The 71285-nt window shown below is 37.2% G+C and overlaps 7 protein-coding genes and 1 long non-coding RNA gene across 14 annotated transcripts; 3 read left to right on the top strand and 5 right to left on the bottom strand.

Annotated features, from left to right (window-relative positions):
• The first annotated feature begins 3112 nt into the window (after positions 1-3112).
• On the top strand, positions 3113-9935 carry GAL6 (beta-galactosidase 8-like). The gene is given in 20 exon segments (NM_001302278.1): positions 3113-3611; positions 3708-3803; positions 4122-4234; positions 4406-4472; positions 4575-4667; positions 4864-5007; positions 5101-5192; positions 5338-5443; positions 5580-5667; positions 5938-6056; positions 6577-6738; positions 7175-7377; positions 7490-7585; positions 7587-7600; positions 8208-8317; positions 8432-8545; positions 8716-8817; positions 9061-9272; positions 9350-9686; positions 9799-9935. Coding segments are annotated over 20 exon segments (2529 nt in total). The 5' UTR covers positions 3113-3458; the 3' UTR covers positions 9907-9935.
• Positions 9936-10374: 439 nt separating this feature from the next.
• Positions 10375-11860, bottom strand: LOC103927858. The gene is made up of 2 exons (XM_009336820.3): positions 11352-11860; positions 10375-11228 (listed from the first exon to the last, which is right to left on the bottom strand). Exons 1-2 carry the CDS (start codon positions 11665-11667, stop codon positions 10492-10494), a joined length of 1053 nt encoding a protein of 350 aa, XP_009335095.3. The 5' UTR covers positions 11668-11860; the 3' UTR covers positions 10375-10491.
• A 4169-nt stretch (positions 11861-16029) lies between these two features.
• Positions 16030-17820, top strand: LOC103927835 (mitotic-spindle organizing protein 1B). Of its 5 annotated transcripts, none has more exons than XM_009336790.3 (3): positions 16030-16150; positions 16240-16344; positions 17538-17820. In XM_009336790.3, the coding sequence occupies exon 3, from the start codon at positions 17547-17549 to the stop codon at positions 17763-17765; it is 219 nt and encodes a 72-aa protein (XP_009335065.1). In that variant the 5' UTR covers positions 16030-16150; positions 16240-16344; positions 17538-17546; the 3' UTR covers positions 17766-17820. The 5 variants fall into 5 exon arrangements, with proteins under 5 accessions (XP_009335065.1, XP_048444656.1, XP_048444654.1 ...); XM_048588699.1 differs by having other exon boundaries at positions 16240-16340; positions 17535-17820; XM_048588697.1 differs by having other exon boundaries at positions 16064-16094.
• Positions 17821-21149: 3329 nt separating this feature from the next.
• LOC103927836 (probable pyridoxal 5'-phosphate synthase subunit PDX2) lies at positions 21150-25055 on the bottom strand. Its single transcript, XM_009336791.2, has 7 exons — positions 24855-25055; positions 24635-24762; positions 24021-24108; positions 23829-23902; positions 22301-22492; positions 21450-21547; positions 21150-21381 (listed from the first exon to the last, which is right to left on the bottom strand). Exons 1-7 carry the CDS (start codon positions 24907-24909, stop codon positions 21258-21260), a joined length of 759 nt encoding a protein of 252 aa, XP_009335066.1. The 5' UTR covers positions 24910-25055; the 3' UTR covers positions 21150-21257.
• A 2229-nt stretch (positions 25056-27284) lies between these two features.
• LOC103927859 (putative pentatricopeptide repeat-containing protein At1g12700, mitochondrial) lies at positions 27285-28452 on the bottom strand. Its single transcript, XM_018642706.2, has one exon. It carries the CDS (start codon positions 28446-28448, stop codon positions 27285-27287), a length of 1164 nt encoding a protein of 387 aa, XP_018498222.2. The 5' UTR covers positions 28449-28452.
• A 3106-nt stretch (positions 28453-31558) lies between these two features.
• Positions 31559-34922, top strand: LOC125479468. Of its 3 annotated transcripts, none has more exons than XR_007260025.1 (6): positions 31559-32042; positions 32704-32767; positions 33374-33458; positions 34101-34133; positions 34298-34428; positions 34514-34920. It is a non-coding gene; the product is annotated as an uncharacterized LOC125479468 (long non-coding RNA). The 3 variants fall into 3 exon arrangements; XR_007260027.1 differs by having other exon boundaries at positions 33374-33421; XR_007260026.1 differs by having other exon boundaries at positions 33374-33421; positions 34101-34428; positions 34514-34922.
• Positions 34923-35318: 396 nt separating this feature from the next.
• LOC103927837 (putative pentatricopeptide repeat-containing protein At1g12700, mitochondrial) lies at positions 35319-37679 on the bottom strand. The gene has a single exon (XM_018642713.2). It carries the CDS (start codon positions 37409-37411, stop codon positions 35558-35560), a length of 1854 nt encoding a protein of 617 aa, XP_018498229.1. The 5' UTR covers positions 37412-37679; the 3' UTR covers positions 35319-35557.
• Positions 37680-64746: 27067 nt separating this feature from the next.
• Positions 64747-67220, bottom strand: LOC103927838 (putative pentatricopeptide repeat-containing protein At1g12700, mitochondrial). Its single transcript, XM_018642712.2, has 2 exons — positions 66734-67220; positions 64747-66652 (listed from the first exon to the last, which is right to left on the bottom strand). The coding sequence occupies exons 1-2, from the start codon at positions 66828-66830 to the stop codon at positions 64977-64979; spliced, it is 1773 nt and encodes a 590-aa protein (XP_018498228.2). The 5' UTR covers positions 66831-67220; the 3' UTR covers positions 64747-64976.
• Between the last annotated feature and the right edge of the window lie 4065 nt (positions 67221-71285).

The raw sequence follows: 71285 nt of genomic DNA on the forward strand, positions 1-71285 counted from the left end.
TGTGGTACGTGACTCATTTTGACGGAAGTTCTAATGGAGTTGACGAAAAGAACCATTGCTACACGTTTTGAAGAGTTAAGGGACCAATGGTCATGTAATTTTTAGTTGAAAGACTATTACTCCAATTAAATTAAAGTTAAAAGACCATTGCTATAGTTTCCTCAAACCTTTGTATACCAATGGAGCCTTTAACTTATACGATGCCCACTACTTGATCACAATAGTGCCTTGTGCCTACTATTTTGGTGTGTAGCTAGTAAAAAAATACTAGGTCAACTGTCCATATTTGGAGAATAAACAACGGTACAAAAAGTTGTTCAGTTACGAGACTCTTTCAACGCTGAAATAATCTAGAGGGAGTGGGTCTATTTGGAGAATAATTTAGATGGACCGAGTAAACATCCTAATCCGATAATACAAATACTATATGAAGCGAGATTAATATGAAGTATTGTGTTATCAGACTGAAATATCACCTGTTAGTGGTTTAATTTAATTTGAAATGCTGGTAGGACTTATATACTAGTGGTGCATATGGTTTGCCAATACTATCAACGATGCAGATATGATGCAGTACTAAGTAGGTTTTGGACCATTTTATGGCACTCGCTGCGCGCATGCACCGCCCCAAAGTACATATCATTTTCTCAGTAGACCAACCTAAAGAACATAAAGGTCAATGCATCTTTTCTTTTATTTTTTCTTGTATTTTTTTTTTCCTCTTTAGAAAAAATGATACTATCTATATTAAAGGAGAGGGTGTGAGTTTAGCCTCACAATGAGTTAGCGATACTATGGTTTGAATTCGTTTTTTTATGAGAATCGAACCTAAGACCTTGCACTTACAAGTAAAGAGAAATATCAGTAAAGTGTAATACTAAGTGACAGGTCAATTCATCTTTATATGTGCTTCATCATTCTTTCTAGAATCCGGGTACCTTGAATGATTTTGTGACACCCCCATTGTGCTCGCTTGTGTTGATTTTTACATGGCACCACTATAATTTGGTGGGTTATTTTGGGCTATATAAGGGATTGCAGTGAGCTTCATTAGCGACTGGTTTTTTTAAGTTAAGTGAGGCAACACTTACGGATGATGTGGAGTAATTTTTGGACGAGGTATAACATGCGTTGGATCTAATTTTGGATGAGACGTATATACTGCATGACCGTCACGTTATGTTACAATCTGCTTTTGTGATAACATGCATTGTACTTATTAATGATACAAACTTTACTGTATAAACTCCATTTACGTACGCGTGTTACTTTAGTATTATACAGTAATTGTTTTGTATTTTTGTGAATTGAGAATGTATGACAAATTAGAACAATAGCCTCATCAAACTTGGGCAGCTGTCACAATATCTGAATGACGAACCTTCCCACTAGCTATTGGGATTTCCACTTGAACCATAATAATGCTACAAAACTACCCTATTCAAACGTTTCAACTGTGGCTTTTAGTTTTCATTGGCAAGCATTGATGTGGCAAATTACAAGTGGGCACAGATCGATTTGATTCGGGTTGTTACAAAAAAAATATAACTAAATCAACTAGTATTCAACGATTCGGTTTGGCTCAGTTTGATTCAATACCACTATTGAATCATTGTTCAAACCAAATCAGTGTTACTCGATTTGTTTCTGTTTGATTCGATCATTTTAAATCTATTCAACACATAAATAAAAACGTTCAACATTTCAAGAGTTTTAATTTTCTAAACGTTCAATATGATTCAGATCGGTCGGTTCGATCAATTTGATTCCCACCCCTATGGCAAACCATCACACTTTTGCAAGTCATGCCAAGCTGTGGACTAGCTACCAGCTGTCCATGCTAAAGTTAAAGTTGGATTAAAAACCCCAGACAAAAATACCTATCACACAATCGAACAAATGGATAACATAAATGATATTTTTGATAAAAAAAAAGAAAAGGAAAGAGAAAAACATAAATGATATGGATGATGCAGCTACTGTTTGGAACACGGACTTGAAAGTGATGACCATTATTATATCAAGAACACATACGTGGTATATGTGAATTGAAATTAGTCTGTTTCTGTTAGTATGCATTTCTGCGCTCAATTTTGAATTCTAGTTTATTAAATGAAAATAGATTAAGAATAATGCTAGGGTTTGTAGCAAAACTCTAATCCCATCTCGTATTGCTGAAACACGAAAGAATATTCTAGAATTTAAGGAGATAATTTTGCACACATTGTTTTTAACATGGCACGTTCGTATTTATATTTAGCCATCGAATTGAATAAATTGAATAATGAAACGAAACAAATAGTTTGAAGTAAAGAGAGCGTGTGAGAAATTGAAAAAGTTGTGCAAGTTCAATGACCGTTTGATCTAAAAGTAATCACTAATTCTTAGTATAATAATTTGAATTTTGGAGATTTTGCAGAAACTATAATATGTTATCACCTTATGCGATAATAGTGCCATATGAAGAGAAATATTAGTAATTTAATATGCTATTAATGTATGACGAGATAACTCTTATATTATTAAAAACGAAAAAATGATGATTGATCTTTAAATTTACGACGTTAAACAAGATTTCTAAATTAATTCAATAATCGGGAATAATAATTTCAATGATTGAATCCAAATCCCGTACCCTCGTCCATTCATCTCTCTCGTTCACGAGATTTTCTGTTGACTTTAAATATTTCTTTTTCCTTTGGCAGTCCAACGTTCACACGCATGACACAACAAACGCATAACTGAAACGCCAGCTCCTATGAATCCAAAGTAGGATTCTCCCCCTTTTTTTTTTTTTTTCCTTCGTCTATTCGAACGATCACGGTGGAAATCTTAATTCCGCCAATGCACCACCTGCTACTAAAATACAAAACGGTCCCGGCTGGCATTACGCTTACTTTTCACCTTTTAGGTGATTTTTACCGAAAAAGTAAAAACCTTTCCGTCGCTGTCATAAATAATTACCACTCCGCTTTACCGTACACAGAGACGCGACACGCCAGTCTTTCAATGAGCCCGGCAACGCCCGATGAGTTCCCCGCATCGACAGCAACAGCATTTTAACGCGCTTATTATCCATCCAAATCCTAATCACTTACTTCTTTTAAGCTCACTGAGTATTACCAGTTAGAGAGCAGCAGCAGCAGAAAGCAGAAGCCAGAAGGCAGAAGCAGACGAGGACGACGACGGCAGCGATGACGTTCTCCACAATGTCACCGCTTTGATTCGAAGCGTCGTTTTAAGGAAGCGGCCAAAGCGAGCCAAAATACAAACGGATAAACAAGGAATAAAAATTAAGCAACAATGCAAAGCAAACGCTGCAAGAAATCCAGCAATCGTTTTTAGAAACTGTTGTTTAATTGATTAACCATTGCTTTAAGAAATCGCACTCCGAAAACGAAATTTTATAAAAGAAGGATTCTACACAGAAACGACCTCAAAATTCAGGGTTGAAGAAGATGAGGATTTTAGTGGTGGTTTTGGTGCTCGGAGTTCTGGCGACGGCGTCGTATTGCGCGAAGGTGACGTACGACCACAGAGCGCTGGTGATTGACGGGAAGCGCAGGGTTTTGGTGTCCGGCTCCATTCACTATCCTCGCAGCACCCCCGAGGTACTTCTCTTCCTCTCATTTTTCCATTTTACCATTTTTTTTTTTTCTGTCTGAATTTTGCTCTGTGTGTGTGTGTGTGTGTGTGTTTGGTTGTAGATGTGGCCGGACCTTATTCAGAAATCGAAAGACGGAGGCTTGGACGTGATCGAGACCTACGTCTTCTGGAACTTGCACGAAGCAGTTCGAGGCCAGGTCTCTCTCTCTTCTAGCATTTGCTGAATTTTTTCATTTCCAATGCGACGCCGTTTGGTTTCTGTGAAAATGTGCGAAGACGAAGACTAAAAGTTCATTGCAATGATTACTGCTTTTCTTGGTCAGGAGACACAAACGCTAAAGAAATCATGAAAAGTGAAAACCCATGATTTTTTTTATTTCGTTATCGTGTTTTATTATAAGAGTAAGGGGAATGATTTGAATCCAGGACGCAGTGTGTTTTTTGTGCTTTTGGTTATCTTCGCATTTTGTCTTTGTTGTGATGGTGGTGACTGGTGGACTATTCAATTTTTGCAGTACGATTTTGGGGGAAGAAAAGATTTGGTTAAATTTGTGAAGACAGTAGCAGAAGCTGGCCTTTATGTGCACCTTCGAATTGGTCCCTATGTGTGCGCAGAATGGAACTACGGGTATTATGAATTTAATTGAATTTTAATTGGTCTTTTCCATTTTTCTCTTTTGGAGAAATAGGAAAAGGAAGTTGCTTTTATGATGATCAGCCCTTTTTTTTTTTTTTTTTTTTTACTACTTTCTGAAGAGTTTTATTGTGTGATTGTGTTTGTGTTTCAATTTTCCAACAGTGGCTTTCCTCTTTGGTTGCATTTCATACCCGGAATTCAATTGCGAACGGACAATGAGCCGTTCAAGGTTTCTTCTTCTCCACTTTATCCCAGCTGCCTCTGTGTGTTTGTGTTTCGTTTCTCGGTGTTTTCTCAACTTCAGTGTTTTATTTGAATTTATGTGGTTCAGGCAGAAATGCAGCGATTCACGGCAAAAATTGTTGATATGATGAAGAAGGAGAAGCTTTATGCATCTCAGGGCGGACCGATCATTTTATCTCAGGTTTAAATTTTCTTACTTCTTTTTATAATTTACCCTCACAGAACTGAGCGCAATAGCATTTTAGAATTCATATAGCTGACCCCACTTAGTTAGAAAAGGCTTTGTTGTTGTTGTTTTTTATAATTTACCCAATGTGTGTGGTTTTGAGAATATTCCAATATGACTTATGGATTAAGTGCTGTTTCAATTATGCCAGATTGAAAACGAGTATGGAAACATTGATCGAGCATACGGGGCAGCTGCCCAAACCTATATTAAGTGGGCAGCAGACATGGCTGTGTCTTTGGATACGGGGGTGCCTTGGGTCATGTGCCAGCAAGACGATGCTCCTCCATCTGTGGTGAGGCTTTTGTAGTCAGGTTTCATTTGTATGAACACAGCACCCTTACCGTGCTTTCCTTACTCAACTCGTATGTTGTATAACTACCCGCAGATCAGCACTTGCAATGGATTTTATTGTGACCAATGGACCCCAAGACTTCCTGAAAAGAGACCCAAAATGTGGACTGAGAATTGGAGTGGATGGTAATTTGTTGATCTAATCTGTTTTTTTTTTGTTGGTACTTTGAGCTAGTTTTCTGAAAATTTGAATAAATTTCTGCCATCACCTGTAGTATCTGTATTTGATTGCTCTTTTATTGGTAACCTTCAAAATATTTGCGGTCACTAGGTTTCTTTCCTTTGGTGGTGCTGTGCCTCAGAGACCAGTGGAAGACCTTGCATTTGCCGTAGCACGCTTCTTTCAGCGAGGTGGAACTTTCCAAAATTATTATATGGTACTGCAGTTGTCTCTGGAGTTTTTAACATTTTAGCATAACTTTAGGGGACTGTCATGATTTAGGACAAATTCAGTATATTTCAGAAACTAGGAAGAAAATATGAAGTGATTTGTTCTCTGTTGCTCTTGAACAGTACCATGGCGGGACTAACTTTGGGCGGAGTACTGGTGGACCCTTTATTGCTACCAGCTATGACTATGATGCTCCAATTGATGAGTATGGTATGTTGTCTAGTATCCCTGTATTATTGCTTTACTACTGCTCATGATGTAGGCATATTTGCTTATTGTATGTATATACCATATAGAACTGTGTGCTCATCGGTGCTATATAAATGAATTGCAGCTTCTGTCAACACGAAGCTTAGGGTATAGGCAATGGTTATAATGTTACGATATACTTTTATAATGAGAAGAGACAGTAATTAAAAACATCAATGCATATAACATGGATGGCTTATCATTAATCGATTCAACCTTTTCATGTTGCAGGACTTCTTAGACAGCCTAAGTGGGGTCACCTAAAAGATGTGCATAAGGCCATAAAGCTTTGCGAAGAAGCGATGGTGGCCACTGACCCAAAATATTCTTCTTTTGGTCCAAACGGTGAGGTATGGTGTTTTTACTCAGTGTTAGAGAGTATCTTTTGTCCTATTCGTGGCTATGATGAGAAATGTTACATAAACTTCTAGGCCGTCCTAGGTCCTCCAGTCTAAGTGCATGCCCCCCGTATAGCCATATCCATCGTGGAATTGATCACCCATACCTGTTCATTACTGGTGAAGCAATAGAACATACATGTTATTCACGTTTGAATATCTGAGAAGAAATTTATGGAATATCTGAACTTCCTAGTATTCATTTTAGAATATCTAAAAGGAAGTATTTGTGGATGAAGTTTCTTAAAATTGATGCTGCAAAACTATTGCAAAGGAAAAAAACCGGATGGTTTTAGCTCCAAAACTAGTTCTTAGGATCTCCAAAACGTAATCGTAGATGACCTGTGGCTTCTAGTCATCACCTGTATGCTTTGTATATCTGAAATGAAGTGGTATTCTACCAGTCTAGGTGAATGTCCTGCAACATGATTTTTCTAACATTATTTTCTTTTTTGTTTATTCTCATCTTCAGGCAACTGTTTACAAAACAGGATCAGCATGTGCTGCGTTTCTTGCTAATTCTGACACCAAATCTGATGCCACTGTGACTTTCAATGGAAATTCTTATCACTTGCCTGCATGGTCTGTGAGCATCTTACCAGACTGTAAAAATGTAGTGCTTAACACTGCAAAGGTTTGCCTCCCCATCTTCTATCGCGTTGTGCTTGCATGTATTTGGAGAAGATTACCCATATTTATTTCTTCAGGTCTAGAATATAGAGTATCAGAATATTTGTATAATATATTATGGTTACCTTTTCTTGGTCTGGTCAAGAGATGAGTTATCTTCACAACGTTCTATATTTACCACTTGAAAATATCGGTCCCTACTTTGTATATCTCTGTGTATTCCAAATTCCATTGAGGGTTTTATTCCAAAAATACTATATATGCAATCCTGTTGTTTAGTGTGTCTCGTATGTCATATTTGGTATACATTTCAGAGGGATATTGCAAGTATTTTCTATTGAAGCCTTCATATATAATAAGTACTATGCTCAAAACAATGTTATGTTTTCTTTTTTCATTGGAATCGTCTTATAAGCAAACTATATAATCTATCATGACAGATTAACTCTGCCGCCATGATTCCAAGCTTCATGCATCACTCAGTGATAGATGATACCGATTCCTCTGAAGCATTGGGCTCAGGCTGGAGTTGGATAAATGAACCAGTGGGTATCTCAAAGAAGGATGCATTTACCAGAGTTGGATTGTTGGAGCAAATAAACACCACAGCTGACAAAAGTGACTATTTGTGGTACTCTCTAAGGTAGGAAATCCACGAATTCTTTGTTACTAACTTTGAATATATTTATTTCCTTTCATCCGATTGTCTTGATTTCTTTCAAGACTTTAATCCGTTTTCTAAACAAATTCTGCAGCATTGATGTCGCAAGTTCTGACACATTCCTTCAAGATGGATCTCAAACCATTCTTCATGTGGAATCACTTGGCCATGCCCTTCATGCATTTATTAACTGGAAAGCCTGCAGGTGATGTATAAGTTATAAACTAGTGTGGCTATAATTTGATTGCTGGCCCTTCTTCCTTGGTCTTGATCTAGCGGCAATATTTGTTACCTGGTAAATAGACGTTACATGTCTTGGGAAACTACGAAGGAAACCAGTAATTTTATTATCCCTAAACCTTTGTAGTTTGGAGATGCAGGCCTTCAAGGCTGAGAATCTGATAGGGCTTTGAACGCGACTATGCTAACATTGCTGTCCAATCTGAGTTTTAAATTCCCTATGCCATTCTGTTTTATAGATTATAAGAACACTAAACATAGTTTCTGCTTACTGTGTTGCAATAGAAGATGTCAGAATACCTGTCATAAGGCACCATGTAAAATGAGGTTTTAATCTCAAAATATAGTGGTTCTATGTTTATTTCTTTCTCGGAAAAGCCTCCTGTAATACCAAAGATTAGATACTAAGACAAGCCTGATGATAAGGTTCACGCTTCACAGTTGTGAATTTCAGATCTGAATGAGAGTTATTGGCAAGTATTTAGTGCATTGCTTGAACTATTGCAACTGTTCTGGCTCAACTTTACAACTGTTCTGCTCTTGTATTTATGTTTTAGTTGGATTCTTTTCAGGGAGAGGAATCATCACTGCTAACACTGGCAAAATTTCTGTGGATATCCCTGTCACATTTGCATCTGGGAAGAACACAATAGATCTTCTGAGTTTGACTATTGGCCTTCAGGTTTCACCTTATTTCTTATTATATTCTGGAAGTGCAGTTTTTGTAAATGAATGCCATGCTTTAAGGTCAATTTCTGACCACGGATTGTTTTTTGTACATCAATTTTTCAATCAGAACTATGGAGCCTTCTTTGACAAATCAGGTGCCGGAATAACTGGTCCTGTTCAGCTGAAGGGCTTGAAAAATGGCACTACCACTGATCTCTCATCTCAGCGGTGGACCTATCAGGTCAGTCTTCCTATTTTGTTTTGTTGCAATTCCCTGATAACTTGAAATTTCAAAAACCAAAAGCAAAAAGAAAAACACCCAAGTTCTTCAATCTGAATAAGCAATGGCGTACCTTCATAGGACGAAGTCTAACAATTTTCCGTTTGTCGTCTTCATCATTGCGGCTGCAGATTGGACTTCAAGGGGAAGACTCGGGTTTTTCCAGCGGAAGTTCTTCTCAGTGGATTTCACAACCTACCTTACCCAAGAAACAACCCTTGACATGGTACAAGGTAAACGTTTAGCATAATAATTATGTATAAGGGTAAAGGTGGTGAAAAACGATGTGATTTTGAGGAGAAATTGCAGGGACAAAAAGTATTTAACCTTTCTAATACTGCTACATGTGGTGCATGTGTTGTATTTTCTTGCGTGTTCATGCTTGGATGTGGTGCATTCTGAGTGATGTGGGTTTCCTCAAGTCTTGGCTGCTCATGATTTAGATACTAACCGAAGAAGTGTTCTTTCTCATTCAGGCAACATTTAAGGCTCCTGATGGCAGTAACCCTGTTGCACTAGACTTTACAGGGATGGGAAAGGGTGAAGCATGGGTGAACGGACAAAGCATTGGGCGGTACTGGCCGACCAACAATGCTCCAACTAGCGGTTGCCCTGACTCTTGCAATTTCAGAGGACCTTATGACTCCAACAAATGCAGAAAGAACTGTGGAAAGCCATCTCAGGAATTGTAAGCGTTAGAGATTCTAAGAGAAAAACTTGAATTGAAACTTTGATTCTGAATATTTGATATCACTAAACGTACAGGTACCACGTGCCTCGTTCATGGTTGAAACCAAGTGGCAATACTCTTGTCCTGTTTGAGGAAATTGGGGGTGATCCAACGCAGATATCTTTTGCTACAAGACAGATTGAAAGTTTGTGCTCACATGTATCAGAGTCTCACCCGTCGCCTGTAGATACGTGGAGTTCAGATTCAAAAGCGGGAAGGAAGTTAGGGCCTGTGCTATCACTAGAGTGCCCATTTCCTAACCAGGTCATTTCTTCAATCAAATTTGCAAGTTACGGAAAACCTCACGGGACCTGTGGGAGCTTTAGCCATGGCCAGTGCAAGAGCACTAGCGCTCTATCCATTGTACAGAAGGTATGATCTTGCTTGCTACATTGATAAAATTCTTCGCACCTCCAACTGTTGTGTCCTCTTTGTTTACTATCGATTCACATTGTTTTACTGATAAGTGCTACCTTTTGAACAGGCTTGCGTTGGATCCAAGAGTTGTAGCATTGAAGTCTCGGTTAAAACGTTCGGTGACCCATGTAAAGGAGTAGCAAAGAGTTTAGCAGTTGAAGCATCCTGTAGATAGACATCGCTCCTGGCTTTGAAAATTTCTTGTGGGATATAGTTAACTTGTTATCCCCAAGTTTCTCTATAGTTGAATAATGTCATTCTCAAGGAGGCTACTGAATATTAATAAAATTCTCAAATATATTAGACTCTCTCTCTCTCTCTCTCTCTCTCTCTCTCTCTCTCTCTCTCTCTCTCTCTCGGTTTGATGAAGATCCTAACTTCCGATAAACTGGACGGGACATGTTACACCTATCGGTGTCAGGTGTTCCATTCAGGTGGTTCCTCGGGGCCTGAAATTGACAGGGAAGTTGCCATCCCTACAATCAAGCAAGGTTACTTGCAAGACAAGATTCACACATCAATTTTCTCTCTGCCTAGATCTATAGAAAATAATGAACAAGTTTTAATCAAAAGCTTTAGTTTAGATAATAAGCACACTAAATTTAAGTTTACAAGTTTAGGGTTACAAGTAGCATAGCAAATATGTCATAGGCAAGCTTAATTTGCAGCCCTTATTTGTTTATTCCTTAATTTCATGTTTGAAATGCTAACAAATTACACAAAATACTCAAATAAAGTGTTTATTACTACTGATCACTGATCAGTACTGAGCAATTCCTCCAGCAGCTGCAAGCTCAGGCTGTTTTTGGAACCTGCAAACCTTGCAGAGAGGCGAAAAGAGGGATGAAGTCTCGTACTTGTCCTCCCCGCCTGCCATTGGCATTGGGACTCCGACCTTGACCGGACTAACGTAACCTGGCCTGTAAGTCTTGCCCAAAACTCCCTCCACAAGATCGGATAAATTGGTAAATCTGAACTGTGTCTCCAAGTGAGCAAATGTGTCATCAGCTGGTATTTGGTAGTTATGAACCTTGTTTTCCTTTTCTCCGATAGGCCTAACCCTTATGTCCATTTCCACAAGGCCGGCCACTGTAACCCTAACGTAGTTGGTGTCATCGGTTCTTTCCACTACTACCTCTCTATCTTCACCGTTAGTCCTCCATTCAGCATCTCCATCAGTGGGGACGGTAACAACTTTGTCGTCCCACTTTACCATGAGAGCATCAACTTTGTCATCCCACTTTGAGATCCTCTTTGCTGCGATGACAAGGGTGTGAGAGTCGAACATCACTGCGAAAGCCTGAACCCATGTGAAATCCCGGGTCCTTCCTGTTGGTCGAGTCCCGATGAAGTGTGCGTTGATTTGGAGGTTGGTGTCTGAAACAATGGCAAAGTTTCCCCCCTTGGCTCCATGGAAGTAGAACATCACACCGTCACCGCCAACAAACCTAGGATCGTAGCACAGAGAGCCGTATCCGTCACACTTGGATTTCCTATCTGCACAGAAGAAAAGAAGATCTAGTTTTAGTAAAAGTTTCAAACTATATGATCTAGTTAAATTCTTTTTGTCAGTTACATAGTTAATTGAAAGAAAAAAAGAAGAAGGGTGAAATGGCTTACACTTGCAAGTAGCTTCACACTTGCTACCGCAGTTAATGAAACAACCCTTGTTCTTCTTGTTCTTCTTCGGCTTTCTCTGAGGGCATTCCGACGGGCACGTAAGGGTCTTGTAATAGCAAGCCCCCTTTGCTTTGCAGAACCCTCGCTCCTGCCCGGATCCCAGTGGTGTCAACACGTCGTAATTAGCCTCATCGGCTTTTTTGCCATTTGCGTTCCCTTTTCCATTGCCTTGCCCCATAACCAAGGCGGCTTCCATCGAAACAAGGACGACGAAAACAGCCACCAAAATATGCGACATTGTAATCGTAGGCGCCATTTCTGGCTGCCAAATATGTATGCTTCTCTTCTCCTTCTGTTGATTGTAGTTTGTGTTGTGAGCTGAAGAATTGATGGGAAAGAAGGGTCCGACAAGAGATTATATAAGGGAGGGACGAGGGAGGGAACCCTAGCATTAGCCTTGGGATTCGACTTAATGCTTGTGCTCATATTGCTTCTTCATGTAATCAAACAGCTTAGAACCAGCAGTTTTGGCTAAGCATTGGGATTGCTTCTAATTTTTTATTTGTGTATTTTGCAATGCACATTAGCACTTCTTTCGGCTTCCTCAAAGCGTCGTTATCGAGGGACAAAATGGCCGACTCCCGAAAAAAATAATGAAATTTGCATGTAAAAGCTGCAAGAAAAGTCTTCTCTATTATTTATATTTGTCATCATAATAAAAGTTTTCTATCCCAAACACTATCACATTGTTGAGAAACTTTTTATTGTGCAGGAACACGGCTTAGTATACAAAGTTTCATAATAAAAGTGGTTGATATTTGAAATAAAAAATTTCAATTACTTGTATTATGATACTTGATATACTAGATATATTTGCTTACAACATTTTGGTTCATGTATCATATTTGGATTAGCTTGCATGCACAAAAAGTTATATGAAAAATGTGATAAGTCTATTTGAATGAGTAAAATAAACTTGAAACGTAAACAAAATTAAGAACTTTAACGGTAGGAACCTACAAATCCTCGATTTGTTAATTTTGTTTTTAGTGTATTGCTTAGCATTTCTCTTCTTTTGTAGTTCACATTAGCATTTCTTTCGGCATGAGTTTTGAAAACATATTGTAATTTGCATGTGAAAGTTGTCATATAAAGCGTTCTTTTTTGTCATATTAGGATGAACCTGTACGTGGTTTAATATTCCAATGGATAATATATTGGCTTTTTACATGCGTTCGGGGTTCGAAACTCTCATTTCCTTAAATTATTGTAATTAATAATTTCAAAATTTTCCCTCTTTCTCTTAATAATAATACTAATTAAAAAAAAAAATATTAGGATCGACTTCCATAAATGAGTTCGTATAACAAGTTGGGGGATGAGTTACATTTTTATGAGAGATCGATCGATCAATGTGATTAGCAAATATGTTAGAAATACATTTATAAAATCATATTAAAGATTGAGAAACTTTTTGAGACGTTTTAGACTGTCATCAGAATACACATAATATTAAAGCACTTCAGCTCCAGTACTGTAAGAACACTTCACCGCCACCGCCAGCCACTCCACGAGGGAGGAGCTTAATTCTTGCCTCCTATTTCATGAATTAAATAAAGTACATTATATATACTCAAACAACTATTCTACCCTGGAGGTTCATAAATGATGCTCTTTTTTAAGCCCTAGAAAATGCTTATTTTGCAAGGCATGATAATTTAGTGGACTTTAATGTAACATGATTCTCACTTGTGTATGTAATAAATTTTAGGCTTGCCAATTTATTTCACGATCTATTAAAATTGACACAAAACGACGCAAGAATAAATACAAATTGGGTTGTTACTGGGTTACCTGTTAAGATTACGGGTCTGACACGATAAGACATGATCCATTAAGATAACGAACATGACATGAAAATGACAAATACAACCCATTTTCCCAAGTTTACTCATTAGGCCTCACAATTTATTGCACGATCCGTTAATGCTCCATGAAACAACACGAAAATAGCAGGTTTTGGGTCAACCTGTTAATAGATCGAGTTGTTATCAGGTCACCGTTAAGATAACGAATCAAACACAATATGCTTTGTCAAATAACAGAAATGACACGAATACGACAAACACTACCTGGTTGGGTTGCCATTGATTAATAATTGAATTAGTGATTCGTAAAGGTACATGTATGGAAAATGTTCTCTTGCTAGGACTATTCGATTGTTGACAGATTGGAGAAGAAAATTTATTCGAATTCTATGTTATGGGAAATGTAGTTAACATACATTACAAGAAAACTTGACAATAGCTACTAACATTAGTTTACACAATGAGGTTAGTAAAGCCTTATCAGTTGTTAACAGGGTGGATATTTCTTTACCCACCTATTATACACTCATATTTACTCACCTCATTTTGAACAACTAAAATTAATAACTATTATCAACTGTTTTTTTATATTGATAAATCCTTTTACTGTCCGGCCATAAATCTACCGTTGAACAAGTTGATTCTTGCTTCAGTTAATTTTGTAGTCTGGATATGCAGTTAGACAATATGAGCATTTGAACATCGTCAACAACTGCGAAATTGTAATTTGCATGCGAAGGTTGTAGTAAAAGTTTTAATTTTTTTTTTGCCATTGTATTAAACTTATTTAATTCAAAACACCGTTACATTCTTCACATTAACAAGTGATGATTATAACTAGCGTACAAATCACATTGCGAACTAAATTATGAACACATTTGGATCCACTTGCATGCATAAAACGAGTTCACCATAAAAATTACAGTGAGATACCTTGACTATATATTTAAATGAAAAAAATAAACTTAAAATTTTGAAAGAAAAAAAAAATCCGAACTTTTTAAACGGTAAGAATTTTTATTAAAACCTCGATTGCATCAATTCAAATTTTAGTGGTGCAAGCATTTTGCATTTTGTATAGAGCATTAGCTTTCTTTCTTTTTCCAGTTCACATTAGCATTTCTTTCTGTATATATGTGCGTGTGTGTGTGTGTGTGTAAAGAAAGAAATATATTAGTACTCAAAACAACTATTCTCCATGGAGGCTCATAGAAGATGCTCTTTAAGCCCTAGAAAATTAGAAATGCTTGTTTTGCAAGGCATAACTAATTTGGTAGACTTTAACGTAAAGTTATTTTGTACAACTATACTCTCCAATGTATTGGTCAATACCTAATGTAAGACTCCATAGCTAAATTAGCGTCAACTGCAACCTGGTTGACATTGATACACAATAGAAGATACATTTTTTTTTTCTCACGGGAGAGAATATTTGAATATCAACCATCGAGAATTATCTGTTCAAATTAACCAAAACAATATATTTTGATCAGTTTCAATGACTTTAGAGGATTTGATTGGATTCCGAGATGTAGTAGAATATGTCAAATTATCAAATAGACGGGCTAAATGCACTTCTAGCAACATCAATATTGTCTCTAACTTGTTAATTACTACTAGTACAGTTCGACATGTATGAAATTTTTATCACAAAAGACCTTGGTGTTAGATGGTGTGAAATTAAGATATTTGAACTCTTCTTTCTTTATTTCTACAACCAATGTGAGATATTTCAATAGAATAAAGGCTACATCTTATTTTGCTACAAATTAAATATGGAAAGCTTATAACTTTAAAAGAAAAATAGAGCAATAGTCCTAAACTATATATTTCCACATATAGAGCAATAATTTTAAACATGTTAAACTAAAAATCCGTAAGTATTAATCTCTTAACTTGTCATGTGGAGCAATGATCATCTTATTCATATTAGAGCAAGAGTTTCACTCCCCTTACGCGTACTGCAGACAAATCCAAATGCTAGTAGTTATGGTTAACCCACGTGTAGAAGCACACTATCAAACTGTAGCTGTTTCAGTATCGTATGCCTCCACGATTGAATTAATAAAAAAAGTGAGGAATTACGCAGGTGGACTTCCTCTTCAACCCACCAAGTTTCATATTTAGATAACCCAATTTATCTAATTTGTTTCCTAAATTATTACCTGAGTGAAAATTAAGTTGATAAATTATTTTTTTAAAAAAATCAATCCTTGAATTATAAAAATCTGCCTAATATTAGGTTCGAAGATACTATATTCAATTTTCTATCAATTTAAGTCACATTACTTGCATATGATACACATTGGAGGGTAAATTGATAATTTTTCATAAAAATTTGTGTATGGAGTTAACTTTGGAAGGTAAATTAGACGTTAGATTCGCAACATATATGAAATGTCAATGGCTTATAGGCGAGAAAATGATGGTATTATACTCTAAAGTATGTCAAGTGACTTAAATTGACAAAAAATTGAATAAAATAACTTAGAAGATAATAGTAAAGATGAAATTAGCAATTTTTAATGAATTTAGGTACTTATTTTACCAAAAAATAATTCAAAAACTTAATTTTTATTGAAGTGATAGTTCATAGACTAAATATGCACTTCACCCTTAATTTTATTTAGAATAGCAATATTTCTTGCAGTAAATTTAATAAAAAATTCTTGACCAAAAAAATTTAATTAAAAATTAAAAATTAAAAATTGAACCTTTTCAAAGTAAATGATGGACAGAGAAACTTGGAGTGAATAGTACATGGGCCAACGGGACAAAAGAATGTATAACCCAGCCCAGCCCAGCCCAGCCCATCCCAGCTGACAAGTTGACGCCCGAGTTCCCTTTCTTCTTTGGCACGAATCGCACCATGTAGGTAGTAGCTCTTCTTCCTTCTCCCTCTCGCTTCTGTAACTACTGTTGTTTCAGTCGGTAACTTCCTCATCTTCTTCTTCTTCTTCTTCTTCTTCTTTTTTCTTCCTATAATTTTATGGTTTTTCTCTTTTATTTATTTTAAACAGGCTTTTTGCTGGCTCTACCTTTGCTGCTACCTCTCCCACAAATTTGGAAGCTCTCATCTCAGCTCTCACAACACAACGTCAAGCATAACCAAAAGTTGCAACAAGGTATCGATTGGAGGTTAATTTGAAAAGAAATATTTCGTTTAGGGTTGTTAATTTAGGTGTTTTAACTTGGGAGTTTGATTTAGGATTTAAATTAGGGTTTTTAATTTCGAAATTTACTGGGTTTCTTGTGTTTGCAGAGTTGTTTTATGTATTCATACTTCTAATTGGTTGAAATATGCTAGAGTTAGGGATGCCCACATTAACAGAGGTTTCAATTTGGGGTTGTTTTTTGCAAAGTACTAACCTGTTTCTTGGGTTTGGTTTTGGGGGTTTAGGTAGTTTCATGGACCTAGCAACCCGATCCCCAGTAGGTTCGGTGTTCTTAGTAAATAATCATTGTGTTGTGAAAAATCGAATTGAAATGAAATGCAATGCTATTCTGACAAAAGCTTGGAAACAATAAGAAGATAAACAGAATAAGAAAAGGACTTCAAAGTGAATTACATGCCACAATTTTATTGCTGTGTTGTTGCTTCGCAATAGTAGTCCGGATGACACCCAACCTCAAGCAATGAGTTAGCTGTTCGTCCATTGTACCCCAAACACCAAAAGTTCCTCAAGCTAAGTCGTCTGTTGTCTCTGTGTACAGATTGTTTATGCACCTGATAGGCAGACATCTCATAGAAACGAAATGAATTTTGAGAACATTGTGGAATATGGAAATGCAATGACCGTCTCAAACAAGAGAACAGATTCCAATTGAAACCAGTAATTCAAAAATTAAAATAGAATCAGAAAAATCCGTGCAATCAATTTTTCTAACTTGTTTAGAAAATTCAGTTTCCCTATGGTTTGAATGCCTTAAACTAATCAAGGGCATAGATTAATCCTAAATTGATGACAGAAAAGGCTTGGATCAATCCAATAAGTTGATTATGCTTCCGTATTTAAATCTCGCTATTTCCTGGTTTTGTTGTCTTTTCGGTTGTTGTATGCATTTTGAGTAAGGCTCATTGCGGCGGCATCACTAAGTCATCTCTCCTGCGTATTAATGAAATCTTGTACCTTTGAGTTTGTTTATAATGATTTATGCTCAAGTATGTTTGTACATGTGTATTCTTGTTGAAGAGGTGAAAAGGAATACTAAGAGTGTTTTGATAGGTTGTAATGTTATTGAATTATTATGATGAACTTGTTTATTTCTTTTTAATCATTGAGGGTTCACTAATACTGTTTTCTTTTCATTTATTCAGCTTATTAATATGGATGCGGATGCTGCAAAAATTGCCCGGGAATCTCTTGAACTAGCATTTCAAATGTCCAACATTCTTGACACGGGGCTTGATCGTCACACCCTCTCCATCCTCATTGCATTATGCGATTTGGGTCTCAACCCTGAGGCATTGGCTGCTGTTGTTAAGGAACTTCGAAGAGAAGTCGTTCCAGTTCCGCCATCAGATGCTGCTCGTCCTGTACTTTGAACTGGTTTTTGTATTCGGATTGTGCGGTGTGATTACATTGCCTTAGTTGCCTTCATCTTCTTTTCTTCTCCAAAGGCCTAAAATTTCCCGCACTCTCTCACAGATTACTGAGTGCGCGATTTAGTTAGTCTTGTTTGTTATGTTTCTTTTGTGTTCTTCATGACCTTAGCTCATCGAGTATGAAATATGGCGGAGTTGCATCAAAATGGCGGTCTCGGACTTCTGTCAATCTCAAAACTAGGCAAGCTAACAAACAAGTGAAATAAGCAACAATCAACGTGTTTCACGAACAAGTGAAAAAAAAAAAAAAAAAAACCTCTAAATCATAGTATGAAGTGGCAGAGGTTCATATTCTCCATCGTTATATGGCTAATTACAAGAAATACGTGATCGAGTGATGAAACCAGCAAGCAGTGCTAGAAAGAGAAACCAACTAATGATCCCAGCTGCATCTGGCCACCCGAAAAATCCTTGAGAAGAATCCTCTCTCAAATTTGTCACGTCATACTCTGGATACCTTAGGGTTTGGAAAGCCGGATCGAAGAAGTCCTCTACAACATGGTACTCGAGTGTCAACGGAGGCTGTGGATATTTGGGGTTAAAGAAAGCTTTGTCTTGAGGGCAAAAGAGGGTAAGAGTGGTATTAGGGTTTATGTTTAGGGTTGGAAGAATCACAGCATCAAGAATGGTGTTTAGGGTTAGTGCCATGGCGTGATACCCTTTGTCAGAAGGTACACCGGAGACCAAACTGGCGTTGATTCCCGGTGTTTTCGATTGGTTTGCTTGTTCATATGGTTGGACAGCTTGAGTGGTTACAAAGAAAGTTGAAGAGAGAAGAATGAGAAGAAAACACAGTGCATACTTGGAATCCATGTGTGAAGAGAAAAAAGAAGGCAAGGCTAGCAGAGTAGTGTTGCAAAGAATTTGGCAACCAAACCTATATATACACATATACATATATATAGTCATAGTCCATGCTTCCAAGTACTGCCCTTTTTTTAACTGATGTCCAAATCCTGAATGGATTCCTTTTTCTATGAGGGAAAACATGTGACATTAATATTTTGCCAAAATTATATTATTTGAAGACCTAACCGACATTACATATGCTACTTTTTGCCAAAATAGTGGGCATTTGGTCTACCGACCAACTCAACCGATATGGGTTGGATTGGATTGGATTCTAAATACGAAAAACTTATTTCTGAGTAAAAACACGATTACAATTATATACAAGTGAGTTGAAATACAATTAATCGAACTGAACCGAACCATTGCATGACAATAAATTGTTGCGAAGAGAGAGATCTATGGGGTTGAATTAGATTGGGCAACAATTGTGACGTGGTTGGTGATATTTTTCTGTCACTTAGGTAGAGTTAGGTATGGAGAACATAATGGAATAGAATGGAACATGATAGAACAGAGGTTTAGTGCCACGTTTGGTATGCACATGCTTGAAGGGGACAGTTGTTCTGTTCTGCGTTTGTACACACTAGGCGTAATGGACAAGAAGATTAAATGACTAGTGTATCTATGTTCTGTCTATTGTTTGGTACAATGTTTATGGGATGGATGGGATGGGATGGTTTTTTTATTGTTGATTTTTTAACACATATATGCCTAATTATGAAATGTTTGTTACACTAACACTTACTGAATATTAGTACCTAGGGGTGGGCAATTAAAAAAAAAAAAAAAAACTGACAAAACCGACCAAACCGCACCGACGGTTTAGTTTGGTTTGGTTTTTTTTTTTTTTTTTATCGTTTTCTATTCGGTGAGTTAACCGAACCGCACTGACTAAGGTCAGTTTGATGAGCAATTCTTATAATTCTTGGACATCGGTTAACCAAACTGATCCGTGTGTTTGCTTTTATTTGTTTTAATCATAATAGGCATACCATGTACCTACCACAACAAAACAAAACGTGGTAGTTTTACGAACTCTTGTGCAAAGCTTATGCTTCTGTGTTTACATAATTATTACATGGGTAGATTGCTGGAGTGTAGGAAGTGCTGGGAAAGTTCCCAGAGGCATGGAAGTATGGAACTTTTGGAACTTTTGGGACTTCAATTCTTAATTATCTATATGTAATGCTTTCTCCAGTAAAACTTTTGAACTTTAAGAATGTCTGAACGTAATATTTAAGTATCTATATGTACTGCCTTCTCCAGTAGATCTGTTGAACTTTGGAACTTTTGATCTTTTGAAACTTTTGGATTGTAATATTTTGAAAAATTGGAGCTTTGATGAATTTCTTTTTTGTAACTTTAAGAATGTTTGAATGTTAAACTTTGAATTTAACTAGTGTTCACACAAACTGAAAATTGACCCAAACCAACCTACCATTGTTGGTTAAACGACATTATCGGTTTTAGACCCAACTTGATCAGTTTCGGTTTGCAATTTTGGCTTAACCGACTAGGTCGGTTTGGTTTTGGTTTTAGCCCAAAACCAACCCAACCCAACCCGCACCCACCCCTATTAGTACCTATTCAAAAATGCAACAGGTAATGAAAGAGTTTTGATATATTGATTGCAAAACAAATGGTGCTTGAAATGGATAGATTCTTGTGACCTAAAAGAAACAGATATTCTAGAACTTATAAATATGCAAATAAGGGAAGATGCAATTGGACTTCCTGACTTAATAAAATTACTGTATTGCTAAAACAATAATGAAAGTTTCACACACTAAAACAGTTCATCCTACTTATAGCATAGGATACAATTCATCGTCCATACACATCTTAATGAAATATGGCTTGTGTGAGTCATTTAAGGTACGCCAAATACGCAACAAATCAGTATCGTTCACTAATGTCATTGCATGCCAAATCTCATAACGCGTAGGCGAAAAACCGTTCACAAAATGAAGTTATAACACAGAATTTACAAGCAAACAAAATGAAGGGCAAATTGATAATTTGACTCATCTATACATGCGAGGCCCATCAGTTGCACCAGTAATTGTGTTGTCTGTGACGTGTGTCAAATGTGTAATCGCAGGGTCGGTTCTAGCGACAACATTTGTCCGACCAGCTATATAGGGAAGACGGACAACCTTACGATATAATACAAACAGTAATTGCAGTTAAAAGGCCAGGCTGAGATCCTAATGATACAGTACTAGGTAAATGGAAGATGGTAATTTGGAATTTGAAAGGAAGCTTTGTATATACAACCATCCGAAATGCAGAACTTGTTATCCACCTTAGAACTATGGGAGTTTTAACGAAACATTCCCGGAACTGTTCACTTTAACAAAAAACCACATTTTTACCTTTCCTGAGTACTATTCATTACACCTTTATTTGTCATTTTTCATTAAAACTAAAGTTTTTTTGGACTTTTCGTTAGTTTTCCTTAGAACTAAACCATTCATCTGAAAGAATACTTTCCACCATCAAAGACCCTTAACAGACATTATAAAGTAAGGAATCTAAATACTGCAGGGAATAAACCATAACAATTCTCTATCTGGGCCACTATTGAAATATAGGGAGGTCAATCTTTGTTTGTTGGTCTAAACTTAGATCAGCTCCAACAGCAACGATGCTACTTGAGGCTCCTTCTCCGGTTTCAGTTGACATCTTCAAGAAGTAACTATGCCTGCGATTTTAAATATTTAGAGCCTCGTGTGAATTTCGGAGAATGGATGACAGAGTAAGCATATTTACCATCGAGTGTCTGCTGTCAATTCAGGATGGAAGGCAGTCGCCAGCAAATTCTTTTGTCGAACTGCTACAATCACTTTATTCTCAGACACAGGATTCTCCTGGAATGTCAAAAAGTAATAAGAAAATAGCAACAAGAAGGTAAAAACGAACTTAATATATTCCAGCAGCATGCCGTCATTGGCAATTTCATTTTAGACGAATGATGATCTGGTTTTGTGGAGCAATATAACTGCATATTTGCACACCAGAACAGAAGCTTTGATAGTGTCTTTTGATATATACTGCAGAATCAGTGTTACGGACGATATATTTCTGTGCAAAATCTAACTAACTACACAATAAGTGTTATAAACACATGGCAGAACCAGGTTTGTGAGTGGTGATTCTAAGAGACCAAAACTAAGCGAGAAGATGAACAGATCAAATTATTCTAGTCTGATTGTAGTCAACAGCTTTCAATCATAGACATATACTTAAGACAAGACCACAAGTAAATTACAGCTTCTCGTATAAGAAAATGTCCTTTTGACTGTAACTTGCTTGCTCGGCTATCATGAACTTGCAAACTAACTACCCTATTTTAGAAGAAATGAACCTGATTTTTTCAACTTCTTCGAAAGCAAATCCTATATACCCTATCCACAAATAATAGAACCGCCAACCACTGACGGAGCTGGTTGAACTTACCCACCTGTTACATATTGGATGTTTTATGGTTTACAAGGAAATATGGTTACTGAAGATGCAAATGAAGCTGCCAACCTAAACGAAACAAATGAGGCTTGACTAAAGACTGATTATATAACAGTATAATCAGTAAAAAATTCTATAGACAGGAGAGAACCACAAACCTCTTGAGCTTCAACTGTGGAATTTGAATCCAACACCTTATTGGACGGGACAGGATAATCAGCCAGCACTTCAACTTCTGGTCCTACATCAAGGATAGCAGGAGCACGGATGAAAACTCCACGAAATACTTCAGGACCACCTTCCGTAGAAGCAAGCTCTGGTACTGCTAGTTCAGCCTCAAAGCTCTGAATCTGTAAGTTTGTGTTTTAGGAAAAGCAAAACAATTACCACACAGAATATCAAAATTACGTAAACTTATGTGTTCCAACAGACAGTTCCCTAAATAGGTCAGTTCCTCATAGCTCTTGTTCCTTTTTTATTTATCTATTTAACGTTAAAACCAGGTATGTACCCAAGTGGTGGTTTGGGTGCGCTACACCCATCTAAAATAACTTCTTCTTTTTCCACCAAGAATACGTATGTATTATCCCAGCCCCTCTTGCCCTTCTCCTTTCCTTTATCTAGTTTCAAAATAATATCTAGTCATTAGACAAGTGCTTGACCTCCTCCAGATGACACCAAAAATATAAGTAATGGAGCCAATATCGTAGTCCATTAGCTCAATGCTCTTTTTTCCAAATACAAACCCTATGAAGTACACATAAAAGCACATGAATAAAGTTTCATGCAAGTGTTTTATTCTCTTTTTATGTCTGTGCTAGTAAAATAACCACCACTGGACTCCTTAGATAAGACAGTGATGTGGTTTTTTGTGAAGAAATAGTGGATGTCTTTTCTTTTTTTTCTTATATACATCCTATATTTCATCATAATCTAAAACATCATCCAGGTCCAATATCGTGCACAACTTTCAAGATTACATGAATGTGTGACCTTCAAAAATTTAGAACTATGGAATCCACAGTTTCCCATTAATAAGCACAGGAACATAGTTTACAGATGAGACTACAGGTAACAGAAATGATATTCAAACACAGTTCAACCAATCAAATACTCTGCGCCGCGTACAACTCTATTTTTATGAACTTTCCAAAGTAAAGAAGTCTAGGACCTTTTTTTTTTTTTTTTTTAACACAAACTCTAGGACACTCTTACCATGGTAAACAAAAATATTGTTTAATTATAGACCTCTTGACAACATATCACATTAGTGGGAAACATTTTAGTGAATAAAAATTTCTACATAAAACGAGTTTATTGTCATATAATATTTTGATTTAATAGTATTGCCATGTATAATTTGTTTTCTTTATCACTCATCAATTAAAATTTTATTGAATCGAAACCCTCCTGTACCTTGGCGATCAATCCGTTTCGAAGACCTCAAAAGAAAGAAAAAGGTACTTCATAGCTTTGAGGCAATTGCTAACTAGCTAGAGCCAGCTCATTGCCTTCTGTCTTTTTTTTTTTTTTTTTTTTTTGAACACAAACTCTAGGACACTCTTACCATGGTAAATACTGACAAATTTACTAATGCAACATGTGTCTCATCATTTTGCTGCATACGGCATATCTGTCTTGATAAAGCATGCTTAACTTGAGAGAATACAGAAGTCAGTGCATTACCTGACTGCCAAAGAAGTTTCTGTGAACAGTGCAATCTAGGCCGCCAACAAGTTCCTGTCCTCCTATTTTCTGTCCTGAAAAACATGCAACTTGTCTCAATTATAAAGTTAAACTTTTGGTTACTTTCATTTGTATTGAAGAAGCAAAATAAAATTCGAAGATTCATAGCAGAAAAGAAAGAAGGAAACGAACCTGTAGCTTTGTTTGCTAAGAAAATAAGACCTGCACAGGTCCCCCAAACAGGCTTCCCCATTTTAACAAACTCGCGCAAAGCAGGAAACTGTGAACAAAATAAATGCAGAAATGATAACCAAATATGAAAACGTAGAAAATGTCCGAATTCCTAACCATTTGGTAAGCCAAAAACGTATTAGAGTGTATAAACAATTAGACACTGTACAAATATTTAGCAAAATTCCTTTTGTGCAAAAAAGAAACAAAAGGTGGTGGTTACATTTAGCAAAGTCATTTGCTTTTTCAATCAAATAAGGTTATAGTCTAGTTTCTCCTCCTTTATTTATCCCCTCTGTTGGAGTTTTAGTACAAAAGGCAAACCGAAATTGTTCATGCTTGGTTAATAGCTCTCCTAACCCACAATTACTATTATAACAAAACCCATTACCTTTTGTTTCTCTTAAAAATTACAAATTTAATCACTTAAATATCAAAACTATACAACGTTTTACCTGGAAATTGAAGTTCTATAGCAGTCATTTACACATTAACCCAAGAATTAACATACATAAAAGTACTAAATGACACAAACCCAGAAGTGTAGAGAGAGAGAGAGAGAGAGAGAGAGAGACCAGGTTGTGGTACTCAGCGAGCTTAGCCATAGTGGTGCTCTCGCCTCCAGGGATTATAAGGGAGGCCACAGATTCAAGCTGCTCCGGCTTCCTTATCTCTACGCCCTTCACCCCAAGCCTTCTCAGAGCTACAACACACACAAACACACAAACAGTCAGCAAAATCATATATCGAATACATATGCTGCGAGAGAGGGGGCGGGCGGCAAAAATGGAGTGCCTGCTATGTGTTCGTTGAAAGATCCCTGAAGAGCAAGCACGCCGACGAGGGCCATTTTTGCTCGACGGCTCGGGGAATTGGGCTGACGATACGACAAACGGAGCTTTTATTATGTAGAGAGTCGAGGGAAAAAGAGAAGGCGTAAAGCGATTGAGCGCACTGCGCCTCTCGTTTCCTGAGTGGCTCCACTTCTTGCCCTTTTTAATGAATATTTAAGTTGTTTGCGTAGTAAAATGTTACACGTTTAAGGTCATGGGTTCACTACTCGCTAGGAAATATCGAGTGCTATTCCTGGTTTTTAAAGAATTCGAGTTTGAAACTCTCTTTTTAAATTATTGTAATAGTTTTAAAGTAGATTTTAGATTCTCTTAAAATATAATTTTGCTACCTCATGTGTTTTGCACAATGCTTTGTAATGTTGGAATTATGCCAAAAATATGAGGTGGCGGAGAATTCATGGAGAGTCCTACTTTTGAGAAAATCTCCTTAGCATTTTCATATATATATATATGGCAGACTAATTCCTTCATGGTCTTAATAGAACGAAATTGTGCTCTAATACCAAATGTTATTCCTTATCAGTTACATGACCCCTACATTGTTTCCCACCTCCCAACATTCCACCAATCTCCGACTGGACAACCGTGTGTTTCTACTAGGGGTGGGAATGGGCCGGACCGGGCCCAAATTTGAAGGGACCGAACCGGACCCGCTTAAAAGGGAAACGGGCCGGGCATTGCAAATTTGATCCCTAGAACCGGACCTAACCCAGCCTGTTTGAAACGAGCTGGTTCTAGACGGGTCCACAAATCTTCTTTTTTTTCTTTCCGGTTATGGTCACCTCCTGGAAGCGCTTATCCTCCATATCTTCTACTCGATCTCCAACTGTCCGACGTCAAGACCCTCATCCGTTGGCCGTTTCCAAGCAATTCAACTCGCTTGTCGAGCCTTGTCCCCCACACAGACTCAAATCGCTGCAGGATAAGCCCGACCCGACCAAGATCCTTATCTCGTTCCACAGCGTCTGAAACCTCTCATCGAGCTCCTCTAGGAGCTGCACAGATCGGAGATAGAGGTGTCCAAAGAGAGTGAGAGTTATGGCAGCTCAAGCGCAGGATTGGAGGAAAGAGAGAAGGGAGTGGACGGCGGCTTGTGGCGCAGCTGGTGATGCTTTGTGGACGGTTGCTTGTGGCGCATATGGTTTACGGTGAGTGAGTTGGAGGTGAGATGGAGAGAGACAGAGAGAGAGACAGAGAGAGAGACAGAGAGGGAGGGAGGAGATCGAGAGAACGGAGAGAGATTGAGATAGCGGAAAGAAAGAGGGTGAGGGTCGAATTAGGTATGAGAATAAGGGAGAGAGGGTAATAGTCTAATAGACAATAGAGGGTAATCATTGTAGGGAATAAACGGTCCGGGCCGGGGGCCCGTTTTTCCCAATATTTAGAACCGGCCCACCCCGTTATTCATTAGGAACGGGCCCGCCCCGCCCCGTTTTTTATTTGTAATTTTTGGACCCGCCCCTAACCGCAAAGATCCACCCCGATCCGCGGGTCCAAGACCCGTTTGCCCACCCCTAATTTCTACCCATGTATCCAATATCCTAATGGATATGATGTTGAGTTTTTGAAACTTCCCCTCCTCTTGCTTAAGTGTGATGTGTGTGTGATACTGTGTGTTATGTCAAACACCATAAAGCAAGAGCATCTTATTAATCACTTTTCTTTTTTTACGTTGCAGATGGCTATTGCAACTCCTACGTCGAATGATGATATATGTGTATCCAATTCCCAAGTCATTACGATTATACGTCTGAAAAGAAGCTTCAGAATACTCTTCCTTGCCAGAATGCTTAAAAATATGTAAGCTGGCTTCTGTATACTGAGAGATGGCCTTCTCTTCTTTCAACATTTATAGTGCAGATAGAATTACGCAAGACGGCGTTTGATCGGCTAAAGACTGTTCCTTCCGCGATGGAATTCGGATGCATCATTTGCTCAGATGTATATTGTATCTGGTGTTAGAGAAAGTGCAGAATTTTTAAAATTGATTGAGTCCTCCGCTGGTAACTATCATTTCCTCCATTGCTTCTTCCATCACTCTTATGCTTTCAAAAGTATTAATAGATAATGTCATAAACAGAATTATCACCAAAAAGCAAAGGAGAAATTAAACAAGCCATAAATATGTCTATGAATTTCATATCAGTCCAGATACTCTACTTCTCCAACATATTTCATCATCATAAAAGAGTAACATAAAATTTGCTATACCACTTGATTGATTCAATTAACACATATCATACGTCACTAGTCGATGCATGACCAAATGGCTACCTGAACTGGACCCTGCAGTGGAACAACTCCCTCTAATGCAGCATTCAAGGGAAGGATGCACCGAAAGTTGTCAAAGCCTCAAAGATGCAAATAAATTTCAACAAGGTCTTTCTATAAATGCTAACAAAGCGGGATCTACTTTATCTTTAGACAATAAATTAATGACCAACTCTGTAGTTGATGCATCTGCAGAAAAACCCCTCTCCACCATTTCTTCAATAAGCCTCACTGCCCTTGACGTCTCGTTGTTATTGATTAACCCACAGATAATTGTGTTGTACGTGCAACCATCTGGAGAACAACCTTTCTCTTCCATTTTTCTAAGCAAGTTTTCTGCTTCAAATGTTAGCCCCCCATTACAAAATCCATTGATCATTATGGTATATGTCCTGACATCAGGTTGAATTCCTCTTATTGATAAACTACAAAGGAGATCCCACGCAAATTCAACTTTTTTAGCTATGCACAAACCTTCAATAAGAATACTGGAAGTTACAATATTAAAATCCAACTTCCTTCCCTCCATCTCTTCCAACAATTCAACTGCCTTGGGAAATTGTTGTTTTTTACAAAGGCCATCCAGTAAAATAGAATAAGTATGAATATCTGGACGTTGGCCGAAAGCTTGCATTTGAGAGAACAAGTTATGTGCATCTTGTATTCTTCCCATCTTGCAAAACCCATCAATAAGAGTGTTATAAGTAACCAAATTTGGAACAATTCCCCTATGACACATTTCCAGAAAAAGCATCCGGGCATCATCTATCCTCTTAAGCTTACAATAGCCATTTATCAATATGTTATAACTACGAGCATCGACCATGCACCCTTTCCTAAGCATTACGTCAAAAACCTTTTTCGCCTCGTCCATTTCTCCTCGCAAACAGCAACCATCTATAAGCGTGTTGTACATAATAGTATCAGGTTTGATATCTCTTTGCGTCTTCATTTCGACTATGCTCCTTGCTTCCTGGACCATCCCCTCCTTACAAAATGTGTCAACCAAGACATTAAAGGTGTACACATCTGAAAATATATGTTTACTCACCATTTCATTCAACAATCTTGTGACTTCTTTCCAATCCTGTAATTTGCAAACTCCATGAATCAAAGAGTTATAGGTCATGACATCTGGGGCAATACCCTTACTCTTCATTTCTGAGAAGAGGTTCAGTCCATCGGCAACTAGAGTATCTTTGCAAAGACTGTCGATAATCGTGTTATAAATAACTATGTCAGGCTTGCAAGCCCCTTCCTCCATCTTCTTAAGCAACTGGACCGCTGCAGTGTTGTCACCTTTAATTCCCGCAAAGGCCCTTTATTAGATCAATTCATACAATTACAATCTTAAGCAATTTGAAAACTAACCCGACGTAAATATTAAGAATAAAAATTGCGCCTTTTTCCTACGATTAGTATCTTTCTTAAAGGCGACATAAATCGTAAAATCTTCTAAGTTACGATCAATTCATTCAATATTTCCTTTTTAGAGGACAAATTCCCACATTTAAATTATGTATCAGATATACTAGTACTCTTTTATCTGGAAATCTTAGTTCAAACCCTTCGCTATTGGGTGAAAGATCCCTCTTCCTTACATTTATTACGACTCTTTCTTCATCAAATTAACTATTTTTTTATATATATTTATTTATAAATTTAAAAAGTTTGTTCTTTCAAGGAAAACCCCTAATTAAAAAAAAAAATCATTACCTCCCTAATAAAAAAGTGATCCTTGTTTGATCTTTATTTTTTTGAATATCCTCTTTCATTGGATTAGTAATGGGACACATATATCAAAAGCTCAATGCGAAATTTGAATGAGAGGAGAACAATAAAAAATAGAAAACAAGTGGGTCTATATGTTAAAAGCCTTCTTAAAGAAAATCACGGGTCTGTAGTTTGTACATTGAAATCAAACTGATATTTGTGAAACCAACATTACCAGATTGAGGATATTTATTTCGCCTTTGAAAATAGGACAACACACTGCCCGTGACATAAAGTTATAAATTGAGAGAGTCAACCACAACTCGATTCGTTAAAATCATTTCAAGACAATTTCCTATAGGTTTGAAACTTCAAATTCTTCCAACTAGACAAGAAATTTTTGCTAAATAAAGAAAAAAAAAATCCAGATCCCAAAGAAAACAAGCAGAAATATTTGAGTGGGAATACGCATATTGAGAAAATTTTGGTTTTGTTATCGAGTTTGATTTTGACAAAAATAAAAGGAACAAAAAGACCAATATTTCATGAATTTTTAACTCCACGATTAAATCTAAACTAGAGTGTAAATTTAGGGACCAATTTTATAGTTTACTCATAAAAAGTACAAATACAAAACTGCACCGAATTGAGTAGACCGGTCCAATTTACTGGATTAATTTGATTTTCTGCTGGGAATGCACCCTTTATATAACATTCTAATGCCTTTTGGCTAGTATTAGATAGACTAAATTTGTAAAACACGGGAGTTGATAATTGGATTATTACTTAAGTGTTGATTAACGTGCTTCTTTCTCATTAGTAACATATCATTTAGTTTGCACATTTAATCTACAAATTTAGTCTACCTAGCATTATTTATTCCTTTTAATAGAAGATTTGACTTTGTTCTGTTATTTTTTTTTTTAAACGTACATGAAGACGTCATTTAATATTACGATCTAGTAGTACTCATCTTTATTTGTAAGTGAAAGGTCTTAGGTTCGATTCATACTTAAAGGTGATTTGAACCTCATTATGCTAGCAGTTAGCCCATTCTGAGACTTAGCCTACTTCTTCATCCCCTTAATGTAGTTAATATCGTTTGTTCATAAAAAAATAAAAAAATAAAAAATAAAAAAAAAACATGAAGACGAGGGCAGTGGAGAACGTACTCGCTCGAGGACCTTGCAGTTTTAAGAAGTCTGTATTATGGTCCTTTTGACGTATATCTTCAGTTGTGACATTAGGCATCAATAATAGAATGACATAAAGTTAAATCGTTGACAAATGACATTAGCATTACTGAACAAATTGTAATGCTACATTAACCATCCATAAACAAATTGGTAAGTAATCGTATTAGGTTCGATATCACGTTGAATCATCATTTCGACCATGCTCTTTGCGTCTTGGACCATCCCCTCTTTCCAAAATGTATCAACCAGGACACTGAAGGTGTGCATATTTGGAAAGATATGTTTACTCACTATTTCATTCAACAACCTTGTAACACTGAAGGTGTGCATATTTGAAGCATTTCGTCGAACACATTGAGAGCATCCTCAACATTAGTGATTTTCACAGGCTGGTGTTGTTGGGTGTTTCTAGATTCGGTCGATTTAGAAGACGGAGAGTGAAACAAAGCCAAGTAATTGTTGAAGAAAACAAGAGCAGTAGAAGATTGAAGAAGACAAGGCGGCATACCTCTGAGTCTGAGTCTGCTGGTGGTGTTGCCATAACCAACCTTCAAAGAAGAGGAAGCAGCAACCGTTGCCCGCATCATCTTCAGCATCTCTAAGTCAGCGGTGGTGATCACTTTGCATGTCCAGTATAGTCGATGTCCCCACTGAATAGTATGAGGTGTTTCACATTAAATACATCTGAAGCACAAATATGGCTTGGTAACTTCAGGCCATAATCATTGGGGTAAATCTTTTCAAGAATTTTATATGGCCAATCTTCCGCTGCACATAATTTGTTATAATCTTTAGCTAAAAAACAATCCTTCATCAAAACTACCCAAACAAAATCTCCCACATCGAACTCGGCCATTCGCCTTTTGGAATCTACATGAGCTTTGTATTTATGACTTGTTTCGTGAAGGTGCTTGTGAGTCACGCTAGGGACCTGCTTGATGTTGTCAACATAATTTTCAGCGTTGCCACTAATTCTATTCATGATTGGGGCAACAGCAAGATCAACTAGTGCTCGCAGAATTAAGCCATAAACAATATAGAAAGGACACAGTCTGATGCTGACAGAATGATTGTAGGCAAACTCTGCAATACTTAACTTCTTGTCTAATGACTTCAAAATGGTCACCCACCAAGGCCAAGTTTGGGTGTTGCTTTTTTATTTTTTCATCAAAATCTGATTCATTTTAAAGTTAAGTAGTAAAAAATGTTTGGTAAAGACAAAATATCCTGTTTATTTTAAAAATAGCCTTTAGACAACAGCTTTTAAAAGCAGCATGTAGGTTGCTTTTAAAAGTTGATTTACTAAAAAGTGGAGTTAAGCTTTTAATGAATATTTTTAATTCATGCAATACGCCCATTAATTTTAAAGAATGATATTATTTAACTTTAGAGAACAAAGTGATCACTACCAGCCCACCTACCACTACAAACGCTAACCTCTTACACCACCATTGTTCCCGCCACCACCACACGGCCCACACCACAGTCGCGTCACCACCACCACCAATACAAACACCACCACAGCCATACCCGCTATGAAATCCCATCCCCAAATAAATTGTAATTTTACATTTATTTTAACAATTTATGAAATTACAATTCTACCCTATATCTCTAACCAAACTGAATCTACTTTTTAAATTTTCTCTGAAATTTCCTCCTCTCTCTGTTTGCTTATCTCTCATTCTTTCTCTTCTTCCCGAGCACTTTCCTTCTCACTCTCGAATCTCTCTCGCAGCTTACTCTTTCCCCTTCTCGATCAATACCCACACACCCGGACACCCCCACACCCAAGGAAATCCATCGGCGACAACACCACGACACTCACCATTGTGGTAGCACTCTCTTTCCCTCTCTCCTTGCCTCTATGGAACACAGAGAACCCTCGGCGAGCCGTAGTGTTTGAACCCAAGTTCGGCCACCTTTGGCCATTTCGAAGTGAATCGAAGGTACCAAATGCTCCCTCTTGTCTTTATGTTTATTTTAGATGCCAGATTGTAGGTTAATGTGGCCAATCAGCGTTGAGCAGAGCTCGGGAGGCTCCGGCCTTCGTTCTTGACAGAAATGGGTCAGTTGACCCACACTTGGAAACCCAAAACCCGTAACCCATCAAACCCAGGCCTTTCGGGCTGTACCAGCTCTAAGCCTTAAACCCAACCCAATGACCCCCCTAAAGCCCAAACCTATTTAGTAAACCTTTTAAACCTTCGGACTCGGGCCTTAGGACTGTTTAGAACTAAGGGCTTTGGCCCACTGAGCCAACCCAATCGAATCCTTTGGGCCGAGCTTTCAGGCTCTAAGCCAATTAAACCCAAGCCCAAAAACCCAAGTGACCCCAGGCTTTTGGGCCATGGAATCGGCCTATTAGCCCTTGGCCCAGCCTAGCTAACTCAACCCGGATGATCTGGCCCGTGACCTAACTTGTTGATTCGGACTCGTTGACTGTTGACCGTTGACTTCTAATCAACGCTAATCGTTGACTTTTTGTTGACTTTCAGTCGGGACGCCTCCTAAGCTAGTTTCGACATCCTGAATCCATTTATGATGTTCGTTTTTCGAAATTCAATCGTTTGAGTTTAGTTTTATTAATTGGACCCTTTATATGCTTAGGTGCATTTATTAGCGGCGATTCCATCATTCCTATTTCGCACGACTCTTCGACGATAGAGTATCTGTAAGTGGACCCTTTCTAAAATGCATGTTTTAATAGTAGAAATGCATACATGAAAAGCATGATTTAATGGTTACATTTTATGAGTAAATTAGATTTGTACTTTATTATTATCATGTTTTACTAAGAATATTTTGGAATACCATACTTTATCGAACTTATGTTCTTTGTAGTATATATGATCGATGACTATATACTACTTATGAACATGTTTTTACACTTCCTTGTAGTATATATGATGGATGATTATATGCTATGAAGATGTTTTTGAGATATATGTACTTATGTTGGAAAGATTATATTCAATGTTTTTGTGCGTATCTAGTGGTCACTGTTCTGCCTATGGGCGAGATAGTTATATTGGCTTCGGCCAGGCGTAGGTTGGTGGCTTCGGCCGTGAGATAATGATACATGATACCACTATTTAGCACATTTTACGATATATTTTTCATGAAAGGTTTTATGGCATGTTAGGGTTTTCGGAAAACCTATTACATATTATGCTATGAGTTTTCATAAAAGTTTGGGGTCAGTACATTGAATAACTGTTTCAGTATTATATATATATATTAACTTGGTCCACTCATGTTTGTTTTGTGCCCCCTCAAGACATAGGAACGAGGTGTACAATCCGAGTTACGAGACATTCCCCTACCGGTGATTTCATATCATCTTTTTTGCTTTGACATCTATTGTAATATCACCTCTCTATTTTACCTTTCACTTGTACTCTGGATTAGTTGTATGCTCTGAACATGTCATGCATTATCATTATATTCATTATTGGCAGTTGAATATTATTATTGTATTTTGTAAGACTTATATTTGAATATTACTTTGCGTAGTTACGAGCGAAATTTATATGTATGTTTCACATGTTCTTGGCATATGCATCCGTTAAATGGCTTGTATCACCCTAGGGTGTCGGCCAACACGTGACCATTCTGATGTCCTTTGGACATGGAGATTGGGGCGTGCCACCCGCCACCATTACCACCACTTCCACCACAATGACAACTGGCACAACCATTGTTGCCGCCACAACCACCACCACCATTATTGCCACCACAACCACAACCGCCACCATTGTCGTTGTTGCCACTTACCACTATTGCCCTCACCACTGTTGTCGTCGTCATTGCCCACGTTTTCATGTCCATTTTTGTCATGATATACAATTATATCACTGTTGCATTAAAATTTATCTAGTATTTTTACACTGCTTTTACATTACTTTGTTCCTTTCGTAAGTGTGATACGTGTTTGTGTGTTATGTCAAACACCTTAAGGAAAGAGCATCTTATTCATCACATTTTTTTTTTTTAATATTTTGCAGATGGCTATTGCAACTCCTACTCAAACCGTTTCTGTAAACGTTTCCTCTCTCTCTCTCTCTCTTTTGTGTAGCATTTTTATTAATTTATACCACATATTATCAATACACAAACTATGATTCAGTGCAAAACAGAGCAGATTAATATAGCTGATAATGTGATTAATTAGTTGTGCTTTTTGTTTGTTTTATATATGTAGAATTATGAATGAGATTATAAGAGGAAGTTTGCGGAAGTGAGTAGGAGTGCCTACGGGCCTCGACTTGTAGGGAAAAGGATCCTCGGGGATCCCGCGGATTCTGTGATCAGTCATTCATCGTACATCGTGCGGTCAGTTTTCGTTAGATTCAATTTATATTTAATTTTAAATTTTAAATTTCAAATGATTTCTGATTGTATGATGTATGATGAACAGCCACGATTACGGGATTCCCAGGAAAATGATCCGGCAAGGATCCTTTTCTGACTTGTAGTGTTCACGAAACTGTCGACGTCAATTTCAAAGATGTTCTATATCCCGAAGCAGACAGTTCAGCCAACCCTTTAAGGAAGAGCAAGAACCGAGTTACCGAAGGAAGAACACACCAACAAGAAAGATTTCTCCTGTCTCCCCATCAGCTATTTCTTTTACGTTATGTATACGCTTTAGATCACTTTTCATTGCATTTGCAAGATTATCTTATATAGTGAAATACAAATGCAAACAAGCTCTCGTGAATGTAGCCGATTTGGTGAAAACTTAAATTCCCGTGTTCATTTGTGTAATTGTAACATCCCAAATGATCTAGCAACCAACACAGTCTGTCTCCATCACCTCTCCAGTGTCTATTCGCCACCGTGATACTGTGGAGTTTGACTTCCAGCAACAAATAGCATCATTAAACCAACATTTCAGTAAGATTATCTTATATAGTGAAATACAAACGCAAACAAGCCCTCGTGGATGTAGCCGATTTGGTGAACCGGTTAAACCCCCGTGTTCATTTGTGCAATTATAATAAAATATTATTTGGTTTTTTGTTTTTTATGTTTTTTTTTTTTTATCAGATGTCTATATTGTATCTGGTATTGGAGGAAGTGCTGAATTTTAAAATGGAATGATTCCTACTCCTGTAGCTATCACTTCCTCCATTGCTTCTTCCATCAGACTCATATGCTTAACAGAATTATTACCAAAAAAAATAAGAGGAGTTAAACCAAGCCATAAATACGTTTACTAATTTCATAGCAGTCCAGATACTCTGCTTCTCCTACATATTTCATCATCTTAAAAGATTAACATAAAAGTTGCTCTGCCACTTGATAGATTAAATTACTAAAACGTATCATACATCACTAGGCAATACATGAATGAATGGCTACCCGAACTAGACTCAATAGCGGAACAACTCCCTCCAATGCAGCATTCAAGGGAAGGAAGCCCCGAAACTTGTCTAAACTGCAAAGATGCAAATTAGTTTCATTGCGGACTTTCTATAAATGCCAACAAAGCAGGATTTACTTCATCTTTAGACAATAAATTAACGATCAACTCCGTGATTGATGCATCTGCAGAAAAACCCCTCTCCACCATTTCTTGAATAAGCCTCACCGCCCTTGATATGTCGTTGTTATTGAAAAACCCTCGGATAATTGTGTTGTACGTGCAACCATTTGGAGAACGACCTCTCTCTTCCATTTCCCTTAGCAAGTTTTCTGCCTTACATGTTAGCCCCCCATTACAAAATCCACTAATCATTATATTATATGACCTGACATCAGGTTGAACTCCTTTTGATGACAAACTCCGAAAGAGATCCCATGCATATTCAACTTTTTCAGCTCTGCACAAACCTTGAATAAGAATATTGTAAGTTACAATATTAAAATCCAACTTCTTTTCCTCCATCTCGTCCAACAATTCAACTGCCTTGGGAAATTGTTGGTTTTTACAAAGGCCATCCAGTAAAATATTATACGTTTGAATATCTGGAAGTTGGCCTAAAGCTTGCATTTGAGAGAACAAGTTATGTGCATCTTGTAGATTTCCCATCTTGCAAAACCCATCTATAAGAATGTTATAAATAACCATATTTGGAACAATTCCCCTTTGAGACATTTCCAGAAAAAGTATCCGGGCATCATCTATCCTTTTAAGCTTACAATAGCCGTTTATCAATATGCTATAACTACGAGCATTAACCATGCATCCTGTGCTAAATATCTCTTCAAAAACCTTTTTCGCCTCGTCCATTTCTCCTCGCAAACAATACCCATCCATAAACGAATTGTAAGTAATCGTATCAGGTTCGATACCTCTTTGAATCATCATTTCGACCACGCTCCTTGCTTCTTGGACCATTCCCTCTTTACAAAATGTATCAACCAAGACATTAAAGGTGTACACATTTGGAAAGATATATTTACTCACCATTTCATTCAACAATCTTTTAGCTTCTTTCCAATCCTGTAATTTGCAAACTCCATGAATCACAGAGGTATAGGTCAGGACATTTGGGGCAATACCCTTACTCGTCATTTCCGAGAAGAGGTTCAGTGCGTCGGCAACTAGAGTATCTTTGCAAAGACTGTCGATAATCGTGTTATAAATAACTATGTTAGGCTTGCAAGCCCCTTCTCCCATCTTCTTAAGCAATTGGATTGCTGCAGTGTTGTTACCTTTCGCGCAAAGGCCCTTTACTAGGGTACCGAAAGTAACCACATCCGGCTTGCAATTACCACTGTCCAACATTCTGTTGAAAAGTGCTGCTGCCTCGGCCTCTCTATTCTGGAGAAGAAAACCATTGATTAGAGTGTTGCAGGTCGTGACATTGGGTTCAAAACCCAATTTGAAGAAGCTTCCCAAGACTGACAAACCAAACCCCAACCGGTGCAAATGGCAAAAGCAGTTAATGATAATACTCAGAGTATAAATACCAGGACGAATTCCCGAAACACCCATTTTATTATTCAAGGAGATGACTGCCGAATAATGTTTCAACTTGGCAAGTTGAGTCAAGATTTGGTTGAAAGGGACAACGGAAGGCAGAGGACGCCTTTGAAGCATTTCGTCGAACACATTGAGAGCATCCTCAATATTAGTGATTTTAACAAGCCGGTGTTGTTGGGTGTTTCTAGATTCGGTCGATTTAGAAGACCGAGAATGAAACAAAGCCAAATAATTGTTGAAGAAAACAACGACAACAGAAGAAGAACGAAGAAGACAAGGCAGCATACCTCTGAGTCTGAGTCTGGTGGGGCTGCTTCTGCTGCCATAACCAACATTCAAAGAAGAAGAAGAAGCAGCAATCGTTGCACGCATCATCATCAGCATCTCTAAGTCAGCGATTCAGTACGTTAATCCTCCACAACAGATTCTACTCGGGAATAAACCACCCTTGTTGTTGAGTGATGGAAAATGCTCTCCCTTGAAATAATCAAATCAAAATCCCATGTTGCTTCAGATGGAGTTTACTCTTGCCAAATGTAAAACCCAAACAATTGTAATCTATCAACTTTTTCTACGACCACCACCTTGTAAAACAAATACATAAAGACTCGAGGGACATTTAGAAATATAGCCATTTCAGAGAACACGTATTTTAATATGACCTACTTTTTCTGCTTCTTTTAAAACTAACCAAAATTTATGTTCCAAAGACTAAATTACCCTAATACTAAAACCTTCTCAGTTCCTCCCTTCTTCCCATTTCTGAATTCTGATTGAGATGCTTCTCTGTTATTTCTGATATCTAATTATCTATCATTTCCAAAAATACTTGAAATATTTTTTCAAAGAAGCACATAACTGATGCACTACACAAATTGCCTTTATATTGGTCCCGTTGTATGTAAACTATTCATTATCTTTACTCTCTAGTTGTATTTCTTATGTTAGCTCTGCCAGCCTCTGCAAATTCCGATCGCTTCAAGACTCCAAGTTGAATAATTTGGTTGGTTAAGTGAAACACGTTCAAAACACAAATAAAGTGACACTGGAGACGTACAATTGTTAGATTCACATGTAGGCAAAACCAAGATCTAATATCATAATATGGAGAGTTTCGCACATCCAAAACTTAGGAGAGTTGGACTACTCCTCCGTTACCTATTGGATCTCGGTTTTCAAATTTCATCTTGCCTCGCTTTCAATATTGGCATGCCATTAGTTGTTCATACATTTCACTTAGTTGTTACACTCTCATGTTTCATTTTGATTCAGGTTAATTACACTAACACCTCCTGAGATTTTTTGTGTTTTCATAAAAACCCCTCACGTTTGATAAATATCACTAATACCCCTGAGGTTTTCATTTACTTTTACATAACCCCTCTAAAGATGTATATACCCTTGTAGTTAATTACTTAAAATAAAAAATCTTTATAAATAAATAGAAAAAGAAATCAAATTAAAAAGAATCACATTAAACATTAAAAATGGCCAAATTGTAGAATTCTTCTTGGCTTTGAATTCTGGGATACGTGTGTGTTGGGTTTTTGGTTTTGGTATTTGACTACTGGTGGCTTCCTTCAATAATTTCAAGTTCCATAATTATTCTCTTTATATTTTTTTGGTCTGATTCATACTCTCTTTGCGAGGATGGAAGTAGAACGAAAAAGAACATATACTACGATAACAAGAAATTCTCCTAATATTGTTTATAATTTACTGGAAACAAAGATTTCATTGATCATTTTAATTTCCCAGAAATAAAAAAATCCACCAAAATACAAAACAAAAAACAATCGGAATTGCAAAGACGGGTGTTTTCCACTTTGATATGACGACAATGGCCAAAGTGGCGATGTTGAAGAAGCAGTTGCAGAGGCTGGCGAGGAAAATCTTCAACAATAAAGAACAACGGGTTGAAGGGTGTATTAATATATAAATGGTCTATGCATTGGGTTTGAGGGTTTTCTTCACTTAACGAGGGTGATTCTGATCAAATCGTGGCTAAGAAACAATGGATAATCTAGCTGACCGCCGTGTAAATGTGTCAAGCTGTGGCCGGTCTGTGTGGCATCGTTGTTGGGATTTTGGAATGTTCTTCATCCATTTGTGGTGATGACTTTAGAATGGGGACTAGGTCCTTTGAAAAGAATGCTGATCTTGAAGCATCTCATAAGTAGATGGCTTCATAGGGTTTCTTTTGTTTTATTTAAAGGAAAACTAATGAAAAAGGCTTGAAAACTTTGAGCCTTAATGATAAGGACAAAATAAAGGTAAAGTGAATAGTACTAGGATTGACTTTTTAGTGTAAAAATGTGGTTTTTCGTTAAAATGAACAGTACTGTGGGCTTTTCGTTAAAACTCCCTTTATTTAATGGTGTTTCATGCAATTTTAGTTAATTTAACATTTTTCTAGACTTATTTTATTTATAAATATTTTTTTAAGTAATTAATTACTAGTATATATCTGTCTTTAAAGGGATTATGTGAAAGTGAATTAAAATCTCAGGGGATGTTTGTGATATTTCTTAAAGTGAGGGGTTTTTGTGAAAACACGAAAAACCTCAGGGGGTGTTAGTGTAATTAACCAATTTTAATTCATTAGACTAAGTAAATAAAAGAAGAATTAAGGGGCATGATTAAGATTCGATCCCCAACATAGTCGTCCTTCCTTTTATTGTATATCATCTAAGATTTTAGTGGATAGAGTGTTGGTTTCTATCAATGCATCCCGAGTTTAAAACTCTCCCCTCCCTAAAATTGTTGTAATAATTTCGAACCCTTTTCTTTTCCTTTAGTAACAATAATTATTATTATTTTTTTTTAAAAGGCACATTTGCAAGAAAAATCCATGCAAAAAATGGTAGGATAATTGAGTAAATTTGTCGAATTTTTTATGGGGGACAAAAAAAAAAAAAACAATACATTCGTGTTTTGTGGGTGTTTCGTTCCACTTGACAATCACTTTGCAAATTGGAGATATTTGAGGGAATTGTTATTGGCACTCCAAATTTCTCATTCTACACTCCAAACTTTCTATATTTAGAAAGAAAAATACATTTGTGAGGAGTGTAGAATGAAAATTTTGGAGTGCCGATAACATTTTCCATATTTGATTATGAAATGATGATATTCTTCATTAGGACGAGGATACTCTCCGGATCTTCTTTGTGAGGATCTTAAGGATCTTATCCGTTTCTCATCTATTGTGTTGTTAGTTTTCATTAGGTAATGTTTGTGTTTAATTTTAAATAAAAAAAATTCAAAATAATTTGTGATAGCACGATGTACGATAAACGGATAGGATGTGAGGATTCCTAAGATCCTTACAAAGAAAATCTTGTTGGGATCCAAATCCTTATTATTAGTGGATTGAGTGGTGAAACCTTGGAGAAGAAATATCAAATCGGGCCCATCAACCTTTAGTTTTTGCCTTTTTCCTCGAGATCATGTGGGTCCATTAAGCTTTAATATACACATATAACGGGGCCCATTACTATAGTGATGGAAAAGTATTGAATTCATCATCTTCATCATAAATGATCTGGTTGTTCCGAAATAACCTAACCCAATAAGGAAATCCCAATCATTTGGCCTTTCGATACAATCAAATAGAAAGCCTCAAGGGCACCATATTCTAGGAGCCCATCGCATGACTACGTGGGGTGAAACTCCGTCGGTAGCTAATCTAACAAATTTATCGTTTGATAAACACAAAAAAAAGGGGGCACGTAATTGAGAGAGCTACCGGTGGTGAGATGAGGCTTTCTCTAGTACACATTTAAGTTATACATTTGAACGAGAGTCGTTAGATCATTTAACTTAACGGAATGTAGACTCTTGGTCAAATGTGTAATTTAAATGTAAACTTTTGATGTATACTAAAACAATTCAGTGTTGAGAGGGCCTCTTTAATGTATGCTAGAGACGATTATAACCCAGTTGGAGAGTGACGTGATCGACAATGGTGGGTAGTTTCTGCAATTCTTGGCTTTTTTAATCTTTAATTTTGTAATAAAAATTGGGAACTTTTTCAACTGAACTGTTACATTGTGAATTTCAATTGAGTAGTTGAGTTGTAAGAAAATGGAAATGTTAACTTTTGAGTGGTCGTTGAAGTCGGGCTCTAATTATAACATTATTTTCATAATGTACTGCGAATATTGCTACCAAATCCATTGAGGGAGATCCTGAGTTGATTGGTGAGAGTCGCACGTCGAACGGAACTCAAGAAGGTTCTCCATGTCAGAAGGTCCTTCCAGTTTTGTAGAGGATCACTGATTTGGCGAAAGCTTAGAAAGTGATTGGAAGCATTTGTATATTCTTTCTGTTTTGAATCTCTCGGCAAATTCACTAATCGTTCTTATTCTTTAGGATTTGAAGAGAGAGCATACTGTCTTCTTTAATGAAGTCAAGCACACAATGAATCCCTTTCTGGACCCTGCAGTTCTAAACACCATTCTGCTGCTAAGTGAGTCCTTTTATATTTGATCACTCACGATTATATTCTTTCCTTCTTCATTTGATTGTATTGGTTGTTTCTGGATGTCTAGGTATTGAACATGAATTTTTTGAAACAAGAACAAAAAAGACTTTACAATGAAGTGATTGATTAGTGAGTCGGTCCAAATGTAGAAGCTTCATCAGAATTGTCCTGATATGCTTTCTAAAAACCCACTTTATAACTGCTGCTTGCTATGACTGTGCTTAGTAGTGTTCTAAAAATCGACCTAGGCGGCTGTTTAGGTGCTGGGCGGTGGAGCTCCGATCCGATTTAGACCAAAACATTTAGTTAGGCGGGGAGGACTTAGGCGGCCACCTAGGCGCTCGCTAGGCGCCTGAGGGGGCTAGGCGGCAGTCTAGGCAGTTTGAATCTTGTTGCAAATCTCAAACTTGCTGCAATTTTTGCAATGGATCTACAACTTCCGATCTCGTACGTAGTAGCAGAGCCCAGACAAATTACTGCAGCTCGTCTATGTGAAGATGAGGGAAGAGAGAGTGTGAAGAGAGAGAGAGAGACTTAAACATTTCAATATATGGTGGCGCAAGTAGAGGACTGGGATATCAAATCCAAGGTCAAAAGCTGATGGTTTTAATTATGAAAACCACCCAAGGTGGACGAGTGATGTGAAAGAGGTGAGGTGGACGGCTGATGGTTTTAATTATGAAAACCACCCACTATGTGGGTTTTTTATATTTTTAAAAGTCTGGGATATATATATATATATATATATATGTTATATAAATTATAAATTATTTAGATAATAGTTTGTTTTTTTCCCTAGGCAAACATATTATATATGTACATAAAACATTCACATATGTATGTTCTTCAAGAAATACCATATTAGTCAATAATTATTTACATTTGATATAGTAAATTTATTTCATTCATATAATATATAAGAAATTTATCTAAATCCGCCTAGACCTCGCCTAGCCACCTAGGCGCTAGGCACCAGCCCGCTGCCCGACTAGCGTCTAGCGTTTTTTAGAACCTTGATGCTTAGAAACATGCATAGGAGTTAACTACTAGATAAACAAGATTAGGAATGGCTTTAGAGACTTAGCAATTCAATGATAGGGTAGACCCCATATCTGCTTGTTTGTTTTGACTGTCCTCTATAGGGGTGGTTTGGTATGGGATCCAAACCAAAAATGGAATCCCAAATCCCAAATTGAAATTTTTTGGAACATGAATTTGAAATCCCAAACCAAAATTTCGGTATTCCTAATTTTCGGGATTCTTGAAATATTTTAGGTATTTTGGGATGGTTTGGTATTCCCAAATTTCATACAAATTGAAATAGCAATCATTTATGCCAAGTTAAATTAACATGCAACCCAAATAAAATAAGTAACAAAAATGGCTATGGTTGCTACCCATAGACCACACCAATTATATTGCTATATATATAATGCTTATTTTTGGTTCGGTATGGGATTACTAAAAAATTGAGTACACAATACCTAATCTCGTACCAAAATTTCGGGATCTGTTCGGTATTTCATCTAGAAAATTTTGGGAATTTTGGTATGGAACTTTTTCGGTTTGGGATCGGGATTTTTTTGATTTGGTTAGGGATTTTTGGGAATTTTTTCTAGCCCTGCATGAAATTCGATTGCTTTGAACTGCTTAAATTTTCTGCAATATGAAAGCCTTAGAATTGCTATGGTTAATGTGAATGCATGAATTGCTGCTGGATGCAAGATCCAGTTTTCTTTATTTTCCTTGCACGACTTTAGATATAGGGCCGCCTGCCGCCTTGTATGTCTTGATTGCAACCTGCAAAAGCCAAAGTTTTTTAAGTCAATAGCATGTTTTTATCAACTTAGTTTTTCGCAATAGAAGTTTCTGCGAAAAAAAATTTCTTTGAAAAAATAAGAATTTTATCCAACAAAATAAATGCTTTTTTCGAATTAAAAATACTCTTTGGGCAAACAAGAATTGTCACAGCTAACAATTTTTACAAAAAATAAAATAAATATAAAGTAAAAAAATACAAAATTTTAAACTAGTATTATCGAAAGCTTTTTGGATTTTTTCAAGTTAGGGTTAGAAAATTGGGCTACCTCTCAATAAGCACCTTAGTAATGTCTATAGCTAGACGTAGCAGAAGTCCAATGGTCTAAGTGTGGTTTCAGCTTGTGATCATTCACATTGAATGTGTTACCACTTTACTCATTAATAATGTTGACAGCCCCACGAGGATAAACATTACTAACCCGATATTGCCCGTTCCAATGGGACTACAACTTCCCTGGAAACAACTTCAACCTTGAATTAAACAACAAAACTTTATGCCATGGTTTAAACTCTTTTCTAAATTTGATTATCATGAAACGCCTTAGTTTTCTCCGTGTAGAGCTTCTCACTTTCATATAGCTCATTACAAAAGTTTGTCCAGCTCGTTGAGTTGCAATTTAAGCTTATCACCCGCATAAAAATAGGCAAACTTTAGCTATTCGATAGCCTAGTACGCCTTATGCTCTAGCTCTATAGGTAGATGTCACTCTTTACCATAAACGAGCCGTAATGGAGGCATCCCAATTAAAGCTTTATATGTTGTTCTGTACGCCCGTAGAACATCGTTTAATTTCATGCTCTAGTCCTTGCGAGTGGAGCTGACTGTTTTCTCTAGGACGCGTTTTATCTCTTTGTTGGAGACTTCAACTTGCCCAGACATCTAAGTATGATATGCAGTGGCTACATGATGGGTGATCCCATATTTTGCAATGAGTGCAACAAAAGGTTTATTCAAGAAGTGCTTACCTACATCACTGATAATAGCTTTTGGAATATTGGAATGCGGAAAAATTGTATCTTAAGAGGAAATTCAGGACCATTGCCCCACCCAATGGTGTAGGCCCCAGGAAAAACCTAGGAGTGCAAGACCCAAAGGTTGAAGGTCGCCCTAAGCACTCAAGCCGACTGAGACAAAAAAAGAGTTACCCAGATGTTTAAGGATGATACGCAGTGGCTACACAATGGATGATCCTATATTTAGCAAGGCCTAAGACGACACTCCGAAGAAGAAGACAAGAAGAGCGAGCTTGACTTGCCAGCTTGGAAGAGAAAATGAATGACATACTTGCTGATGCCAAAGAGATGAATTAGGTGGGGAACCTTATCTACGTCCAAAATACCCTGCTCCAGGAAAAGTATGATGACCTCCTGATACAAATCAATTAGACGAACAAGAAGATTGACAGGATATGCAAGTAAATGGCTCATCCTCTTCTTGGGATGTCAGGAGTGGAGACAAAGATGCCCGTGAAGTCATCAAAAATAAGCTATGAGTAGATGATGACGTTCAGGAGAAGGGGCGATAGCCATTGAGCAAGCACTAGGAGGCTTGATGAGAACTCTGGTTGGTCCTCATCACCTGAGAAGCACCCTGAGAGAAGTTATGGTTTAGAAAATTAAAAAAACATGCGGTATCAGCTTAGAGACATTAAGCAATCGTCCAAACTAAAGAACCCTGATTATTTCGAGGATGAGATGTTACTGCCATTCTTCAAAGAGCTACTCAACAAGTGGGGACACCGAAGCGCTCAAGATGGAAAGCTATGAGAGGTATACTGATCCATATAACCATCTTTATGAGTTCATAAATGCTATCAAGGGTTGAGAGGACAATGATGCCACCAAATGCAAGCTATCTTCGATTACCCTCAGTAAAGTTGCTTGGGATTAGTTCAAGCAAATATCCCCAGTGTTCATACATCTTTCTTGGGAATGAGGTAGGTTTTCCTGGACACCTGTGTAATCATCTTTAAAAGGCAGTACACATCGACTGGTCTTGCTTGCGTGAAACAGAGTCTGAATGAAACCCTAGGAGATTATATATCTAGATTCAAAGACCACACTAGATGCAAATGGTGTGATGAGGCGACGAAATAATGTCTTCATGGGGGATTTGCTGGTGGCGATTTCTACTTCCATCTAACTCAAAATTCCCCAGATACTTTCAAGAATTTGCTTCGTGAGTCAACCAATTACTCCTAAGCTAAGCAACTTAACAAGATAAGGATTAACAAAACAAGGATATAGATAACTACTGCATCAACAAGGATTAATAGGCCGAGCATGTCGGCTAAGGACAAGTATGTTGCCTGAAGCCAATTAGGAAGTTGTGTACGACTGCCCGTCAAAAAAGAAAAAAGTATAAGAATTAGCAACCCAACACAGAGAGTTGCTCCGGGCGACATGATGGTTACAAGTCATATACCCTCATGAATACGTCTTAGAGGGAAATGTCCTTTTTGTGATGCGTTAGCTCCTTACCACTCGAAGGGTGAGAGCGACTTTTGTAGGCGGGGAGATGATACCAAAAGTATTGTTGGTATCAGAGAGACCACGGCCACGTTGTCAACAACTGCATGGATCTTAAGGATGACTTATAAGCGTTCGCTCAATGGCGACTTACAGAATATGTAGCCAATAGATCCTAGGCCTAGCCCAAACATTTTCTTGGCATCGGGTGCCACTGTAAATTCTGATCTGGTAAGAAGAAAAGTGATCTAGACTTTGTCCAGATGCTCTTCACTAGCAGGGAATTCTAATCGAGATAAGAAGGCTTATGCTTAGGTGTCGTGCTAAGCAACTTCGCATCTTTACTTGAAGAGGTAAGCCAACCCTTAAAGCTTTAAAGATTGTCAAAATAGCTTGTCATGTTTAATGAAGAGGATTATAGAAAATATAGCTTTAATTTGTGATGTATATTTCATATATGCATTGTACAATGGTTCGGGTATATATGAGGAAGGAGACTAAGAAAAAACAAAAAAACATTCCCCTTAAAACAAGGAGTAAAACATGGAATAAAACAAGGAATAAAACATTCCTTAAATCAAGGAACTCATTATTTTCAACACTCCCCCTCAAGCTGGATCGAGGAGGTTCACTGAGCCAAGCTTGCCCAATAACCGATGAAACTGAGATGATGCTAGTGCCTTTGTAAAAAGATCTGCTAGTTGATCATGGCTTCGTGTGAACATGGTCCGGATGATTTGCGTTTGAACTTGAGCTCTGATGAAATGACAATCCACTTCAATATGTTTGGTTCTTTCATGGAACACAGGATTGGCAGCAATGTGCATGGCTGCCTGATTATCACACATAAGCATCATAGGGGTAGAACTAGGAAACCCTAAGTCTGAAAGAAGCCCTTTAAGCCAAATGAGTTCACAAGCAGTGGCTGCCATGGCTCGATACTCAGCCTCTGCGCTGGAACGAGCAATTACCTGTTGCTTCTTACTCTTCCATGTGACAAGGTTTCCACCAACAAATGTACAATAGCCTGTGATTGATTTCCTATCAATTGCATTACCTGCCCAGTCTGCATCTGTGTAGCCACTAATGACAGTGGACTGATTGTTATGCATTGTAATTCCTTGCCCAATTGAACCCTTAAGATAACGAAGGATTCTCTTAACAAGGTTAAGGTGATCAACAGTGGGAGAGTGCATGAACTGACTAGCCAAGCTCACTGCATATGTGATATCTGGACGAGTGATAGTAAGGTATATGAGCTTGCCTACTAATCGTTGATAGTAACTTACATCATGCATGGCTTCTCCATCTATGCTGAGCTTCAGTTTACAATCAACGGGAGTGATAGCAGGCTTGCAGTCAAGCATTTTTGCTTCTTGAAGGAGGTCCAATACATATTTCCGTTGATGTAGAAACAGTCCTTTTGAAGATGTTGCCATTTCGATCCCCAAAAAATACTTTAACCTTCCCAAATCTTTGATAGCGAAAACTTGATGTAGTGAGAGTTTTAGTGCCTCAATCTCCACGGTATTATCTCCAGTGATGATAAGATCATCAACATAGATGAGGACCACCAACTTCCCCCTGGTGCCAGTTCTTACAAATAGCGAAGAATCAGCATTACTTCGCATGAATCCAGCCTTTTCCAGAACAGAACTGAGCTTGGCATACCAAGCTCTTGGTGATTGTTTCAATCCGTATATTGCCTTGTGCAATTTACAAACCATGTTGCCTTTAATACCATCATAGCCTGGAGGAGGTTGCATATACACTTCTTCCTGCAGCTCGCCGTGAAGGAAAGCATTCTTCACGTCCATTTGGTAGAGTGACCACCCACAATTGATTGCAACTGACAGTAAAACCTGACTGAGTTCATCTTGGCCACCGGTGCAAATGTTTCCTTATAATCTACACCAAAGGTTTGGGTGAAACCTCGAGAAACAAGTCTAGCCTTGTGTCTCTCGATAGATCCATCAGCTTTGAATTTAGTCTTGTAAATCCAACGACTTCCAACAGCCTTCTTTCCTGGTGGTAGGTGAACTAGGCTCCAGGTGCAATTCTCTTCCAGTGCACGAAGCTCTTCTTTCATGGCTTGGTTCCATTGTGGGAGAAGAAATGCTTCTTGAAAGCTTCTTGGTTCATAGTGCTTATCAATTTCACTGAGAAATGTAGCATGAGATGTTGAGAACTTACTAAAGCTGATACATTCATTGATTGGATGTCGTGAGGCATATGTAACATAGTCCTGCAACTTGACTGGAGGTTTTCTGATTCGAGGAGAATTTCTTTTAATCACCTGAGACTCTGTAGAGGGCGGAGAATGATCAGAGTAGAACTCGTCTTCACTCTCACTGGCAGTAATTTGGTCAGTTTGAACTTCTTCACAATCTGGACTTACAATGACTGATCTATTTTCCAACATCGGATAATTAAAGTTTTGAGGGAGTGGGAACATGTCAACTAAATCCTCCCCCTGACTTGTAAAATAGGGATAGTCTTCTTCGAACTTCACATCTCTTGAAACTGTGCACTTCTTAGTGACTGGATTGAAGCACTTGTATCCCTTTTGAGTGGTCGAGTATCCCATAAACACACACTTGGTTGCCCTGGCATCTAGTTTGTCACGGTTCAAGGTTTGGATGTGAACAAAACATACACAACCAAACACCTTGAGATGTGTCAAATCTATTTTCCTCCCCTTAAGAACTTCATATGGAGATTTAAACCCTAGCACACGACTTGGAAGTCGATTGATGAGATAAGTGGCAGTAAGGATGGCAAACGACCAAAATTTCTTTGGAACGTGCATGTGAATCATGAGAGCACGAGTTTTTTCCAAGAGATCTCTATTTTTCCTCTCGGCTACTCCATTTTGTTGGGGAGTCCCCACACAGCTGGTTTGATGTATGATACCCTGAGAACTTATGTATTGAAGCATGTTGTTGGATAGAAATTCAGTGCCATTATCTGACCTTAAAACCTTAATGTTTGATTGAAATTGCGTTTTAACATGCATGTGAAAGTCTTTGAAAATGGTAGGGACTTCACTTTTTGATTTCATAAGATATAGAAAACTTGTTCGAGAGAAATCATCAACAAATAGAACAAAATATTTAAAACCTTCCATTGATTCAGTTGCAGGTCCCCATACATCGGTGTGTACCATTTCAAAAGGTTTACTTGTCCTAGACATTGAATTACCAAAAGGTAGCCTAGTAAACTTAGAAAATTGACAAGTATCACAAGTAGGATAAGGGTTACAAAAAATTGGAAACAGTTTCGACAAGACAAGTTCAGAGGGGTGAGCTAATCTCCTATGCCAAAGTTGATTTTCATCTATGGACTTTGATTGAGCTTGAAGAGCCTGAGTGAAACATGCATTCTTGCACAGGTAGTAAAGTCCATTTATGAAGACCCCTTCACCAATCATCTTCATGGTGAGAACATCCTGAAACATCACTTTATTTGGTGAGAAAATAGCACGGCAGTTTAGGGTGTTGGTGATCTTTCCAATTGACAAAAGTTGGAAGGGAAAGGTTGGTACATAGAGGGCAGTGGAAGGTGTTTTTTGAGAGAGTAAATTTATTTCTCCTTTTCCCAAAACTAAGACATTTTTTCCATTTGCAACAGACACATGTGAGGGGCTTGAAAATTTTTTAAAATGATGTAAATTTGTAACTTTGTTTGTCATATGATCTGTGGCGCCTGAATCAATTATCCAACAATCAGTTTCAGTACTAGTTAATAGGGCAGTAGTAAAGGCTTTGAGTATACCTGATGCTTCTCCCTTTGGAACTTTCTCATTTCCAGCAAGAAATCTGGCAAATTGTCCCAACATAGCTGTGTGACTACCCTCTTCATTGCCTTGACCATGTGTGCCTCCTCCGTGTCCCTTACTTTGTAGGTAAGCTGCAAATTCATTGATCAATGACAATGGATTGGCAGTGAACTCCATGGATCCTTGTGAGATAGTAGGAGCGTGAACATTAGCAAGTTTTGCCTTGAAATGAGGTTGAAATTGTTGTGAGGACCTTGGTATCATCCTTCCATCTTTGCTGAACTTAGGCTTGAGTTCAGGATGAAGTTCCCAACACTTGTCTTCCTCATGACCAACACCATTGCAATATTTGCATTTTAGATGTGTGTTTCTTCCCTTGTATACCTTGGCTTCTGAGTTCTTGTAATTTGATGCATATGCCCGAGTCTCCGTTAATCTAGGATTGGGATCAACATTCATAACCTTCTTCCTTGCTTCTTCTCGTTGGATAGTTGCACAAACATTGTTGAAGGTAGGCAGGTCTTGACTCATCAAGATGTGACTCCTTAGGTCCTCGTACTCAGAACTCATACTCCCTAACAGCTGATAAATTTTGTCTTCCTCAGCTCGTTTTAGGAGAATGGTAGGATCTGTGGTATGAGGGAGATATACATCCAACTCATTCCACATGGCTTTGAGACTCCCAAGGTGTTGAACAAATGCTTTCCCTTCTTGTTGAGCACTGGCAATGTCCTTCTTTAATTGGAAGACCCGTGCATAGTTGTTTTGATTTCCATACATATCCTGCAAAGCTTTCCAAAGATCATGGGCGGAATTGGAGTAGCTAAAAATTTCAGCAACATGTTTCTCCATGGTGTTGAGCAGCAAGGACATGACAAGTTGATCTTTGCAGAGCCATGCATTGTATGTAGAGGAAGAACGATCTGGAGCTTCCACGCTTCCATTTACAAACCCTAGCTTCCCTTTGCCTCCGAGAGCTAGGGAAACAGCTCGAGACCAAGGAAGATAATTGAACTCGTTCAAGAGAACTGAACATAAACGTTGATTGGTGTTAACCTCAACGTCTGAGGAGTTTGGAGAGAGATTGTGCCGGGTTTCCTTATCATGGTTGACAGAACTTTCTTCAGTCATGACTTAGACCTTGAAAGAAAGAAAAATTCGCAGCAGCAAGAATGGCAGAGACAGGTTACAAATGAACCTGCTCTGATACCATATAGAAAATATAGCTTTAATTTGTGATGTATATTTCATATATGCATTGTACAATGGTTCGGGTATATATGAGGAAGGAGACTAAGAAAAAACAAAAAAACATTCCCCTTAAAACAAGGAGTAAAACATGGAATAAAACAAGGAATAAAACATTCCTTAAATCAAGGAACTCATTATTTTCAACAAGGATGGATTCATTTGCAACCCCATGATAACCCCCTGCTCATCTCAACAAAGATAGCTAACTGTGAGGTTACGCGAGTCTTTGTTGACACTGGTAACTCTATAAATATCATCTTCTTCTCAACATTTGATTAGCTAAAGGTCAACAAGGATCTCTTGTGCAAAAACATAGAACCCCTTATATCATTTGGGGACATTCTAGTACACCTAATCGGAGAAACAAACTTTACGGTGTCAATCGGAGGTCATCTTAGAAAGGCCAGCTTAACGATTAAGTTCACAATTCTAGACTGCCCTTCAAGATAGACGTGACAGTTAATTAAAGGATGATAATGATGAAGTTCCCGATTCCTATGGAGGTAGGAGTGATCAGAGGCAATTAGGTGCTAGCAAGAGTGTGCTATGCGTCAATAGTAAAAGTGAAGACCAAGGTAACGACCGAGGGATTCGTACAAATGCTTGGAGGGTTGCTTGAACCAAATCCCAATACTTGTTGAATGGCCTGATTGCTCATTCGAGCGGAAAGGTTGCCCAGATGCATTACCTGGGATGAAAAGAACAAGGAGGAAGGTTAAGGAAGACCCAGTTTGAAGCATTTACTCCGAGCATCAGTTAACACGTTAATTAAACTCTATAGGAAATACTTTCTTAACCTGTCTCTCTATAGGAAAGACTCTTTTAGCCTGTCTAAGGTGGATAACACCAAAGTAGGAAAAATAAAAGGAAGAGTTTCACAACGACCACGACGTGTGGCTAAATGCTCAGAGCTAGAAACAAGCAAGTCGAGAAGATGGAGAATAAATGATAGAATATCGGAAATGACAAATGGTACAAAACTTGACCCACAACTAGTCGTTGATGTAACAACTCGTCATTAATTTTACGATTTTATTAATTTTAAGAGTGAATTGACAATAATGCCCTTAAATGCAAGATTGTTGATTTCGTTGATCGTTATTTTGTGAAGCGTATGAACTATTATTTTATCATATTCTCTAAGTACTCGATGGTACGAACGCATAGGTGTAAGCTGAATTAAAATCAGAGTTACGGTTAAAATTTTACAGAACTACGAATTGGAAATGTGTTTTAGTAATTTCATGTTCATGGGATGTATTTTCTGTTTTGTCTTTTGTGGCCTTTTTTGGTGAGCCAGTGGAGCTCACACCCAACTTTTCCCTCTCTTTCGTGTCCCTCAATCTCCCAGATCTCTCTCTCTTTCTCTCTTTCTTTCAACTCTCATTTCTTTCACTCTCTCTCTTATTTTAACTCTCATCTCTCTCCCTCATTCCTCGGCAAGCACTGAGATTGTGCAACGTCGAGCGTTACCAGAAAGTCACCACCTCCACGTACCCAACTCAGCACCTCTTTCTCTCGTCTGTTCTCTCATCGTCTGTGCACATTGTGTTATTTTCCTAACAGGTTCTCGTGTTTCGACCAAGGTAAGCCTTGGGTCACCTCTGCCATTCCTCCTTCGTGATTTAGAAGCAATGTTAAGATGCATGATGTCTGATTTGGTGAAGTTTGATACAGAAACACCACTGGAAGGAAAAGTTCCCCAGATTCTGGCAAAATCAATGACTATTCGATCATTTTCAGATGATATTTTCGGCCACGAGTTGGTCCTATGTAGGTATATATTGATTCCTCTCTTTCCCAACTTCACATCCATATACAAGTTAGTACGTTATATTTATGTAAATGGTTTCGTTTTTAGGTGAAACGCATTGCAAGAATCTTCAATGCCAGTGAGGTAGGTTCGACCCGACGACATGATTTGTGAATGGGTCTTTGCTTTAAAATATTATATATTTATTTAGTTTCCGTATATACTTAACAACGAACTTTCTACGTTATACCTTAATTAGACCAACGTTTGAAGAATTAGCGTATTGACGAAATTTATGAAATGCTCAAGAATTCTATGGGATGCGATGTATATTTAAACTAACCTAAATAATAGATTAACTTAAACCAAATTAAACTCACAAGCACACGAATCAATTGTAGAAATAAATGCAAATACGAGGTCGATCCCACAAGGATTGCTTTTAATACCAATTCAACCAGCTGATTACGTGAAACTTAGCTCGACTAGGAAAAAAATGATTGATTAATTAATGATGAAAAATAATTAAAACTTCAATTTAAAATTAAACTGGAATATGAATGATGAAAACACACAACAAATGAAAGTCTAAAAGAAATTAAAGTGATGAAAGGCTAAGGTCATGAATCCACTAATAACAATCCTATTCCCTTTTCTTCAAGCCGATTACTCTCCAATTACCATGCTAATACTTGAGGTTGTTCTTTCTAAAATATGAATTAATCCGTGGTCAGACATCAACTCGTGCATCTCTATGTGACAACTATATCCTATTGGTTACACATACAGTTAAACACATAAAAACCCATTAAGCACTTAAGAATTATGTCAACCAAGTAGGACTAGTTTGATATTGGTCATCCTCACTAGTTTTTCTACTCTTCTTAATCTTAGTTCCAATAAACCTAATTGATAGGTTATCCTCTTAGATTTATCTAATTATCTAGAAACAAGTTCACAATGATGGCCAGTCACAAGAACATTCGAAACTAGAATAGATTAAGCACAAAGATTAAGAACTAAACATGGCATGTAATAAGATAATAATCAACAAGATGCTTCGGGAATAATCATGTCATGGCTTCATCATAAACCTTAGAAAAGTAGTTTAGTTACACATAGTCATAATAAAAATTACAAAAGAAGTCAAAGAAGAAGATAAAACCCGAAAAAGAATGGTAAAACACGCTAGGCTTCCTTCCTGCACTTTGGACAAATTCTGTGTATTTTTTTCCCCTCTAGATAGCCTAAGGCCCTCTATTTATTCTAGTAAAACCCTCAAAAATCTGATAAAAACTATCCTAAACGAAAACAAACTCCTAAATAATTAATGACATAAACTAGGAAAGAATCCTTCTTGACTTGGGAAATGTCATCTGTTTTTCACACCAGTTTTGGGTATCTTCTGGAAAATTCTTTAAAAATATGGGAAACGTAAACTTATCTCTTATCTTTCCAGATATATATCACATGCCACTAGGAAAAATCGGGAAAGCCTTCAAATCTTCATTCTCCTACAGCTGTGCAGTTTTGACGGGAAAACTACTTCTGCGGGATTAACTTGGAAAACTAGAACGTTTGGCTTCATGGAAAATTATGAAATTTGGATACAATGATATTCTGCCTCTTAGCTTCTTTCTCCAATTGACCTTACATCAAAACTCCTCCGGAAAGTCGAATTATTACCAAAAACGTCCTGCATGCGCAGATTGGCTGAAACAGAGAAAAGGAAAGTAATAAGTCTCTTTTAAGACCAATTCCTTAGCAAAACTTAGGGATAATTAACATGAAAATGTGATAAATAATGCATCTATCAGGATGCATGTTTATACATATTTTGACGCGATGTACATATATATTTAGGTTACAAATATTATTATTTATTGTTCTGAATTACCAAATTTTCGTAGTATGATCATATTTATATTACTGCTCATATGCATGCTACATTGATGTTTATACTCGTCCAAGCCAGGGCCAGGCTTCACGTGTATGCTCACATCACACCGACACGCTCACCTGGGATCCATTGTAGGTGCCAATGTTGTCCTAGATTGCTATAGGCAATTAGGACTCGTACTTGATATGCATAGTATCAGTCTTCACGTGATTGTAGTACTATCAAATTACACCCAGTCATGTTCATGTCAGAATACCTCTACATGAACTCGTATGTTAGTATACATCGATGAGCACTTGATAGAATACGTTCGTTTATTTGAGATATTGTGATTAGCAGGTGTTATATGTTTTATATGCGGAAATATTATGAAGTATTGCATTTTCAATGATTGTATTGTTTACGGTAAGTATTTTCATATTATACGTAGTATGTTATATTTGAAAAGTATACTTGTTTTATAACGAGGGGTTATTAGTGGCAGAGCTTCTTTGTCGACGAGGATTCTTGGCAAATCTTGGTATATGAGATTACATTTGATGGTATAATTCTCATTCTACTTTTACTGTACTATGTTTATGCTCTGATATCACGTATGAAATGAGTTCAATCCTGTTCACATGCGCACTCTTGCATTTATGCACTTTTAGGTTTAAATTTATTCACATTTTCCACCTCACTACACTTTATGGTTTTGTCACCTTCTGGGTGTCTGCCAGCACAACCCGATTCGAAGTCCAGGTGGACATTCCAGGTTGAGGTGTGTCAGTTGAGGCCGCTCAAAGGAAGGTGAACGCGAACGTTTTTTTGGAAGAACTCGACTTGAAAGAAGTTGGCATTTTGGATCAGAAGCCAGCAAAATGTTGTAAAGGCATTTTGGTCCCTTATTACACTAAAAAGCTTGCAAAAACACATTTGTCTTATCACTAATTACTCAAAAATTTAAACCAATCATCACTGTTATGACTCAGAATAATCCATGCCTTATCAAACACCCAACCATGTTAAAAGATAAAGCAAAATACGCTTCATAAAAATATTTAAAATTAACCCCTGAAAGACCTTGTCCAATAAAAAGAAAAAATTATCACAAACTTAAAATTTTTCGTTTTGTCACAAAACACTTAAAAACTAAAAGCACAAAAATTATGTTGACGGAGGCGGTTTGGTCTCTTGCCAGCTGCGGTTGCTAGATCGACGACCAAAGAGTCTACGGCTGGTTTGGTCATGTCGTCTACTGCTGCGTAGTCGACATCCAAGGAGTCTACGGCTGTTAAGTGTGGAGTTACTGGGTCAGCTTGATCAGCAAGAACACTCGACGGGTCGGCCGGAAGCATAAGAGTTGGCTCGTTTTCCCCTCAACCCGAGCGGTATCTTTAGCCTTACCCAGCTCCAAAGCAACTAGAAGCCCTGAGCTCCGTCTTCTTGGTTACCAAGGCATCCTGAAGCCTTTTCAGGTCTCACTCGAGTTTGAACACTCTGCCTGGTTTAGAGAAGAGGTGTCAGATCGCCCGGTACTGAGAAAAGAGAGCCTGCGCAGGAAAATACTATGGAAATCAACAAAGGAAAAGAAGTTCCGTAGCATAAGAAAGTGAAATGGGAAGAAGAACTTACTCCAGCCTGCAGATCAAAGGCGAGGCTACTTGCTTCTTCAAGGAAAAGGTGTTCCCCTCGGCTCGCGCTATGTCATCCACGACACTCACCTCGTGAAAGATCCTCATGCAAACCTTCAAGAATGAGTCGATCTCTTGGATAGAGGTGTCTTTCGAACGAGCTACTGTCATGGCGGTCATACCCAACCTCTCTATTCTTAGGGAAGCAGAGGCGCTGACCACCGGTCTCTTAGGAAATGGGGCTTTTGGCCCATTAGCAGCCATGCCTTGCCCGAAGATTTGCTCATGCTTAAAAAAGGGTACTATGCACCAACCAAGAGGGAAGGCAGTGATCGCCAGTTGGCTGTTTGCGAGCTCTGCATAGAGCACTATTTTATCCCATAGCTTGGCGGGCATTCCGCTCAACATCCTTGTCCATTTTATTCATCTCTTCTTCTGTAAAGTACGAAGAAGTCAGAAATGAACAAGTAGAAGTGAGTCTATTCAGATAGACAAGTACTGAGAGACTATGCAATTTATCTCTTAGAATACCAATCGCTCGTAAATGAAAGTCATTTAGGATAGTGGCAATGTAAATTTCTCTAGAAGGCAAAAAAGTGACGACTGCCAACTAAAGCTCTTCCTTCTCGAAGCAGGAGATTTGCTGAGAACAGTCAACTACATAGAAAAAGTGGGAAGTTGTATTTAAGTTAGAAAACTCATAACAAACTACGAGACACTAGGATACGAATGAGGCATGGTATGTATTAGAACCTTTATTCCTAAAGCACCTAGCAACCCGAGTGCCTGTCACTTCCACCTTAGCTGAGCTCTCTCAATTGTTGCTCACAAAGAACCAGCTTTTCTTACAGGGTCATTGATTTGATCGGCTGTCCGTAAATAATAAACAAGAGTTGAGCAAGTTAATCCTAAAGCACCTTGCGATTCGAGCGTCTATCATTTCTAACTTAGTCAAGCTCCCCAGTTGCCGCTTATAAGGAACCAGCTCTTCTTGTAGGGTCATTGATTTGATGAATTGTCCGTAAATAGTAGACAAAAGCCGAGCATGTGGTAGAATCTGACCTGGCTATGACTGTTTCTTAGTTTCTAGTAGTGTCGGATAAGAGCAAGGCTAGTTTGAAAAACTCCCTCTAAATCACATACACGCTAAGGAAGAAGCGAAAATTATTGTGATTGACTTATGGGAAGCTAAACCAGTGTAGGCCATGATATGATGAAGGAAGGGGTGGAAAGCCACCCAATCATGTGGCAGTCGGCTAAGTTTTTCCCCGTAACCGGTGGTCTGAGGATGACATCAGAAGGGATGCTATATAGATGTGCCAACTTTTCTAACAACGGTTGGGTTATGATGATATGGGTATGATCGACATTATTCACAAGCGTTATAGTGAAACGGGTCAGCAGGACACCGACTCGATAGGCGAAAGAACGTCTTCAAAGCACATACTACCGAGCGTAGGGAACTGTAATGCGCAGCGCTCGGATGCATTGGGAAAGCCTTCGACTCCCATTTCGCTGAGGGCTGCCTGGTCGGCAACATGCTCTAAGTCTTCTTCGCGTAGCTAGAGAAAGACCATTCCCCAGAAACAAACGACGAACCTTCTGATGAGGAACCCTTGACCAAGGAGTTATGATACTTGTTAACGCTGGTCACTTTTAGGCTCACCCCCAAGGAAAACCCTAGGAGCCTAAGGCCCAAAGGGTTCATAGAAAGTTTCCCCGAGCACTATAGTCGGACGAAATAAAAAAAGAGTTGTCCAACTGCATGAACCACGTGGGTAAACTGACATCTTTATGGGACAAGTCTCCAAGGGTAAAACTACTCAAGTGCCATTTGGACTATGTGGCGGTTTGCACTCAACAATAGAAGCCTATGATGGGGCGAATTAACCAAGGTCCAAGTAGGACGATTAACTCGCTTAGACCTAAAAAAACCCATACTACAAAATTGTCACTGACAAGAGCCTGGCCGAATAGGTGGAATGGTGTTAGTGAGTTAGTACAAGTTGTTGGCACATTAAATGACACTTTGAGAGACTCCAAGATTGAGAGGCCTATATATAGATATGAAGACCTTCAATATGGGGGTCGGATGAATAAGAGAGAAAATAATGATCGTAAGAGCCGAGCGCTATTTTCTTAAAGTCAATAAATTATGAGCTATACAATGGATTTAGCACAGTTTTGAGAGATGAACCACTTATATCTTTGAATCCATTTCATTTCAGTCCATATCATAAACCCATTACAAGGGATTTAATGAAGTTTGCTAACTTTATAATTTTGAGTGTTAACATATGGCTCATCCTAGAAATAATGCTTTGCATTCGCCAAAAATTTTTCCCTTTGCTGAAACGTTAAATATGGATTTACAACTGCCAAATAATTCACAATGTCATCAAACCAAGGTGTACTGCTATGGGCGGCAAAGAGCTATTCATCTAGAAAGCTTTCACTTAATGGGAGTGAATCCCTTCAACCGTTGGAAGAATTAATTGCGATAAATGATCACCCACCATGTTCTCACTACTTTTCTTATCATTAATCTCCAAATCGAATTCTTGACATAGAAGAACCAATAAATTAACCTTGGTTTTGCATCCTGTTTAGACAACAAATAATTCAAGGTGACATGAATAGTGTAAACAATTACTTTTGACCCGACCAAGTATGAACAAAACTTTTCCAATGCATATAATTCAACGAATTCTCTGTTGCCCATTGTTGAGATTCCCTGGCTATCTTGTCAAATACTTCAAACGCCACCCTAGCTGACTTAGAAAACAAAGATCCTCTAACTGATGCATTGACATAGCTCTTAGATGTAGGATTAGCCCGGTAAAAAGATGCTCATATGTGGGTCTGTGTCAACGCCAGCATGTGGACATTTCATTTACACCTCAGTGTACCTCTCCCATGCCTCGTGAAACTCCTTGTTTGGCCGCTATGAGAATGACAAAAATCTCTCCTGTAATTCAAGGTCTTGGACGTAGGATAGTATTTGTTCAAAAACTTTGTATGCAACTGCTGCCAAGTAGTGATACCGTTAGCCGGAATGGTGAATAGCAATGTTTTTGCCTTCTCCTTTAGAGTAGATGGAAAAAGATGAAGCTTAATAGTTTCAGCCGAAGAGCCCATGATCAAAATATTCTTGCATCCCACCACCAAAAATTTCATAATGTGCATATCTGCATCCTCATTTGGCATCCCATGAAAGGTTACTAAAATTTCAAGCATATGGTGCTTGATCTCGAGAGTATCGTCTTCTTCCTATATACATAATGCAGCTCGGGACATCATTGGCACAGGTTTTCAATGGTTCTCTGCATGGCCGGTCCATGAAAGGTTAGTAATACCAACGCCATTGGTTCCTCTAAAAAATCTGCAAACAAATAATGTAGGAAAGCCCTCGGGAAGGAGGTTCCTATGCCAAATTACTATCCTTGCGTCTCTCCTAAGTGCCCGTTTGTTCAGGTTCTGGATCAAACTGTTCAAGTGATATCCTCTGTGAACAAGTTTTGACCATTCAAATTTTGCTTGCTGCGATGAGAAAAAAAAAATGATTTAATAAAAAGCTATTCACAAAAATAATTAACCAATAATATGGTAAAGCACAAATTATTTAAAAACAGTCTCCGTCAACGTCGCCGGCTTCTTGATAGGATTTTTACGCAAAAGGGGTTAAAATCACACAAAATACTTGCAAATGCTTTCAAGAGTACAAGGTAGTTGTAGGAAGAATGCTTATGCAAGGTCGTTTTCCAAAGTGATTATTTGAAACAATTTATGTTAAAAACCAAATCTTAATTAACTATCTGAAACAAGGTTTAGAAAAGATTGAATTTACAATTTAAAATAAGAAAAACGTTTTGATGAAAACAATTAAGAAGAAATCAGCAATCACATAAAAAATTTGGGAAATGCCTAGAAATAGGACAATTTCTTAATCTTGGGACATAAATAGGACATTTCAAACATGCACACGGCATGCACATGCCATGCACAACAAGTGGACATAAATAAGATTTTTCCTACACCTTGAAATGACCAAATTTTCCTTCCATATAAATGAGTTATCTAGAAATTTTAGCTCTCAGTTCTCATTTTGTAGAGAGAGAAATAGAGAGGAGAGATAAAATCTCCCTCCCCTAATTGTAGTTCAAAGAACCTTAACCCACCCATCTTCTGCATCCAAGAGCTCTCTCTAACTCACTCATCTTCTTCATCCAAGCTTGCTCGCTCTCTCTCTCTCTCTCTCTCTCTCTCTCTCTCTCTCTCTCTCTCTCTCTCCTCTCTCTACATTTTGAATATGCACAAGAGCTCTCTCTCTAACTCACTCATCTTCTTTGATTTTTACCTTTTCATTCGTAAGTTTTCTGAACTGGGTTTGCTTAATTTTGCTTTTTGATTAATGGATTTTTGGAGTTGAAGTGATCGGTTTGGTGTTTCTTGGAGGAGACCAAAATCCTTCAATTTTGATTTTTGATTTTTTACCATTTCTCTGGTTTATATGTGGGTTTTCATTTCTTTTGTCCTTTCCCTCCCTCTGCTCCCTCTCTCAATCCAAATTTACAAGCACTAAAATAAGGTTTGGCTTTTGCTGCAATTAAATGAAATAACGTATTAAAGGTCCGTTGCCTTTTGGAGAGGAGATAAATTTGAGGGAAAAAGAAGAAATTAGAGTGGAAAGAAGGAAGAGAGAATGATATGGACGAAACTGTTTCACGTACTTGTTCGATCTCTTCGTATCAAGCTCGCTCATACACTGTATGTACAAAACATGCATAGGACATGGACATGTTATGCTCACAGATCTGAGCTTAACCCAAAAACCCATAGCTCATAGTTCTCTCTTTGAAATCAGAAAAAATGACGCAATTAGATAAATGACCCTAAACATTATATGTTGAATTTGGTATCAAATTTGATTGGGTTCAAATATTTCAAGGATTTGAAAAATTACAGTTTGAATGGGCACGAAAGAACCCAAGTGAATCAAAAGAAATTGTTTCACGAACTCGTTTGCTTTTTCCGTATTTGCAACGCCTGCCTCTGAATCAAAGGAAAAAGTAGTAAACTACATTAATGCGAAGAGTATCCAATATGTAAATATGCACCATCTACACATAATACACTATATGCACACCACATGCACATAATATGCACAATACATACACATGATATGCACAGAACCAGAAAAACGGCAACATATTGGTATTGTGCATACAATTAAAACATAATTGTTATGTATATAAGGTTATAGTGACAATTTGAAAAGTCTTGTTACGTATATCAACCACCGCTTAACCATGCACGTGGAAAACATGATATTTGTTGTCGTTATTTCATAGACACGCATGATCCTTAACATCCTCTAAGTTTTTTCTTAATTTTGTTTTTCGTTGAGGCCAACTAGGTTGTGGTTATACTCGCTAAATTATGAGGCACAACATACGTGCATCATAATTAATTAGTGAACATTCCCGCTTCTTATATTAAGATGTAGCCATGCACACCACATGCACATTATGAAAAAAATTTCGCAAATTTCTGCAATTGGACACTTGAACCAGAAATTGTTCCATCCCAGTCTTATAGCACATCAAAACTTGAAATTTATTCCACAACCCATATGCACCAACATGAAACACAAACCCTAATTTAACTTCTAAGTATTAATTCATGTTACAACAACCCATTTATTCCATAAATCATTGATGAAGGATCTTGGAACTAAACACCCTACCTTACTATACCTGTCGAAGCTTTAGTCACGGAAAAAAAATGGAACTTTATGGCCAAAACAGAAAATATAGTACAAAACCCAACTCACTATTCTCACATCGCTCTCGCTTGCCTATGCTCAAAGATCTAAGGAAGGGAGAGAGAGAGAGAGTAGATAGAGAGTAGAGAGAGAGAGTGAGAGAAAAGAGAGAGGAGGGGAGAGAGAGTAGAGAGAGAAAGTGAGAGAAGAGAGAGGAAGGGAGAGAGAGAGTAGAGAGAGAGAAATCAAAAAATGGAGGAGAGAAAGTGAGGAATAACCCATTTATAGGTGGGTATTTTAGTAGCTTGTGCATGGCTGATTTGTCCTATTTATGTCCCAAGATTAAGGAATTGTCCCATTTTGGGGTATTTTCCAAAAAATTTTGGAAAACAAATTGTAACAACACACTAGTTTGATAAAATAACAGTAAAGAGACACTTAGGTTCAGCCGTCACCTTAAGAATCTTATGTAGTTTTACCAATTACTTATGAATTGCGCATGCAACTTGAATGTTAGTTTTCCTAATGCATATTCTACTTGCGGCAAATACAATGTATATCAAATATGCAATCCTTTTGTAGCATTTTTATCAAATGTAAACATGCAAGACTCATTACGCTTTGTGAAAACCCTTGAAAACCATCAACCCTTAAGACGTGGTACTCGCCTTAAGTGAAATTACAATTATTAACCACAAAAAAGCATTTGTCAATTTCAAAGTGACCTTCTAACTGAAATTGCATCTAATTACTTATCTAAACATTCTAATGGTAACTAGTTATTAAGACATAAAGACAATTTAAACACAATGATCAATAATTCAAAGTGTGCATGCATTATATCATAAACAATTAAATAAAGTCCGTATATTCATGTTAACCCTTGTGGCTTCGCCCTAGAAAAATGAATTAGTTATGCATATTCATAATCAAAATCAAGAAAAATATTATTAAGAAGGAAAAAAAAAATTGAAAACACCTTGGATTACAAAATCTACAAATCTCCAACAGCTCTAGCCGAATTCTCTCTCAAAATCGCATAGAGAGAACCCTAATGGTTGACTAGATCTATTTATTCAGCAATGAAATATTTCCTAGAAAATATCTTCTAAAAACTAGGACACAAATATGCTAGAGTTGCCTAGTCACAAATATGCCATGTTCAGGGCCCAAAACACCTCCAAAATGGGGACAAGAGATTTGTTTAAAACTTGAGAGGTTCTAAACAACTTTGTAGAAAGGTACAAATCGAGAAAACATCGTCTGGTGCACCAAAATGTCCAATTAAGCATAAAATGTCAATCTGCCAGCTTCATGCGTTGATCCTTTATTAATTCGCCATAAATTAATTAGTTGGCACAAAAATCTAAAACTTTGTTACGAACAAGTTGAAAGACTTGCGAACGTCTTCCAATCAGAATCACTTCAAAATTCGTTTGTTTGATCACTTTTTCTCAAGAGGAAATCACAAGTCTTACACTGGAATAATAAATCAAAGTATAAAAATTTCATCAAAATATACAAAAACAGGGTAAAATACATAATATAAAATCGACTCATCATACATAAAAAAATAAAAAAAAATAAAACAAAATACAAAAAAAACAAAAAAAACCAACTGGGCATAAGCCTAAAAGATAAGGAAAGAATATTACGAGACCACGACCTCATTTATATATGCAACTAGTAAGCAAAGACAAGAAGGTTGACCTTGCTAAAAAAAACCTGGACCCAAACAAGCCAAATTATAAGCAACAAAATTCCCTTCACAATAGTTGACGAATTTCAGAAGATCAACTTTGGTGCATTAGAGCACGACAATTCATTATTAAATTTCTCAAAATGTGATTATCTATTTTTGCACTTTTGATGTATGATATAAAAAATTCAGTGTTAAGAGGGCATGTTCATTCTAAAAGGGCCCAACATTTCCAATTCTTCCAATTTTCTTCCCCAATTGCATTATTTTTTGCTTGTTCTTCGTTTCCAATCATTAAAAATCTCATTTTCCTTTAAAAATATTTAAGAATCAATCAATCTTCTTATAAAGAAAAACACTTAATGATTTCACTGGCTTCACAAATTTTTTGAAAGACGTTAGACATTGTTTCTTAAGTTAGGAACTCCTTTTAAAATGGCTAAAAGCACTTTTATGAAAATAATTTTGAAACCAATTTTTAATGAAAATGCAAGTGAATCGTGAAAAAGCAGTTGGAGTGTTTTTGAAACCTATGAACATTTTGTTTCTTTCAAAAAACGCTTTTAATTATTTAAAAGCTCTTCTAAATAAGTCTTTAAAATAATGAAGTGCAAGTTGATAAGTTAAAATAGCAATTCCCGTAATAATTCTCATTTTTTATTATCAGATTGTACATAAATAGTATGACAGTAAACTCAATCTTTTTTTATGGCCAAGTACGATAAACTCATTATTCAATAGTGGAAAACTCGAGGTTGAGTCAATTTCCTTCGAACTAACAAATTTTACATGTAATTTAAATGGCTTCTTACGATCCTTTGGTTCTTTTCAAAGAGAGAAATTCTCGAAGCAAGCAGTTGTCCAACCTATTTGTCCAATATATCAGAGCACATTATATACGTTGTTAGCTAAACAATTTACGTGTGTATTAAGTTCAAGATACGTCACTCATAAGCACGTGTGTTAAGAGCAATCCCAACTTCTTTCTTGATCCTCATGCATAAGAATTATACATTACACCAAAAGACCACCGACACAAGCTTTGCTACAACAAATTTATGTACGTAATATGATCACACATTGTATTTTTGGGAGGTGTTGTGTTCTAATTGGCTGTTTGTTTGAGTATTTTACTTGAGCAGTAATTGCAGTCAGCAAATGAAAGTTTGTATTTCGTTGATTCTGTTACTTGTGTAATGATTTTGAATGGATACAGATATCATCTTAAAAGTATAACATCAAAGTTGCTCTATCACTTGATAGATTAAATTAATAACACATATCATACATCACTAGGTGATACACGAATGAATGGTTACCTGAACGGGACTCAGCAGTGGAACAACACCCTCCAATGCAGCATTCAAGGGAAAGAAGCCCCGAAACTTGTCTAACTGCTAAGATGCAAATCAGTTTCATTGTGGACTTTCTATAAATGCCGACAAAGCAGGATCCACTGCATCTTTAGACAATAAATTAACGATCAACTCCGCAGTTGATGCATCTGCAGAAAAACCCCTCTCCACCATTTCTTGAATAAGCCTCACCGCCCTTGATGTGTCATTGTTATTGAAAAACCGTCGGATAATTGTGTTGTACGTGCAACCATCTGGAGAACGACCTCTCTCTTCCATTTCCCTTAGCAAGCTTTCTGCTTTACATGTTAGCCCCCCATTACAAAATCCACTAATCATTATATTATATGCCCAGACATCAGGTTGAATTCCTTTTGATGGCAAACTACGAAAGAGATCCCATGCATATTCAACTTTTTCGGCTCTACACAAACCTTGAATAAGAATATTGTAAGTTACAATATCAAAATCCAACTTCTTTCCCTCCATCTCTTCCAACAATTCAACTGCCTTGGGAAATTGTTGGTTTTTACAAAGGCCATCCAGTAAAATATTATACGTTTGAACATTTGGAAGTTGACCTAAAGTATGCATTTGAGAGAACAAGTTATGTGCATCTTGTATTCTTCCCATCTTGCAAAACCCATCAATAAGAGTGTTATAAGTAACCATATTTGGAACAATTCCCCTATGAGACATTTCCAGAAAAAGCATCCGGGCATCATCTATCCTTTTAAGTTTACAATAGCCATTTATCAATATGTTATAACTATGAGCATCAACCATGCACCCTTTGCTAAACATTACGTCAAAAACCTTTTTTGCCTCATCCATTTCTCCTCGCAAACAATACCCATCCATAAACGAATTGTAAGTAATCATATCAGGTTCGATACCTCTTTGAATCATCATTTCGATCACGCTCCTTGCTTCTTGGACCATTCCCTCTTTACAAAATGTATCAACCAAGACATTAAAGGTGTACACATCTGGAAATATATGTTTACTCACCATTTCATTCAACAATCTTGTAACTTCTTTCCAATCCTGTAATTTGCAAACTCCATGAATCAAGACATTATAGGTCCTGACATCTGGGGCAACACCCTTACTCTCCATTTCTGAGAAGAGCTTCAGTCCATCGGCAACTAGAGTATCTTTACAAAGACTGTCGATAATCGTGTTATAAATAAACATGTCAGGCTTGCAAGCCCCTTCTTCCATCTTCTTAAGCAATTGGACCGCTGCAGTGTTGTCACCTTTCCTGCAAAGGCCCTTTATTAGAATAGCGAAAGTAACCACATCCGGCTTACAATTACCACTGTCCATCATTTTGTTGAAAAGTGCTGCTGCCTCGGCCTCTCTATTTTGAAGAAGAAAGCCGTTGATTAGAGTGTTGCAGGTCGTGACATTTGGTTCCAAACCCAATTTGAAGAAGTTTCCCAAGACTGACAAACCAAACCCCATTTGGTGCAAATGGCAAAAGCAGTTAATGATAATACTCAGAGTATAAATATCAGGACGAATTCCCGAAACACCCATTTTATTATTCAAGGAGATGACTGCCGAATAATGTTTCAACTTGGCAAGTTGAGTCAAGATTTGGTTGAAAGGGACAACGGAAGGCAGAGGACGCCTTTGAAGCATTTCGTCGAACACATTGAGAGCATCCTCAACATTAGTGATTTTCACACGCTGGTGTTGTTGGGTATTTCTAGATTCGGTCGATATAGAAGCTGGAGAATGAAATAAAGCCAAGTAATTGTTGAAGAAAACAACAACAACAGAAGAAGAATGAAGAAGACAAGGCAGCATACCTCTGAGTCTGAGTCTGGTGGTGCTGCTTCTGCTGCCATAACCAACCTTCAAATAAGAAGAAGCAGCAGCAATCGCTGCCCGCATCATCAACAGCATCTTAAGTCAGCGATTCAGTGCGTTAATCCTCCACAATAGAGTCTACTCGGGAATAAACCACCCTTATTGAGTGTGATGGAAAATGCTCTCCCTCGAAATAATGAAATCAAAACCCCATGTTGCTTCAGATAGAGTCTACTCTTGCGAAATCTAAAACCCAAACAATTGTAATCTCTCTACCACCACCACCTTGTAAAACACATATACGAAGACTCGATCCTGCATAAATATTGGTTATAATGCCACAAATGATGCACAGAAGCAACGTCAATCTGGTAAATTTAATAAATGATGGGGCATGTTCACATCATTTACAACATCATTTAGCATATACTTCTTGAAGGCTTATAAAGAAGAAAATAGTATTTCTTCAATTCAATTATTATCATTCATTTTTCATACTATTAAATAATGCAGATTATTAAAGAAAATTTAGAGAAAAAGTAAAGAAATATTATTTTTAAGTTAGAACATTGTAGTACTAGCATTATTTTAATATTAAAAAAAAGAAGAAGATAATATGCAAGCAAGCCTTAGTGAGAATTTGAAGTAAGCACGAGAGTATATGGGTGTGTTTGGAAGTGTACTTTAAATAATTAAAAGAAAAAACGTTTTTGATTTAAGTGCTTTTGAAATCAATCATTAATAAAAGTCAAGTACATTCTGAAAAAATACATGAAATGTTTTTTAAAAGAAGCACATAACTGGTGCACTACAAAAGTTGTCTTTGTATTGGTCTCATTGTATGTCAACTATTCATTATCTTTACTCTCTAGTTATATTTCTTATGTTAGCTCTGCCAGCCTCTGCAGATTCCGGTCGCTTCAAGACTTCAAGTTGAATAATCTGGTTGGTTAAGTGAAACATGTTCACCACACAAATAAAGTGACACTGGACACGTACGGTCGTTAGGCTCACACGTAGGCAGAACCAAGATCTAATATCACAATGCGGAGAGTGTCGCACATCCAAAAGTTAGGAGAGTTGGACTACTCCTCTGTTACCTATCGGATCTCGATTTTCAAATTTCATCTTGCTTCACTTTCAATACTGACATGCCGTTAGTTATTTATACATCTCACTTAGTTGTTACACTCTCATGTTTCATTTTAATTCGGGTTAATTACAATAACACCTCTTGAGGTTTTTTGTGTTTTCATAAAAACCCCCCACATTTGATAAATATCACTATACTCCTAAGGTTTTAGTTCACTTTCACATAAACCCTCCAAAGATGTATATACCCTTGTAGTTAATTACTTAAAATAAAAAATCTTTATAAATAAATAGAAAAAGAAATCAAATTAAAAAAATCACAATAAACATTAAAAATGGCCAAATTGTAGAATTCTTCTTGGCTTTGAATTCTGGGATACGCATGTGTTGGGTTTTTGGTTTTGGTATTTAAGTATTGGTGGCTTCCTTCAATAATTTCAAGTTCCATAATTATTGTTGTTATATTTTTTTGGTCTGATTCATACTCTCTTTGCGAGAATGGAAGTACAACGAAAAATTCTTCTAATATTGTTTATAATTCATCGGAAACAAAGATTTCATTGATCATTTTTAATTTCCAGAAATAAAAAAATTCACCAAAATACAGAACCAAAAACAATCAAAATTGCAAAAATGGGTGTTTTCCACTCTGATACGACGACAGTGGCCAAAGCGGCGGTGTTGAAGAAGCAGTTGCAGAGGCTGGCGAGGGAAATCTTGCACGATAAAAAACAACGGGTTGAAGGGTAATCTATCTACCACTTGTATAACAAATATATAAAGACTCAATTTGGTAAATTTAATAATTGATGGGGCATGTTCACATCATTTACGACATCAAATGGTAGTTCAAAGGCTTATCAATTCGGTCCTATAGCCTTAGCATGTACTTCTTGAAGGCTTATAAAGAAGAAAATAGTATTTCTTTAAGTCAATCATAACCTTTCATTTTTTATACTATTAAATAATGCAAACTATTTAAGAAAATTTAGAAAAAAAGTAAAGAAATATTCTGTTTTAAGTTGGAATATTGTAGTACTAGCATTATTTTAATATGAAAAGAAAAAACGAAGATAATAAAAAAACCTTAGTGAGAATTTGAAGTAACCATGAGAGTATAAGGATGTGTTTTTGATGAAAGTGCTTTTGGAATCAATTATTAATAAAAATTAAGTACATTCTGAAAAAATACTTGAAGTGCTTTTTGGAATAAGCACATAACTAGTGCACTACACAAATTGTCTTTGCATTGGTCTCGTTGTATGTAAACTAATCATTATCTTTACTCTCTAGTTATATTTCTTATATTTGATCTGCCAGTCTCTACAGATTCTGGTCACTTCAAGATTTCAAGTTGAATAATCTGGTTGGTTATGTAAAACACGTTCACAACACAAATAAAGTGACACTGGACACGTACAATCGTTAGGTTCACACGTAGGCAGAACCAAGATCTAATATCATAATGTGAAGAGTTTCGCACATCTAAAAGTTTGGAGAGTTGGACCACTCCTCCGTTACCTATCGGATCTCGGTTTTCAAATTTCATCTTACTTCGCTTTTAATACAGACATGCCATTAGTTATTTAAACATTTCACTTGGTTGTTACACTCTCATGTTTCATTTTAATTCGGGTTAATTACACTAACACATCCTGAGATTTTTCGTGTTTTCATAAAAACCCCCGTGTTTGATAAATATCACTAATACCCATGAGGTTTTAATTCACCTTCACATAACCCCTCTAAAGACGTATATACCCATGTAGTTAATTACTTAAAATAAAAAATCTTTATAAATAAATAGAAAAAGAAATCAAATTAACAAGAATCACATTAAACATTAAAAATGGCCAAATTGTAGAATTCTTCTTGTCTTTGAGTTCTGGGATACGTGTGTGTTGGGTTTTTGGTTTTGGTATTTAACTACTGGTGGCTTCCTTCAATAATTTCAAGTTCCATAATTATTCTCGTTATATTTTGTTGGTCGGATTCATACTCTCTTTGCGAGAATGGAAGTAGAACGGAGAAGAACATATACTACGACAACGAAAACTTCTTCTAATATTGTTTATAATTTACAGAAATAAAGATTTCATTGATCATTTTTAATTCCTAGAAATAAAAAAAATCCACCAAAATACAAAACAAAAAAGAATCAAAATTGCAAAGATGGGTGTTTTCCACTCTGATATGACGACAGTGGCCAAAGCGGCGGAGTTGAAGAAGCAGTTGCAGAGGCTGGCGAGGGAAATCTTAGGCGATAAATGACAACGGGTTGAAGGGTGTATTAATATAAAAATGGTCTGTGCATATTGGGTTTGCGGGTTTTCTGCACTTAATGAGGGTGATTCTGATTGAATCGTGGCTAAGAAACAATGGATAATTTGGCTAATTGTCGTGTAAACGTGTTAGGCTGGTACCGGTCTGTGCGGCATCGTTGTTGGGATTTTGGAATGTTCTTGCTATCCATTTGTGGTGATGACTTAAGGACAGGTACTAGATCCTTTGAAAAGAATGCTGATCTTGAAGCATCTCATAAGTAGATGGCTTTGTAGGGTTTCTTTTGTTTTATTTAATGGTGTTTCATGTAATTTTCATTAATTTAACATTTTTCTAGACTTATTTTATTTATTCATAAAGATTTTTATTTTAAGTAATTAATTAGAAGGGTATATCTGTCTTTAAAGAGGTTTTGTGAAAGTGAATTAAAACCTCTAGGGGTATTTGTGATATTTTTCAAATGTGAGGGGTTTTTGTGAAAACATGAAAAACCTTAGGGGGTGTTAATATGATTAACCCATTTTAATTCATTAGACTAAGTAAATAAAAGAAGAATTAAGGGGCATGATTAAGATTCGATCCCCAATAGAGTTGTCCTTCCTTTTATTGTATGTCATCTAAGATCTTAGTGCATAGGGTGTTGGTTTCTACCAATGCATCTTGAGTTTAAAACTCTTCCCTCCCCAAAATTGTTGTAATAATTTTGAACCCTTTTCCTTTCCCTTAATAACAATAATTTTTTTTTTAAAAGGCATATTTGCAAGAAAAATCCATGCAAAAAATGGTAGGATAATTGAGTAAAATTTTCGAATTTTTTATGGGTAAAAAACAATACATTCATGTTTTGTCGGTGTTTCGTTCCACTAGACAATCACATTGCGAATTGGAAATATTTGATTCTGGAATGATGGTATTCTTCATTAGGACGAGAATACTCTTCGGATTTTTTTTGTGAGGATTTTAGGGATTTTATCCTTTTATCATTCATTGTATGGTCAATTTTCATTAGGTAATGTTTGTGTTTAATTTTAAATAAAGAAATTCAAAATGATTTATGACAGCACAATGTACTATAAACGGATAGGATGTGAGGATTCCTAAGATCCTCACAAAAAGAATCTTGTTAGAATCCAAATTCTTATTATTAGTGGGTCGGGTGGTGAAACCTTGGAGAAC

This window comes from the organism of the source record quoted next, unplaced genomic scaffold (assembly GCF_019419815.1).
Source record: "Pyrus x bretschneideri cultivar Hongxiangsu unplaced genomic scaffold, Pyrus_bretschneideri_v1 Contig29, whole genome shotgun sequence".
Lineage (NCBI taxonomy): Eukaryota > Viridiplantae > Streptophyta > Magnoliopsida > Rosales > Rosaceae > Pyrus > Pyrus x bretschneideri.

Bases quoted from the DNA above. Each gene is read 5' to 3' on its own strand.
- LOC103927859 (XM_018642706.2), bottom strand. From the start codon at position 28,448: ATGGAGGAAGGGGCTTGCAAGCCTGACATAGTTATTTATAACACGATT.
- LOC103927836 (XM_009336791.2), bottom strand. From the start codon at position 24,909: ATGGCCCTCGTCGGCGTGCTTGCTCTTCAGGGATCTTTCAACGAACAC. The intron at 24,763-24,854 runs GCACTCCATTTT...TGTGTGTTGTAG, and splicing joins TTTCAACGAACACATAGCAG to CTCTGAGAAGGCTTGGGGTG. The intron at 21,548-22,300 runs GTTTGTGGTTCT...TTGACATTCCAG, and splicing joins CCACAGTTGAAGCTCAAGAG to GAGAATCCTGTGTCTGAGAA.
- LOC103927858 (XM_009336820.3), bottom strand. From the start codon at position 11,667: ATGGCGCCTACGATTACAATGTCGCATATTTTGGTGGCTGTTTTCGTC. The intron at 11,229-11,351 runs GTAAGCCATTTC...TCTTCTGTGCAG, and splicing joins GTGTGAAGCTACTTGCAAGT to ATAGGAAATCCAAGTGTGAC.
- LOC103927837 (XM_018642713.2), bottom strand. From the start codon at position 37,411: ATGCTGATGATGATGCGTGCAACGATTGCTGCTTCTTCTTCTTCTTTG.
- LOC103927838 (XM_018642712.2), bottom strand. From the start codon at position 66,830: ATGCTGTTGATGATGCGGGCAGCGATTGCTGCTGCTTCTTCTTATTTG. The intron at 66,653-66,733 runs GTATGCTGCCTT...TTCATTCTCCAG, and splicing joins CACCAGACTCAGACTCAGAG to CTTCTATATCGACCGAATCT.
- LOC103927835 (XM_009336790.3), top strand. From the start codon at position 17,547: ATGGATGCGGATGCTGCAAAAATTGCCCGGGAATCTCTTGAACTAGCA.